Source organism: Capra hircus, chromosome 21 (genome assembly GCF_001704415.2).
Source record: "Capra hircus breed San Clemente chromosome 21, ASM170441v1, whole genome shotgun sequence".
Taxonomy (NCBI): domain Eukaryota; kingdom Metazoa; phylum Chordata; class Mammalia; order Artiodactyla; family Bovidae; genus Capra; species Capra hircus.
In genome coordinates, this window is record NC_030828.1 from 51,170,262 (window position 1) to 51,242,350 (window position 72,089).

Consider the following 72,089-nt stretch of genomic DNA (forward strand, 5'->3'; position numbering starts at 1 on the left):
AGATTCAGTTCAGTTCACTTGAGTTGTGTCCGACTCTTTGCGACTCCATGGTCTGCAGCATGTCAGGCCTCCCTGTCCATCACCAACTCCCGGAGTCCACCCAAACCCATGTCCATTGAATTGGTGAGGCCATCCAACCATCTCATCCTCTGTCATCCCCTTCTCTTCCTGCCTTCAATCTTTCCTAGCATCAAGGTCTTTTCAAATGAGTAAGCTCTTTGCATCAGGTGGCCAAAGTATTGGAATTTCAACATCAGTCCTTCCAGTGAACACTCAGGACTGATCTCCTTTAGGATGGACTGGGTGAAGATTAAATGAGTTAAAATAAAACACTTAAGTACTGCTGGCACACAATATACCATATGTGTTTATCATTATTATGATGACATCCTCTGGGTTTAATATATTGCTTAATAATAAGTTGCATATAATTCTTATTAAGGTTTTAAAACTGTAAGGCCATAGGCAAGAGTTAACTGTCTTTGCTTCCTGAACAGTGCCTATTGTCTGCCTTGCTAGAATTAAAGTATATTTTTAATGATGGTCAAGGAGAGTTTCTAAACTGTTTGTGAATAGTGCTCAGGAGAGGGAGTTTGCCAGAACAAGTAGCAATTGCAATGGACATCCTTTCTCATGGAAGATGGGAGTCATTTCCAGCAGACCCACTTGGGGAAAATAATGTCAAAAATGAATGTTTCATGCACAGCACAGGAAGTTAGGTTCATAGTGTTAGAAATGAGCTTCATGTCAAAATAGTGAAGAAATACTGCTCATGGAAGATGATTCATGTATCCCTCTTAGCTAATATGAAATGAATGGTGGTTTGGGCTTTTTTCTGTTTTCCTAGGGAAGGAAAGGTCTCTGAGTGATTATAAGTATGATATGACAAAAACTTCAGACATTTTTTCAGATGGTTGAGAAGTATGCTGGGGAAGGAGAAATTTGAGCTGCACACTGAACACCCTTGGGGAAAGATGAAAGAATAGAACGCCTTAGAGATTGAGATACACAGCTGGATAATGCAGAGATAGATCCTTTAAGTTGGAACATGGGGTGAGAGCTGGGAAGGCTTTTGCACCTGTGCTTGACTGGTTGCTGAATTTAGAACAAGTTTTCTGCAGGGAAGAAATTTCTGTGGAAACCCAAGTTTTTCAGTAGCCAGCAGAGAAAGGATAAAAGAACTTGCAATTTTAGGAGATTAGGTTTTTTCCCTCCACTACTGTGGCCTGTACTGGAAATAAGTGACATAAAACCGAAGATCAAACACATGCTTACATGAGCAACTTAGGGTTAGGGAAATGGTAGGCAACTTTAACTCACAAAATGGCCTGATTTTATTCAAATTCCATTGCAGGAGAAGCAAGTTAAGGGAAATCAATGTAAAACACAACAAAATAAAAAAGATTGGGTGGCTGGGATGAGGTCTCTGACCTACATCCTTATCTTCATGCACTGGGGCTGTGGGAGGGTTAGACGTTAAGAGCTAATTTGACACAACTGTGGTGCCAGTAAAGATAGTGATGAGTAGAAAACTATGAGTTTCAAATTGAGGCAGAGTTGGGTGGACCCTGTAGGACTCAGGAAGTTACCACTGGTTTTGACTACTCTTTTCTGACACAGACAAAATGAGTGTCTGCTCTGAGTCCACCCAACTAAGAAATCTCTTATTGTTAAAAAAAAAAAAAAAAAAAAAGTGAATATCCACAGAGTGATGATTCTGGGAAATTCGCAAAGGCTCCAGACCAAAGCCAGTGGAACTCCAGGGAATGCAGCTGAAACTGAGTTTGAGCTGTGTCACAGAAGTTTCAGGCACTTTTAAGAGGCTGGCAAAGGCTCAGTAAAAATGTATGAGCAGAAATTATGGGAAGTTAATTCAAAGTGGGACTGGATAATAAATAACCAGTTTCTATCATTTTTAGCCCCTGGAGTGACATTTGATCTATGACTCTGTGCAGTAATTTACAAAGTTACAGTTCTCTATACTGACTACAAGCAGATTCCAATAATCTGGGGAATAGCATGCTAAAACTTGATTTTGCAGAAGGGTCTGTGGAGGCAATCCAATAATGCCACTCCTGCCAATGTGTCCAGAATTGAAAGGCATGATTGAGTTAATGTTCTACTTGAGATCAACTAAAATTTGTTTCTCATGCTACATGTAATTGTTGCCAATACGATGGGTAACAACGTTTTTCCATGTTTTTGAAAATATTCCTGTGAACTGCCCCCCGCCCCACCAAGAAGCACTCAAGTTTCCTTAGACATTTAAGGTATATTCAATTTTGATAATTCTCAAGCTCCTAAGTGTTTTAAAAATGGTAGTTCTAATATAGGAGCATTTTTCTGTCTTTATAAGTGAGACAAGATATGCTTTAAAAGGAAATTATGCTTAATAGAGTAAAAATAACCCAGAATTTCTGAGAGTGCTGTAGAAAGATTACTTTCCTTGAGATCAATTTTTCTAAAGTGAGCATAATAAGGAACTTTTAATTAATGCCATTAGCTTGTAGCCTGGCAGGTATTATGGGTCACTGAATGTAGGAATACATAATAAATCTTGTAATATTGGAATGTATCTGGATAAAAGAACACTGAAAAAGCCAGATGCAGTTTCAAATTTAAAGAGTAGGTGTAACTAGCTAGATAGCCATCAATGGAGAAGAGAGCTCCCTTTAGAACCCCATACACATAGACAGAATTGAATGCAGAGTAGGATTCTCAAAATTAAATGCACAAAGCTGAATTCTTGATATTACCTCCCAACATGGCTTCTCACACATCTTCATGACTGTAAATGGTGACTGTCCTATTTACTCAGGAAAAAACTTTAGAATCTAGATTCTTGACTTAGTTTTTTTTTATTTTTTAATTACATCCCATTCATTAGCAAAACTTATTGGATCTCACTTCAAATGTCTACCTAGACTTGAACTTCTTGCCATCTCTATAATGACCTCTCATCCATACCAGAACCATCTTATGCCTGGGTTACTTCGGTACCTTTCTGTATGGTTTCCCCTGTTGCATCTTTGTTCACAGAGGTATTCCTTAGGACCTTTTAACCTCTCTCACATTTGGCTATTTAATAGGGATTTATTTTTCTCTCCACTTAAACTCACATTTTGGTCATGTGATTTACCTGCTAGTGAAATATATAAATATTGATATGTATCCTTTTTGGGCAGTAGCCTTAAGAACAAGTGTGATTGATAGAGTTATCATAATTCACTTGCTAGGGTTTCTATCCTTCACTAAGCTCCATCCCATTGCAAATCCTGGTTAGGTATGTAGGATAAGAAAAAAATAAATAGTTGTAAGTCACAAAATTTCAACCAAAAAGTTTCAAGATTGGCAACTAGATCAATGTTGCCTTTCCTGTATGAAGTTCCAGTACTTTGGCCACCTGATGTGCAGAGACAACTCACTGGAAAAGACCCTAATGCTGGGAAAGATTTAGGGCAAAAGGAGAAGGGGATGACAGAGGATGAGATGGTTTGATAGCAGCACTGACTCAATGGACATGAATTTGAGCAAACTTTAGAAGATGGTGGAAGACAGAGGAGCCTGGAGTGCTGCAGTCAATGGGGTCACAAAGAGTCAGACATGACTTACCGACTGAACAACAGCAAGATCCTATCTGACAAGGAAACGTTTCTAGCCCATGTCAGAACAAAAAGAATAAAACCTCAACATATGTGGCACTGGTTATGGTCATGAGTTGTGTCTCAGAACTATCATTAGATAAATGCTGATTCATGCTATGTAGTGGTAAAATTCTAACCTGTGGTAACATGGAAACAAATATTGTACCCATTGGGTTTTTAGCTCCTCATAAAAGATTAAGCAAACAGCAATAGTAACTTTGAGTTTCTTATTTTTAACTCTATTTTCACATGTTACAACAAGAAAGGATGCAAGAATTAGTTGACTTGCAAGAAGGAATGAAAGGGATTAAAGATAGTTCAGAAATGTGGAGCCTTGCACAATAAACATCCAACTGGTTTCCATTTCTACACCGTAAAATGAAACTGTGAAGGCCTTTAAAAAACAAATGCTAATTAAAATTCAGCATAGCAGCAGTAAAGAGCAAAACAAAAATATGGCCATCAGATACATTTTAAAATTTCTAAATGAACCAATTCTTCACCCACCAAATCTTTTTAGTTGAACCAGAAGGCCTAGAGAAAAATATGAGGAATGTCTTTCCTAGGGTATCTGTTATGTTTATACTCACAATTAAGTCCAGAGAGAAGGACATGTCTCCAAAAGAATTCTGAGTGAGATATTGGGGCACAGTGCTGACTGAAAATATAAAATAGGAATGGAATAACTATAATGACTATCTTTGAGAGAATTGCACTATCAAAGAACCACCAGCCCATGGTGGTGGTTTTCTTCTGTTAAAGACATAGAAAGTTCTTGGGCCTCAAACCTTACAGGAGTGAAGAAAGCTTAGAAAGCTGCTCATATCTCAATGAGGTCATTGGGGTGACTCAATGAAGTCATTTTCTCATATCTTCTTCAGAAGTATCCAATGACATAGGGTATAAAGATCAGAGCCAAGGGACCTTGAGAATTGCAGGCTGGAGCACTCCTGTCAGGGAGGAAGCCCCCACAATGACTGTTCAGTGTAAGTACAGAATTTCCATGGTTCAGTGACTTCTAGGTACCCTTCTCTTCCCCTACCCTCATCCTTCCCATTCCTAAGTAGGAATGTTTATTCCAGTTATCCCATTCCTCTTCTGTGACTCCAACAAGAAAAGGGTAGGGAGGGTATGTCATATTCCTGTGTGTGTTTGTGTTTACTTTTGTATTTTTCACATCTGTAAAATAAGTGGCACATCTAGGTTTAACACACATTAGATTTTGTGCTTTTAAATTTGATGATCACATTGGAGAGGACTTCTGAGTCTTCCCTCTTATGGAGATAAGAAGATATTTTTGCATGTGGAGAAGGGAACGAACAAGATATTTGTGACCATAAGTGTGTCAATGTGTTCAAAACAGTCTTTTCTCTTGCTGTGAACAAATTTTAGTGCTGAAATTCTTTATTTGGTTGAATCAGTCAGGATTATATAATTCGCATGGTCCAGTGAAATATGAGCAGAAGTGATAGTGTTAGGGGCAGAAGGTTAAGACTCAGCATAAAGGCAACATAAAGACATGTATGTTTTTCATGTCTTGTCTTTATGCTTTTTATGGAAGTGAGTCCATTGGTTAGGTTTTCTGAGTAACCACAATGGTCATGATCCCTTTCGTTTTGCTGAAAATGTTCACTTTCGTCTCAGGTTCAAAGGATTTGTTAACAAAATAAGCCACTCATTATATACAAATTAATAATTTGGAGAACATTTGGAGTCTCAATTGGGAAAAGGTTCCAGGCAGGGTGAGACTTCAAAGACTGCAGTTCCAGGTTCCTGCTTTTAATCCAAGGATCTTCACAAACTGATATCATCATCAATCTGTGACCAATTGCAGCTCTGGTTTCATGTTAATGCTGTTTGTTTTGTTGCGTAAAACTTGGAATACAGATAAGCCTGGGGCTTGATTGGCCAGATCCTCCCTGCCCCCTCCCCCACCTCCCCAATCTCAAGATTTCTGCCCCCATCTTATCTATGGTGCTGCAAGTCTTGCACTCAAGGCAGGCAGTCACTCACAGTCACTCCCAGTTGGGCAGTGTCCAGGCAGGTTAGAAGCAAGGTCAGAGGCCTGCTCTGCTTTGTCTCTGAAGCCTAAACAAGACTGTTTATTTAATTTCCCTAACACCTGTTTTGATGACAAATGTAGATATAGAACAAATAATAGCCTTGTGGTTGTAAATCACTGAGGTTTACAGATGTTTATTACTATAGCATTACTTAGCCTATCCTACTTACTATAAACCCAAACTCTACCCTCAAGGCAGAACTCAGAAAAATCATTTAAAAACATAGCATCATTCACTTCTCTTTATGAGCCTCTACAATGGCTCAAAGATAATCCTGCTGTAGACTTCTTTCTTCCAACTTTGTGACCTATTTTCCTTTGACTCTCCATTTCATTCAATTTACTGTAGCCACACATTTGGGACCTTGCCCTTCTTAGAACATGGTAAGTACATTTACACTTTGCCTTTGTTGTTGCTTCTTCATAGAATACTCTTATACCAGTTAGATACCTGGCTTTCCCTCTCACTCCTTCATAGGTGCTCGGTTCATTTCAGTTCAGTTGAGCCGCTCAGTCGTGTCCGACCCTTTGCGACCCTATGAATCGCAGCTTGCCAGGCCTCCCTGTCCATCACTGTCTCCCAGAGCTCACTCAGACTCACGTCCATTGAGTCCGTGATGCCATCCAGCATCCTGGGTTGTCCCCTTCTCCTCCTGCCCCCAATCCCTCCCAGCATCAGAGTCTTCTCCAGTGAGTCAACTCTTTGCATGACGTGGCCAAAGTACTGGAGCTTCAGCTTTAGCATCATTCCTTCCAAAGAAATCCCAGGGCTGATATCCTTCAGAATGGACTGGTTGGATCTCCTTGCAGTCCAAGGGACTCTCAAGAGTCTTCTCCAACACCACAGTTCAAACGCATCAATTCTTCAGCACTCAGCCTTCTTCACAGTCCAACTCTCACATCCATACATGACCACAGGAAAAACCATAGCCTTGACTAGACGGACCTTAATTGGCAAAGTAACGTCTCTGCTTTTGAATATACTATCTAGGTTGGTCATAACTTTTCTTCCAAGGAGTAAGTGTCTTTTAATTTCATGGCTGCAGTCACCATCTGCAGTGAATTTGGAGCCCCCAAAAATAAAGTCTGACACTGTTTCTACTGTTTCCCCATCTATTTCCCATGAAGTGATGGGACCAGATACCATGATCTTCGTTTTCTGAATGTTGAGCTTTAAGCCAACTGTTTCACTCTCCTCTTTCACTTTCATCAAGAGGCTTTTTAGCTCCTCTTCACTTTCTGCCATAAGGGTGGTGTCATCTGCATATCTGAGGTTATTGATATTTCTCCCGGCAATCTTGATTCCAGCTTGTGTTTCTTCCAGTCCAGCGTTTCTCATGATGTACTCTGCATATAAGTTAAATAAGCAGGGTGACAATATACAGCCTTGACATACTCCTTTTCCTATTTGGAACCAGTCTGTTGTTCCATGTCCAGTTCTAACTGTTGCTTCCTGACCTGCATACAGATTTCTCAAGAGGCAGGTCAGGTGGTTGGTATTCCCATCTCTTTCAGAATTTCCCACAGTTTATTGTGATCCACACAGTCAAAGGCTTTGGCATAGTCAATCAAGCAGAAATAGATGTTTTTCTGGAACTCTCTTGCTTTTTCCATCAGGTATCACTTTATCTGTAAAACTTTCTTGAGCAGTCTTTATAACACCCATTCTTCCATTGCCATATTAATCTGCTTCCCTTTCCTCCAGCACACTAACCACCCACTGGTATATTGTATATTTATTCATAGACTGCTACTCTCCCTCTCAAATGATGTCACACACACTGGAATCTAACCTCCACAAGAAGAGGCATTGTTTTGTTTATGGTTGTGGTCCCAGGTCCTATAAAGCTACCTGGCTTAGATCAGCCATTCAAAATACTTAATGAATAAAAACTAGAATAGATAAATTGGAGATGTGTCTTTTTTGGAAGTGCTGGTATTTTTAGGTAATGTAATTTTGTTTGTAAGGACATAGGGATTTTGAAGGAGTACAAGAACTTCATTAGGAATCTGGTCATTGAGAGGAGGCAGGAATGACACTGGTAGCTGATGTACTATAGTCGACTATCTTCCATAAAAATATATGGAAAGCATTATTTCCCAATAGGGGATAAAGGTAAAGCAAATAAACATTCTGCCTTTGTCCACTGCCATGGGAGAGCTGCTGCTGCTGCTGCGAAGTCGCTTCAGTCGTGTTCGACTCTGTGCGACCCCATAGACGGCAGCCCACCAGGCTCCCCTGTCCCTGGGATTCTCCAGGTAAGAACACTGGAGTGGGTTGCCATTTCCTTCTCCAATGCATGAAAGTGAAAAGCGAAAGGGAAGTCGCTCAGTCGTGTCCAACTAGTAGCGACCACATGGACCACAGCCCACCAGGCTCCTCTGTCCATGGGGTTTTCCAGGCAAGAGTACTGCAGTGGGGTGCCATTGCCTTCTCCATGGGAGAGCTAAGAGAGTGAATATGTGTTAGAAAAGGTAATATGCTTTTGTATACCTCTGCTGGCCAGCCAGAAACTTTTATAAACTGAAAGACATAGAGGAGGATCTATATTTAAGAATGTAGGAAAAGCAATAGTATGACAGTTGTTAATTGGATAATAAGTCCCCCACCTAAACACTTAAGTTTTTTGTACTCAAAGGCTTTCATAAATACATATAAGGAGTATGTATATGAGGTATCTTTTCTAAGTGAATTGATAATAAATCTTCCCAGTGTGTAATTTCCAATGTTAAAGTAGAATCCTAAGAGAGTGCAATATAGTATACTTTGTGAATAAAATTTTAGTCATTATTTGTACGGATGTTGATTCTCTATCCCCCAAGATGCTACAATAACTGATTCCTTATCTGCTGATGGATGTGAACAACTGTTGGCAATAAAATCACAATTGTTTCCAAAAAAGGAGAATAAGTCTCAGGTTCACTCCTAACATTTCTGGGACTCCTGGCAAGCATATAAATGGAGAACCCCCAACAGTAATGTATTTATACTGGAAGTTTAACTCAGGCAAACTGTTAAGTAAAATGTGCTCTAGACTCTCTTATTTTGACAAATATACTTTATTAATGAGTTGGAAAGGTGGAATTGAATTTAGAATTTACAATCTTAGATGCCTTTGAGTTCCATGCTAGAACATAGTCATGACCCACATCCTGGCCCCTTCACTTCCCATATCAAGTTCCATATGGTACAGGTAAGATCCTGTTGGTATTTCTACAGATGCTTTCATTTGAACACTCAAACTTTATATTAAAAAACCTATAAACCTTTCAGGTTTTAAAAGGATCCCTTAGCTATCCCATGGGTTTAGAGAGACACGTACTTCCTTGGCATGAAAAATTCAGGAGCCCAGAACAGGTCCTAGAAACAAGGTTTAGGTCATTTGTGCAAGTAATTCTGAGACCTTTGGTAGGCATTTTAATGCATATTAAATGCATTTAGGTTTTAATGTCTAGAAGTGAGGAATACATTCTTGGGGTGGATACATCCCTTGACCTTGCAACTCTTTTTCCTATGGAGGTTGGGAGTGTAGAGTTGGTCATAGGAAGTCCAAAATAAGACTTTCTATTTGGCGAATCCCAGGCAATGGCCCTCTTGCTTAAGTCTAAGGACAGTGTCATACTAGTAAGGTTGATATCCAGAAGCTTTTCTATAGAATGTAGACACAGGAGCTGGCATTTTATAAACCCAAACCCCTACTTATCAGAGGGCTCAATGGGAGTATTCAGGGCTGTAGATAGTAGTGGAAAACAACAATTGAGCCTTCAGAGGCTCAGTTATGTGTATGTGTTAGTCTCTCCATCGTGTGTGAGTGACTCTTTGTGACCCCATGTACTAGAGCCCACCAGGCTTCTCTGTCCGTGGGAATTCTCCAGGCAAGAATACTGGAATTGGTTGATATGCCCTTCTCCAGGGGTGCAAACTTTAACTAAAGACAAATAATTCTTTTTTTATTAGAACTAGAACATTTAACTCACTAATGGATTATTTTATGAAGTAATTTGGAACCTCATAAATGTGCAGTTAAAGCAGTTGATGCAGGTTTAGAGACTAGTCCAGGCATAATGACTCTGGATCCTTGAATTGGGAACTAAAGCTGTCATTAAACAGGGTGTGGCTTTTCTGGCCCTTAATGGCGATACTTAGCCAGAAGAATGTTAGTTGTACAGGAACTATTTGGTGTAAAATGTTGCATACAATGGCTTTCTTTCTACATATAGGGTGCCTGTAAAACTTTGGAATTAATATGTTTTAATTTTTCTTCATTAAACCATATATTCTGATGCTGGAAAATTCACTAGTATTAAAAAAAATCAAGTTTTCCTTCTCTGTATCCCTCCAGAGTAGCTTGGTAGTTAAAGAAAAAGTGTTCATTTTAAAGGAATAGTCTGACCCAGGACTCGCATCACTGACTCGATGGACATGAGTTTGAGTAAGCTCTGGGAGTTGATGATGGACAGGGAAGCCTGGTTGCTGCAGTCCATCAGGTCACAAAGAGTTAGACACGGCTGAGCAACTCAACTGAACTGAACTGACCCAGGAGGAGCTGTTGATTATTGATTGCTACAGGAAACACTTAAGGACATTCTGGACTCTCTCCATGCTCAAGGGATCCCCAAACACAAAAGAACCACAAAACTTTGTTAAGTGGGCAAGGAATTATTTTATTAAAAACAAACAGACAAAAAAGACACTGAAATTATTGATTTGCTTAGTCAAGAAATTCTCAAAATTTGGGCCACAGGGCCCCATTTTAGTCTTGAAAATTATTGAAAACTCCGAAGAGATTTGTTTGTGTGACATACTTATTTATATCAAAATTTAAATTGATACTTAAAAGCATTTAATGCTTATTTAAATAACTAACACATATGCCAACAGATTCTTTATAAACTATATGTTTAAAAGTACAAACTGGCATTATTTGTACTTTTCCTATTGGCTTTAGTGTTTGGCTTAAGAAATGATAGTTGGGTTCTCAAATATACTGTTGCATTCATTCTACTGCATACTACATTGTGTAGACTCTGAAAAAATGCCACTGTGAATGCATGGAGGTAAAAGAGCAAATAATTTAGTTTTTTTTTTTTTTTAAACAGAAGCTCATTTTTTTCTGTGATTCTTGGTATTTTTATAAAAAAGAATTTTGATTTTACAGCCCCATAAAGGTATCTCTGAGAGTCTCAGAGACCTACAGACTGCATTCAGAGAATGATTGTCCTAATTTTAATCATTTAATGACTCTAAGATGTGCACTGTCCGATAAGGTATCTAATAGCCATGTTTGGCTCTTTAAATGCAAACTGATTAAGACTGAGTTGTTAAATATTCAGCTTCTTTTTCTCATTAGTCACCTTTCAAGTGCCCAGTAGCCACACGTGGTTAGTAGCTACTCTGCTGGGCAGCACCTAGCTGCCATGTTTAAACATTTCCACCATTCCTAAAAGTTAATATGGACTGTGCTACTCAACTTTATTTTTCCTATGCTTTTTCTAATCTAGCTCTTCTTTTGTTCCCCATTTAAGAGAGAGTTTTAGCTATCGATTGTCCTCACATTTGAACAAACAACAAGAGTGCAGATGCGCAATTCTCATTGTTCCCTGCCTTGAGGGACAACATCTAAAGAGATTATGGCAGGCAATGCTTGCTGCGGTGTAGAAAGTGCAATGTTCCAAAATGGTGAGTCAGAAAGAGAAAGATAAATATCATATTCTAACACATATATAGGGAATCAGAAAAATGGTTCTGAAGAATTTATTCACAGGGCAGCAATGGAGAAACAGACATAGAGAATAGACTTATGGACATGGGGAGAGGGCAGGAGAGGGTGAGATGTATGGAGAGAGTAACATGGAAACTTACATTACCATATGTAAAATAGACAGCCAGCAGGAATTTGCTATATGGCTCAGGAAACTCCAACAGGGGCTCTGTATCAACCTAGAGGGGTGGGATGGGGAGGGAGATGGGAGGGAGGTTCAAAAGGGATATATGTGTATATATATATATATGGCTGATATATATGTCAGCTATGTATATATATGGCTATATGGCTGAATCATGTTGAGGTTTGACAGAAAACAACAAAATTCTGTAAAGCAATTATCCTTCAATAAAAAACAATAAATTAAAAAAAAATGGTGCCAAGTGCTAGCCCATGTTGAGGACTGCTCACCACCCTTTGATTGATCTAAACTAGGATATACCCTTGTTTAGTGCTAGTCAGTTTACTTAACTTTCTTGCCAGTTATGCCAGAGTTAATACTGACTGTGCGGACTCATTTGAAAAGACCCTGATGCTGGGGAAGATTGAGGGCAGGAGGAGAAGGGGACGACAGAGGATGAGATGGTTGGATGGCATCACCGACTTGATGGACATGGGTTTGGGTGGACTCCGGGAGCTGGTGATGGACAGGGAGGCCTGGCATGCTGCAGTCCATGGGGTCACAAAGAGTTGGACAAGACTGAGAAACTGAACTGAAGACTTTAACATTTGGAAAGTCAGGAAAATGATTGTCGATTATTGGCATTTTTTTCTCATATTGAAGTTAAGAAGCAAGAGTATTTATTAGGTAAGACCTAAAACATGAGTTCTTGCTAATATATTTGATACAGCTACCCTTCTTGGAGAAGGCAATGGCAACCCACTCCAGTACTCTTGCCTGGAAAATCCCATGGACAAAGGAGTCTGATAGGCTGCAGTCCATGGGGTCGCGAAGAGTCAGACAGGACTGAGTGACTTCACTTTCACTTTTCACTTTCATGCATTGGAGAAGGAAATGGCAACCCACTCCAGTGTTCTTGCCTGGAGAATCCCAGCAACAGGGGAGCCTGGTGGGCTGCCGTCTATGGGGTTGCACAGAGTCAGACACGACTGAAGTAAATTAGCAGCAGCAGCAGCAGCTATCTGTCTTCTGATGCCTTGCTTTTGTTGCTCTGACAATTTAGTGTGTACAAACACATATTACTTTGAATGCTCCCCAAAATAATTTATGCTGGAAGTATTTTCTTGTACATTATTTTGTACTGTCAGAAGGCATGCGGTTGATTTTGTCTCTGGGTTCTCTATATCTCTTAGACTGTAAAATCTGAGAAGCAATAAACCTAGCATAGACTTGGCTCATACTGTCCTTTCATCATGGTGCTTGACTGAGATAGATCCCGATCTCATAAGGCAGGAGCCAAAAGCTGGCCCCACTGTTTCTGACTGGTTTCATCATTCTTTTTGTTTTTTCTGGTCTTCCTTCCTATTCTTACCCGGAGAATTCCATGGACAGAGGGTCCTGGTGGACTACAGTCCATGGGGTTGTTAAGTGTTGGACATGACTGAGTGACTACCATACACACGCACTTCCTACTTATATAAATAATCACTTCAGGCTTTCTTGCTCACCTGTTCCCCGCATGAATCTTGGATACTTTTAAAGTATCCAAGGACTTGATAGTAATTGGGATGTTTCAAGACATAAAGCTCTAACTTTTAGCTACACCCACTTGGTCAAGTCAATTGCATTATCTGCATCTAATTCCTTCTCCCCACTTGGAACAAAATACAGTAGAAAATGTTATCATCTTTTAGTCCCTTTTGCATTATTATATTTATCACATCCTATAATTTTCCCACTTTATCAGGCTTGCTATTTTTATAAGAAAAAACTCTTTCGGCCGAAATAACTGTTTTTGATTGAATAATTAGCAGATATTTATATTTATATTTTCATGATATCCATGATGCTTATTGCATCTATTAATGAAAAAAAATGTATCACCTTTACAATGATGTAATTTTTTTTAAGTCTCAATTCCAGAAGGAGAAGTAATCTCGAAAGGAAGACAATAAATATCCTCACTTTAGAAAGAGAGAGTATCTTAAAAAGTCACAACATTTAAAACAAGATCTTTGTCTAGAAGAGAAGAGGGCAAGCTTCCTACAACTTGACCAGCCAAAACAGAAGGGTGTGAAAGTCATGCCGGAATATACAGGACACACTTGTGCGAGGTAGACAGAGGAAAGACTATCCTGGCTTTGAAAAAGGTTGTAACCTAGGTCTTTCTGCAGCTGTGGCATCTAGAATGGTTTTCTGAAGCCCAGGCTGAGCACTTTTCTGGTATGTATCTTTTGGCTAGAAAATGCCTTGGAATAACCCTTTTTAATACCTTCCCATGGCTGACAGGAATGCTTAAAAGGGTTCTATCAGAGTTTCCACTCAGGGCGGAAACATTTGAAGTGCACTGTCTGGCTTAGGTAATACATTGGCAGCAACTATTTTATTTAAAAGAAGAATCCATCAATTAACCAGTGAACATGACAGATAGAGTGACAGTATTTCTTTTTGTTCAAAGGAGGTAGCTAAAGAAAAGGGAACACTGGGTAGATGAAGAGGAAAAGTCACCCCCGGGGGAGAAGAAAAGAGCCCTCTGAGAATGCAGACGGCTCACAAATAGATCTGTCAGATTCTTTTAGACTTTGATGAAAGGCACAGGGCTTGGTATTAGGAAGATTCTGGGCCAAAACAGTTCTTCACCTTAGATGAATTCTGCTGCTGCTAAGTCATGTCAGTCATGTCCGACTCTGTGCGACCCCTCAGACTGCAGCCCACCGGGCTCCCATCCCTGGGATTCTCCAGGTAAGAACACTGGAGTGGGTTACCATTTCCTTCTCCAGTGCATGAAAGTGAAAAGTGAAAGTGAAGTCACTCAGTCCTGTCTGACTCTTCACAACTCCATGGACTGCAGCCTACCAGGCTCCTCCATCCATGGGATTTTCCTGGCAAGAGTACTGGAGTGGGTTGCCATTGCCTTCTCCAGATGAATTCTAAGCCCAACTAAAGAGAGAGATTACCACAAGAGGAAGAATGAGCCCAGGTTTGGAGAGGATGAGTGTAATAAAGAGTACATTTGACTGATCCGTAATTCACTTAGAATAACACTTTCAACCCCATGGACTATAGCCTGCCAGTCTCCTCTGCCCATGGAATTCTCTAGGCAAGAATGCTGGAATGGGTTGCCATTTCCTTCTCCACGGAATCTTCCCTATCCAGGGATTGAACCCTGGTCTCCTGCATTGCAGGCAGATTCTTTACTGTCTGAGCCACCAGGGAAGCCCTAGAATAACACTTGCCTATATTCAAATCAGTGTGAAACCAACAAAAACCAGGCATTGAGACCTTTTTGTATTGTGCGTCTTTGTAGGTGTGCTATTGAATGCCAATATATCTTAGTAAGACCAGCATGCATGTTCATGTATTTGTTTACAGGAGATATCTCTCAAAATTTTAAAGCAACTTAACAAACATTCACTCTGCGCCTTTTGTGTGTGACAATATATAGGTGCTTCTGGCAATGCAGTAATAAAAGTCAAAAATCTGGTTTCATAGTTCTAGTTAAATAGGGCAGCTATGATATATAGGCAATGTGTATGTATTTAAGTGGGCAACATTTTTATATTTAGACCTGTAGATTTTTATAATCAATAGATTCCTAAACATACAGTTCATGAAATATAAATATTACAAATTAATTTTTAGTCTCTTACCATCTTAATATTTCTGAAAGCCTACCATAAGTATTTGCTTGATGATTACCTGTTTCTAGTTAAAACAATGATGAAAAGAGTTATTGTTTTGTGTTTTAAGTTTCTTTTTTTTTTTTAAACATTTCTCTGAGGTGGATAGGGAAATTTTATGCCATTGATTTCTTGAATATCCAATCTGTGGTAGGAAATTCCAAAATATCCCATTAATTTTTTTCTGCTAGTATTCACAACATTAATGTATTCTCCACTAACTTTGAATAGTACTGATCTGAGTGTGTAATGGAATATGGAGGTTAAAATTTTTAAAAAAATTTTATTGAAGTATAGTCGACTGACAATGTCGTATTAGTTTCTGCTGTACAGAACTGAAAGCGTGTGACTTGTGAAAGTGAAAGTCACTCAGTCTGACTCTTTGCAACCCCATGGACTATACAATCCATGGAATTCTCCAGGCTGGAATACTGGAATGGGTAGCCTTTCCTTTCTCCAGGGCATCTTCCCAACCCAGGGATTGAATCCATGTCTCCTGTATTGCAGGGGGATTCTTTACAAGCTGAGCCACCAGGAAAGCCCAAGAATACTGGAGTGTGTAGCCTATCCCTTCTCCAATGGATCTTCCTGACCCAGGACTTGAACTGGAGTCTCCTGCATTGCAGGTGGATTCTTTACCAACTGAGCTATCAAGGAAGCCTGTGACTTCTGAGGCAAGATCAAAATAGCCACTGTAGCTTTTGCTCTGCTCCCTCTTGGACCACTGGGGCTAGAAAAAGCCAGTTGCTACTTGGTGAAAACTTTTAGGAAGCCCCCCAGCAAGGTCCACATGATAGTAACTAGTGCCTCTTGTGGACAGCCAGAATTAAGCCCTCCATGCTTCTCGGTCCTTGGAATTCTCCAGGCAAGAATACTGGAGTGGGTTGCCATTTTCTTCTCCAGGGGATCTTCCTGACCTAGGATTGAGCCCCAGTTTCATGAATTGGAGGCAGATTCTTTACTGTCTAAGTCACAAAGGAAGCCATAAAATTAACTTACCAGCCACTAATTTAGTGTGCCATCTTGGAAATTGATCCCAGTCAAGCTTTCACAAAACTGTGGTCCAGGCCAACATCTTGACTAAAACCTGATAAAAACAAGACAACAACCCCCAAATGGAGTCACTTATGCTAAGTCAGATGCCACTTAATCTGAGGTGTGATTATACTTCTGGCTTTCTCAGAAATGGAATCTTAAACCAGTCAGTCAGGAATCATGTGATCGACATTAGTCAGGTCATTTGCCTGAAAGACTCCTGCAATCTCCTAAAGAAAAGCAACCTTGCTATAACCAAACTAATTTTTTGCCTGGTGTAACATCCTGTGCCTGCCCTTTTCTGCCTGTAAAAGTCTCTCGTTTTATATAACTACTTGGAGCTCCTTTCTATCTGCTAGATTGGATGCTGCCCAATTCAAATTGATTTTTTTTCCTCAAATATAACCTGAAAATTTTCAATATGCCTCAGTTTACCTTTTGACAGAGGAGAGAACAACAGACCCTTGAAGACCTGCAGCAGCAGTGAGTAAATAGGTATAAGTACCTCCTGAATCCCTTGAATGCATTGTTTTTGCTGCCTGTGGAGGTCATGGGTTAAATACCTTGAGGATCCTAGCTTTTGCCTTATGAAAAAACTTTCAGACTTTATTTGAGCATTTCTCTATCTGGATTTGGTCTAGAAATCAGCTAGAGTCAGACTGGGTCCAACTTGAAAGCTGGACTGAGTTTAGGGTTGGACTGGGTCCAACTTGGAAACCAGACTGGGACTAAATCCAAGTCAGACTGGATTCTACCAAGAAACCAAACTAGATCTGGGGTTGAACTGAGTCCAGTTTAGAAAGTGGGTATTCCAGGGTTGGTCTGGATCTGATTCAAACTGGACTGCATCTAGTGTGAAGCCTCAGGTGAAGAAAATTTTACAAAGGCCAAAAAACAAGGTTAACCATACCGAAGATAATCTGGAGTTACAGTGGCCACAATGGACAACTTTTAACCTAGGTAAGCTTCTGCATATACAAACTGCCCAAGAGAAAAGGGGATCTCAGCCAAGCACTCACTATAAAGGATAAGGGAGTATTAGTTTTTCTTTCCTGCAGTTTCCCATTATCAGGATGAGACCTGCTTGGCTGTCCCATTCTCTCTGGAACTTGCAAATGGGATCCTGGGAAAACTGGCAAAAGCAGGCAAAGGGTGAGAATTCTTACCAAAGTCAGTTTCCAGGTCTCTATCTGTGGTCAAGAGAGGAAGGTAAATTTTTATGTTGTCCCTTCCTTTCTGAATTCAGAGAGGTTGGCAAAAGCAATTTTGTAATAATTAGATCTTTGAATTATGAATTGTGAATTTGTTTTCCAGCGCCCATTGGTTGTTAATCCTTTCTCTCCTAGGGACAGCTGTTGCCTCCTTGCTTGTGTTCTGAGATCTTGGCTTGACAAATGGAAGGTTGGGGATGCCTAAAATTTAGTCAGAGAGAAATGTGGGTTGCACTTCATCTACAGCTGAGATCCCACTGGAGACCTAGCTCTTAGGAGCACTGTCCTAGTCATTCTTTATTTTGATTACCTTCTGGGATTGGCTCTGGATCTTGGGAGGATCTGGATCTTCACACTGTCTTTGGGGATGCTGCTTGCATCTAAGATATTGTTTATACCTTCTGGAATATCTATGCTTTCTTCCAGCTGAAACTTGAGAAGACATTTGTACAGATATACACACACACACACACATATATACATATATATATATATATATTTTAAAGTAACTCTATGGTCAAAAGTTGGCCACCTTGGAAGCTGATAGTCATAACCTGAGAAGGACCATTTTCCATCCTTCTTCCCTAAGCTAAAATGAAGTTATGTACCAGAGAAAAAAACATTCTGAAGACTTTGTGAGATTTACTGAAATGTTCCAAGACTCACATTCTAAAATATAGTTGTCTTTTGGTTTCTATATTAGTTGAAGATATTCTCCTTGATAGTAAGATGAAAACTGAGAACAATGTTTCTGAATGGGTGTGTCAGGCTCCTGAAATCATTCAAGTCACCACCTAATTTTTAAAGGAATTAGAAACACCTGTACCTGTCTTAAAAATTTAATAGTTACAAGAATAGAAATGTGGTCCTAGAAACAATTCATAGCCCATTTATTTAATTTATTTTTTTAAAGTGAAAGTGAAGTCACTCAGTCGTGTCCGACTCTTAGTGACCCCATGGGCTGCAGCCTACCAGGCTCTTCTGTCCATGGGATTTCCTAGGCAAGAGTACTGGAGTGGGTTGCCATTTCCTTCTCCAGGGAACTTCCCGACCCAGGGATCGAACCCAGGTCTCCCACATTGTAGACATATGCTTTAACATCTGAGCCACCAGGGAAGTTTTTAACTGACCCCCAAACCTCTCCAGGAGGAGCAGTGGTAAAGAATCTGCCTGCCAATGTAGGAGATGCAAGAGACACAGTTTACATCCCTTGGAGGAGAAAATGGCAACCCACTCCAGTATTCTTGCCTGGAAAATTTCATGGATATAGCAGCCTGGTGGGCTATAGTCCACGGGGTCATAAGGAGTTGGACACAAGTGAATGACTATACACATGCATAAAAACCTCCCCTATTTATCTCAAAAAGTGAAGTGAAGTGGCTCAGTTGTGCTCGACTCTTTGCGACCCCAGGCTCCTCAGTCCATGGAGTTTTCCAGGCAAGAGTACTGGAGTGGGTTGCCATTTCCTTCTCCTAAAGCGCCTTTCTAACTGCGAGATTGAAAGCTACCCAATTTAAATCAATTTTACTCAGATGAACTCTTAAAAAATTGTTAATCTTTTATCTTTTAACAACCTTAGAATAGAAACAGTGCCAGATTCTCGCAGCTCAGCTGTCCCAGAATTCCTGTCCCAGGGAAACTGTATAATAAGAAAGGTTTATTGTTGTTTTAAGTGCCTAATTTGGGGGTAATTTTTATGCAGCAGTAGATAATTTTTCCTGTGTGTATGTGTGTGTGTTTTTTTAATATCCTCAAACCAAAGTGGGCTTTGATTCCTAGCTCAAGTGGAACACTCTGGTAACTTTAGAATATCAGCTTCTTTCTCTCTGCATTCAAACAGTTGCTTCTAAACAGGCAGAAGTACAATACTGAAAATATTGTCTTTTCCTTTGGCTCAGCAGTGGCAAGCAAACCTTCTTGACAACTATTTCAACCTATTTAGTTGGCTAGCAAAAGTGTTACTATCAGTTGTAATACTTTTTCCTGAATACTACTTTCAAAAGGCTAATGGTTGAGCTAACATTAATTCATTCTAAAATGTACACACGTATGTCTTACACAGTTAAGTTTCTTAGACTCAATTAGATACATTTTCTTTTTATCCATTTTTGCTCAAAATATAATGCTTTAAAAATGTGTGGAAAATAATGCATATCCTTGATTATTCTAAAATGAAAGTTTTAAAAAAGTATGTCTGACTATAATAAAAACATAAAAAAAAATTTAATGTTGACTTGAAACAAACAGGTTACCAGGTATCCCTACAGAGAAGATGAGTTTACTTAGGATGTGCAGAGATTTATAATTTGAGTTCTAAACCATGGTAGCCATGTGAGAGTTCCCCCAAGGAAAGGGGAAAGAATGCTTTTTTTAGAGAGAAAAAGGAAGTGGGGAGGGCTATAGGAAACAAAGAGCCCATGGCTTTTCTTTTGGCTAAGTCTTTGCCAGAAAGAGTCTTTCTTTTCCCTGTTGGCTACATCATAGTCACTGGATACAATACCCAACTCTATATATTGAGGTTTCTGTTTATTAACTTTTTTACGCTGGTCAAACATCAATGTACTTTTAATACAACAGGATATATCGTGTTTGGAGAAAATATGTGAACATATTTTAGTTTCAAAAAGCCCATGTTATCTTCTATAGAGAATGTTTTCTGTATTCTAACATTAATAATACAATTGAGATAAACCACACCATTTTGATATTCTTATGTGTATCTTAATTTTGACCTTCCAAAGCTTGACCACTCCGATCTAATCTTCTAATTTATTCAATGTGTCTATAAAATAAAAATATAAATTCAATTTATAAATATAGTCTTTCAAAGTCAAATAGTGGTCACTGGTTCTTATGTATTTTGTTATTATTGGTTCACTAAGAAGACTCTTGAGAGTCCCTTGGACTGCAAGGAGATCCAACCAGTCCGTTCTGAAGGAGATCAACCCTGGGATTTCTTTGGAAGGAATGATGCTAAAGCTGAAACTCCAGTACTCTGGCCACCTCATGTGAAGAGTTGACTCATTGGAAAAGACTTTGATGCTGGGAGGGATTGGGGGCAGGAGGAGAAGGGGACGACAGAGGATGAGGTGGCTGGATGGCATCACTGACTCGATGGACGTGAGTCTGAGTGAACTTTGGGGGTTGGTGATGGACAGGGAAGCCTGGTGTGCTGCGATTCATGGGGTCGCAAAGAGTCGGACACCTCTGAGTGACTGAACTGAACTGAACTGAAGTTGTATTTGACTGCTTGTGACCCCATGGACTGCAGCACACCAGGTTTCTCTGTCCTCTACCATCACCCAGAATTTGCTCAAATTCATCTCCATTGAGTTGCTGATATTATCCAACCATCTCATCCTCTGCTGCCCACTTCTCCAATCTTTTTCAGCAACAGGGTCTTTTCTAATGATTCAGCTCTTTGCATCAACTGACCAAAGTATTGAAGATTTAGCTTCAGCGTCAGTGCTTTCAGTGAATATTCAGGGTTGATTTCCTTTATGATTGACTGGTTTGATTTCCTTACTATCCAAGGGAATCTCAAGAGTTTGCACAATTCGAAACTGTCAATTCTTTGGTGCTCAGTCTTCTCTATGATCTAAATCTCACATCCATACATGACTATTGGAAAAGCCACAGCTTTGACTAGAGGGATCTTTGTCAGCAAAGTGATCTCTGCTTTTTAATATACTGTCTAGGTCTGTCATAGCTTTTCTTCCAAGGAGCAAGCATCTTTTAATTTCATGGCTGCAGTTCCCAACCACAATGTTTTTGGAGCCCAATTAAATAAAATCTGTCACTGCTTCTACTCTTTCCCCTTCTCTTTGCTGTGAAGTGATGGGATTGGATGCCATGATCTTCATTTTTTGAATGTTGCATTTCAAGCCAGCTTTTTCGCTCTCCTCTTTCACTTTCATCAAGAGGCTCTTTAATTCCTCTTCACTTTCTGCCTTTAGAGAGGTATCGTATGCATATCTGGGGTTGTTGACATTTCTCCTGGCAATCTTGATTTTAGCTTGTAACTCATCCAGCCTGGCATTTCACATGATGTGCTCTGCATAAGAGTTAAATAAACAGGATGACAACTGTACTTGTACTCCTTTCCCAATTTTGAACAAGTCTGGTGCTCTGTGTTCAGTTCTAATCATTGTTTCTTGACCCACATACAGGCAGGAGACAGGTAGAGTGGTCTGGTACCCCCATCTCTCTAAGAATTTTCCACATTTCTTATGTATAAAATATTTAATAATTACTTTATAGTAGTTAATATCATTTTATTGTATGTTGCTTTTAACTTACACATCTGCGTTGTATGTACCCAAAGGCTGAAGAGATTTTTCAAATTTGACTTTCTCCTCTGAGTTGATTTACATGCTTGTAAATAACAAAGTATTTTTAATTTATATTATGCCAAAGTAATTTTTAGTATTTTCTCCCCTTCACTATATTTCAGTAAATTCAGTATATTTTAATTGGCATAGATGTCAGTAAAAATTTCAATGATAATTAAAAAATACATGAAACAGTATTTAAGATTTGACACACAGAATTAAGCAACTGCATGAATGTATTTTATTAGTTTGTGGCTACAAGCACTAAATCAGATAGAAAACTAAGGCAGTTACCTGTAGATTTTGCCAAGAAGCCCTCTTAGAATATTCATTTGTTGCAGATAGCATTTCTTTTTTATTCAGAATGTCCAGATGTTTGCCTAATTTCTTCACTTGAGTTTGCATGTGTAGACATGGCCTTAATCCCTAATACTGAATGGTAAAAACATAATTTAGTTCCACCAAAGCTAATGAAGTGAGAGTGTAATGCTCTATTATTCTCAAAAAGGCCATTTATGTGCATTGTGCTCCAGTCCAAAAAATAAATCTTGCAGTTCAAATTGCCATATGCTCAGAATTTTAGCACAGGTGAGCACAGTAAGACCAGCTGCTGTTGCTCTGAGTAATGATATCATGCAACAAAAGAAAATTTCTTTTGAAATTGAATGTACATCACTCTTTCAGATTAGAAGCAAAGATGTTTGAAAGAAATGACCACAGGAAGAAGTCCACTGTTAGCATATTCTTAATACTGTTTCAGTATATACTTATCTAATTTTAGAAAAACAGTTTCTCTCTGACATTTTTTTTGGTTGTTTGGTTTAGCTTTCAAAAATTACTTTTATTTTTATGAAATATATATTAAGATATATATATACTATGCACAATACATAGTATATATTACATATTGTGTTTATGTGATTTAAAAATAATAGTAATACTGCTGACTGATGTTACAAGTATATCCATGGAGTAGAAAAGAAAATAGAAAAGAAAATTTTCCAATAATAATATGGAGATTTTAGCATATAGTAAATGTAGCAACTCAAATCATAGAGACAAAGATGGGCTTTGTAATCAATGGTATTGGGGCAACTAGGTAGCCATTTGGAAAAAAGTTCCATATTTCATACCATGCACAAGAATAAATTCTAGATTTATGAGATATCTAAGCATTAAAACATTAATCTACACAACTACTAGAAAACAAGGATGATTTTTTTTCCTTATGACTCAAATAAAAAGATTTTGAGACTGTTATACATGTGACATAAAAATTGCAAGGCAAAACAACTATAACAACAAACCTATCATAAACAAAAACAAAAGTTACCTGAAAAATTTAAGAGAAAATATTTACAACATATGGAACAGAAAGAGGATAAATATCACTGACATAACAGGAACTCTTAAAACTGTCTAACAAAGGATCAAAAAACAGAGGAAAATTAGCAAAGCACATGAAAACAATTCAATAAACTATGTAACTGTGACTGATGACATGACAAAATTTCCAAACTTGTTTTCACAGAGAAATACGTATCAAACAATATTGAAATACCATTTCTTGCCAACAACATATTTGGAAAAATTAAAACTATGACAAATATTGTAGGAGGGAATAGACTATTTCATAAAATTGCTTGTTAGAATACAAGGAAGTACAATCCTTCTGAAGGGTAATTTGTCAATTGCGAAGAAATCTACAGATAAACTTACTTCTGACAGAGCGATAGTCCTTTTAAAAATCTACCATGATGATATATTTCATACAGTGTGAAAAAAATATCTGAAACACATGCTCAGTGAAAGGTTATTTATTTCAGCATTCTGAAGAATCTCAAATAATTGAAACAACATAAATGCTCACATATTGGATAGTGTTTTATTAAATTATGACATATCTACATAATGGATTTCTATGCAGCTGTAAGTAAGATCTTTATGAACTGAAATGGAGCAATTTCCAGGATATAAAGCTACATCAAAAAAAATCCTGCCTCCTGAGAAACCTGTATGTATGTAGGTCAAGAAACAGCAGTTAGAATTGGACATAGAAAAACAGACTAGTTAAAAAGTGAGAAAGGAGTACATCAAAGCTGTATATTGTCACCCTGTTTATTTACCTTATATGCACAGTACACCATGTGAAATACTGGGCCTGGATGAAACACAAGCTGGAATCAAGATTTCTGGGAGAAATACCAGTAACCTCAGGTATGCAGATGACATCACCCTAATGGCAGAAAGTGGAGAGGAACAAAAGAGACTCTTTATGAAGGTAAAAGAGGAGAGTGAAAAATCTGGCTTAAAATGCAACATTCAAAAAGCAAAGATCATGGCACCTGGTCCTGTCACTTCATGTCAAATAAATGGGGAAACAATTGAAACAGTGACAGCCTTTATTTTCTTGGGCACCCAAATCACTTCAGAGGGTGACTGAAGCCATGAAACTAAAAGATGCTTGCTCCTTGGAAGGAAAGTTACGACACACCCAGACAGCATATTGAAAAGCAGAGACATCGCTTTGCCACAAATGTTCATCTAGTTAAAGCTACGGTGTTTTCAGTAGTCATGTATAGATGTGAGAGATGGGCCATAAAGAAGCCTGAGCACCAAAGAAATGATGCCTTTGAATGGTGGTGCTGGAGAAGACTCTTGAGAAACACTTGAACAGCAAGGAGGTCTCTATTAAAGGAAATCAACTGTGAATATTCATTGGAAATACTGATGCTGAATCTGAAGCTCCAATACTTTGGCCACCTGATATGAAGAGCCGGCCCATTTGAAAAGACCCTGATTTGGGGAAAGATTGAGAGCAATAGGAGAAGTTTGATTCAGAAGATGAGATGCTTCAACAGTATCTTTGACTCAAAGGACATGAATTTGAGCAATCTCCGGGAGATGGCGAAGGACAGGGAATCCTGACGTGCTGCAGTCCATGGGGTCTCAGAGAGTCAGATACAACTGAACAACAACAAACTTTTCTTATAAAACAATGGAATCTGAATATTGAGCAGCAGCCTCAATTATTTCAAATATAATACTGTATTGCAGACAAATACTGCACACATTGAAAGGACTGGTAAAGAATAGAACAAGGCTAAGAAATATGTAAAATAGTTTGACTTTAAACTACAACACTAAAGACGAAATAACTGTAAAATATAGTCTAGTTATTAAACTTATTTTTCACAGAGATATAGGCTAGGAGTTCTAATATTATTTTCTTTATATATTAGGATTGAAGAGATATGTAAAAATATTATAGACAATGAGAACCATGTTCTTTACTGTCACAGAAATAGTAACACATATAGAACAAGGGGAGGCTGCAATGAATCCTGTGTGTTGAAATGTAATTGGAAATATTCATAGAAACACAAGGTCTATAAATGTAGATATATATTATGTACATAATGTACATGATAATGTAAATATATACACATGTATTTCCTAGTTCTGTTGACTGAGGGGGCCTTGAAGGCCTGAAAACTCAGTAGCAATGAACACACATAATGCCCAGTGCTAATCTCTAATAAAAGAACTAGAAGTCTGTGGAGAAAATACTTAACTCTAGGGAAGAGTCAGAGAAACAACTGTGTTCCAAAAATGATGAAAATGTGTCTAAAGGGCACAGGAGTCAATATGAAGAAAACTACATAACCAAAAACTAGAGCCATTTTAGCAAGTAGTCAAATTCGACATTCGTGATAATAGAACATATTATTATTGTGTATTTACAAACTGAGAAGGGTGCATTCCCTCTAGTGCGTGTGAACTAAGTCACCTCAGTCATGTCTGACTCTTTGTGACCCCATGGACTGTAGCCTGAGAAGCTCCTCTGCCCATGGGAAACTCCAGGCAAGAATCCTGGAGTGGGTTGCCAGGGCCTCCTCCAGGGGATCTTCCCAACTCAGGGACAGAACCTGGGTCTCCTGAGTTGCAGGTAGATTCTTTACTGCTGAGGTACTAGGGAAGCCCTCCTAAGATGTTTGTTGTCTTTAAACTGATCCAGAGATCAGATTTTTAATGGAAATTTGCCAGGTGATTGTAAAACATGGTGGCAATGCAAGTAGTGTCAAATAACTAAAAGTTTTTGGAAAAATAAGTTTAGAGATTCAAACTATGTGCTTTCAAGATTTCCTGTAATGCTAAAATAATCAACACGTTTTTGGTATAACTGTAAGAACAGACATATAGAGTGATGGAACAGGATAGGAGTTCAGAAGTAGGTCTTCACATATATTCACATTTGATTTTTGACAAAGTTACCAAAAGGATTAAATAAAGAAAGGGTAATCTTTTGATAAATTATGCCTGAATATCTGGATATTGATATATGAAAAACAAGCCTGAACTCCTATTTCACACCGTACATGAAAATTAACTTAAAGAGGAGTATATCTTTAAAAAGAAAGATGTCTATATCTCATAATAGATAATATATGTGACCTTATGACAAAGTTTTCATAAACGGGGCACCAAAACACTAATGATAAAAAAAAGATTACATTGAACTTTATCAAGCTAAAATATTTTCTGTTTGAAAATATGAAAAATGCACATATATTTCACATTTCATATTTTCATAAGCTATTTTATATGATTGATATTCATTATAATATATATTTGATTTCCCTGGTGGCTCAGTCAGTAAAGAGTTTGCCTACAATGTGGGAGACCTGGGTTCTATCCCTGGTTTGGGAAGATCACCTGGAAAAGGATATGGCAACCCACACAGTACTCTTGCCTGAAGAATCCCATGGACAGAGGAGCCTGGTGGGCTACAGTCCATGGGATCACAAAGAGTTGGACACGACTGAGTGACTAACCTTCACTTTCTTTTCACAATATACATTTAATATTCATTATATACTTACGGTACTCTATATTTAAATTACTTTTATGTGTATGTTAATTTTATATTATTGATTATACACATATATAAAAGCATTTCTATCAACATATAATAACTCATAATTCAATAAGAAAAGACACATGATTCAAATGGATAAAGTTTGTTCACATTTCATAAAAATGATATTAAAATGGGTATTACCATGTAAAAAGTGAATAGCTTCATTATTCTTTGGAGAAATTAAAATTAAAGGCTAAAGTGAAATGCTTTGACACACTCATTAGAGTCCCTAAATTTAAAAAAGACTGGTGGTAGCAAGTGTTGTTAAGGCTATAGAGTAACTGGGACTCATACATATTTTGTAAAAATATTTTGGTAGCTACTTAGGTAATTTAATGTGAAGTTATCCTGACTCAACGGCTTGACTCCTAAGAAAAATATACTTTAATTTTAAAGTCTTCATTGAGAAAATGTCTTGTAAAATAGATCCTTTCATTCTTTGCTACTGGCATTGGTTTCTTTCCCATGCTGTGATTAATTTGTTTTCATTTTTACATTTTGGAAGGAGCATGCAGCATGTTCAATTAGATATCTTGAGCCAGAATTACTACTTGGTCACCATACTTCCATTAGTAAACATGATTGAAATGTTTTTACTTTAATTTATATTCTCCAATGCATTATTTAAATAGCTATATGTCATCACATTTTATCAATGTTCCTGCCATAATGACTTCACTAAAACCTTTCCATCTTTCTGTCGTCAAATCCCTGATGTACAATGCACATTAAGCACTTTTAACAATAAATCCTGCAACTCTAGGAAATTCTGAGAAACTATTTTTTACCATAAAAATGCATTTACTTCATATTGTTTTATCTGATCTTCACTCAGAGGTCTGAAATTTATACAAATCACTTCTAGATTATATACACAATTTACTTTCTGTTGGTGGAAATGCTTAATTTACTATATTTGAAATAGGCATTAACTAAGCTGTAATCAAAATGATTAAAACAAACATAAAAGAAAATATATTAATAAAATACTTTAATACATCTGCTGGAAAGTTCCACTTCTTATGACACTGACTTACAAGCAATTATAATAACGCTTGGGAATACATATTAAAGGATGATAAAAATCCTTAAAAAGTCACTTTAAGAGTAATATGCAAAAAACAATAATCCAAGTAAAGTTAAAGTAAGTTTTCCTTGATTCATGAAACAAAGTTGAAACCCTGACAATCTTCCACATAAAAAGCCTCAAGAGCATACCACTTATAACTTTCATGATAAGTTTTGAATATTTTTTCTGGGTTTCATGGATCATAATAGAAAAATCTCGATTCTCAACTCTTTTCTTGCAGGGTTTTTTTTTTTTTTTTTCTGAAATGCTTTATTTCTAGTTGTTGTAATTCAAACAAATGTACAAACATTCAGTTGAAAATTTCCAGGTAAGGATGTTCCAATATCAATCTTCTAAAGCAAAACAAGACCTTGGATTCAGAAATGATGGCCTTTGAATGGTACGTTTGCAAAGTTATTTGAGAAAATTTAGAAATAACTTTACATGAAAATACCTTCAGTTCAGTTCAGTTCAGCACTCAGCAGTCAGTGTGACCGACTCTTTGCGACCCGTTAATCTCAGCACGCCAGGCCTCCCTGTCCATCACCAACTCCTGGAGTTCACTCAGATTCCCATCCACTGAGTCAGTGATGCCATCCAGCCATCTCATCCTCTGTGTCCCCTTCTCCTCCTGCCCCAAATCCCTCCCAGCGTCGAAGTCTTTTCCAATGAGTCAACTCTTTGCATGAGGGTGGCCAAAGTACTGGAGTTTCAGCTTTAGCATCATTCCTTCCAAAGTAATCCCAGGGCTGATCTTCAGAATGGACTGGTTGGAACTCCTTGCAGTCCAAGGGACTCTCAATTCTATGCAGAATGTTTTCTGTATTCTAACATTAATAATACAATTGAGATAAACCACACCATTTTGATATTCTTATGTGTATCTTAATTTTGAACCTTCCAAAGCTTGACCACTCCGATCTAATCTTCTAATTTATTCAATGGTCTATAAAATAAAAATATAAATTCAATTTATAAATATAGCTCTTTCAAAGTCAAATAGTGGTCACTGGTTCTTATGTATTTTGTTATTATTGGTTCACTAAGAAGACTCTGAGAGTCCCTTGGACTGCAAGGAGATCCAACCAGTCCGTTCTGAAGGAGATCAAACCCTGGGATTTCTTTGGAAGGAATGATGCTAAAGCTGAAACTCCAGTGCTTGGCCACCTTCATGTGAAGAGTTGACTCATTGGAAAAGACTTTGATGCTGGGAGGGATTGGGGCAGGAGGAGAAGGGACGACGAGGGATGAGGTGGCTGGATGGCACACTGACTCGATGGACGTGAGTCTGAGTGAACTTTGGGGGTTGGTGACGGACAGGGAAGCCTGGTGGTGCTGCAATTCATGGGGTCGCAAAGAGTCGGACACTCTGAGTGACTGAACTGAACTGAACTGAAGTTGTATTTGACTGCTTGTGACCCCATGGACTGCAGCACACCAGGTGTTCTCTGTCCTCTACCATCACCAGAATTTGCTCAAATTCATCTCCATTGAGTTGGGTATTATTCCAACCATTCTCATCCTCTGCTGCCCACTTCTCCAATCTTTTTCAGAAACAGGGTCTTTTCTAATGATTCAGCTCTTTGCATCAACTGACCAAAGTATTGAAGATTTAGCTTCAAGGTCAGTGCTTTCAGTGAATATTCAGGGTTGATTCTTTATGATTGACTGTTTGATTTCCTACTATCAGGGAATCTCAAGAGTTTGCACAATTCGAAACTGTCAATTCTTTGGTGCTCAGTCTTCTCTATGATCTAAATCTCACATCCATACATGACTATTGGAAAGCCACAGCTTTGACTAGAGGGATCTTTGTCAGCAAAGTGATCTCTGCTTTTTAATATACTGTCTAGGTCTGTCATAGCTTTTCTTCCAAGGAGCAAGCATCTTTTAATTTCATGGCTGCAGTTCCCAACCACAATGTTTTTGGAGCCAATTAAATAAAATCTGTCACTGCTTCTACTCTTTCCCCTTCTCTTTGCTGTGAAGTGATGGGATTGGATGCATGATCTTCATTTTTTGAATGTTGCATTTCAAGCCAGCTTTTTCCTCTCCTCTTTCACTTTCATCAAGAGGCTCTTTAATTCCTCTTCACTTTCTGCCTTTAGAGAGGTATCGTATGGCATATCTGGGGTTGTTGACATTTCTCCTGGCAATCTTGTGATTTTAGCTTGTAACTCATCCAGCCTGGCATTTCACATGATGTCTCTGCATAAGAGTTAAATAAACAGGGATGACAACTGTACTTGTACTCCTTTCCCAATTTTGAACAAGTCTGGTGCTCTGTGTTCAGTTCTAATCATTGTTTCTTGACCCAACATACAGGCAGGAGACAGGTAGAGTGGTCTGGTACCCCCATCTCTCTAAGAATTTTCCACATTTCTTATGTATAAAATATTTAATAATTACTTTTTAGTAGTTAATATCATTTTATTGTATGTTGCTTTTAACTTACACATCTGCGTTGTATGTACCCAAAGGCTGAAGAGATTTTTCAAATTTGACTTTCTCCTCTGAGTTGATTTCATGCTTGTAAATAACAAAGTATTTTTAATTTATATTATGCCAAAGTAATTTTAGTATTTTCTCCCCTTCACTTATATTTCAGTAAATTCAGTATATTTAATTGGCATAGATGTCAGTAAAAATTTCAATGATAATTAAAAAATACATGAAACAGTATTTAAGATTTGACACACAGAATTAAGCAACTGCATGAATGTATTTTATTAGTTTGTGGCTACAAGCCACTAAATCAGATAGAAAACTAAGGCATTAACCTGTAGATTTTGCCAAGAAGCCCTCTTAGAATATTCATTTGTTGCAGATAGCATTTCTTTTTTATTCAGAATGTCCAGATGTTTGCCTAATTTCTTCACTTGAGTTTGCATGTGTAGACATGGCCTTAATCCCTAATACTGAATGGTAAAAACATAATTTAGTTCCACCAAAGCTAATGAAGTGAGAGTGTAATGCTCTATTATTCTCAAAAAGGCCATTTATGTGCATTGTGCTCCAGTCCAAAAAATAAATCTTGCAGTTCAAATTGCCATATGCTCAGAATTTTAGCACAGGTGAGCACAGTAAGAACCAAGCTGCGTGTTGCTCTGAGTAATGATATCATGCAAAAGAAGAATTTCTTTTGAAATTGGAATGTACATCACTCTTTCAGATTAGAAGCAAAGATGTTTTGAAAGAATGACCACAGGAAGAAGTCCACTGTTAGCATATTCTTAATACTGTTTCAGTATATACTTATCTAATTTAGAAAAACAGTTTCTCTCTGACATTTTTTTGGGTTGTTTGGTTTAGCTTTCAAAAATTACTTTTATTTTTATGAAATATATATTAGATATATATATACTATGCACAATACATAGTATATATTACATATTGTGTTTATGTGATTTAAAAATAATAGTATACTGCTGACTGATGTTACAAGTATATCCATGGAGTAGAAAAGGAAAATAGAAAGAAAATTTTCCAATAATAATATGGAGATTTTAGCATATGTAAATGTAGCAACTCAAATCATAGAGACAAAGATGGGCTTTGTAATCAATGGTATTGGGGCAACTAGGTAGCCATTTGGAAAAAAGTTCATATTTCATACCATGCCAAGAATTAAATTCTAGATTTATGAGATATCTAGCATTAAAACATTAATCTACACAACTTACTAGAAAACAAGGATGATTTTTTTTCCTTATGACTCAAATAAAAAGATTTTGAGACTGTTATACATGTGACATAAAAATTGCAAGGCAAAACAACTATAACAACAAACCTATCATAACAAAAACAAAAGTTACCTGAAAAATTTAAGAGAAAATATTTACAACATATGGACAGAAAGAGGATAAATATCACTGACATAACAGGAACTCTTAAAACTGTCTAACAAAGGATCAAAAAAACAGAGGAAAATTAGCAAAGCACATGAAACGATTCAATAAACTATGTAACTGTGACTGATGACATGACAAAATTTCCAAACTTGTTTTCACAGAGAAATACGTATCAAACAATATTGAAATACCATTTCTTGCCAACAACATATTTGGAAAAAATTAAAACTATGACAAATATTGTAGGAGGAATAGACTATTTCATAAAATTGCTTGTTAGAATACAAGGAAGTACAATCCTTCTGAAGGGTAATTTGTCAATTGCGAAGAAATCTTACAGATAAACTTACTTCTGACAGAGCGATAGTCCTTTTAAAAATCTACCATGATGATATATTCATACAGTGTGAAAAAAATATCTGAAACACAATGCTCAGTGAAAGGTTATTTATTTCAGCATTCTGAAGAATCTCAAATAATTGAACAACATAAATGCTCACATATTGGATAGTGTTTTATTAAATTATGACATATCTACATAATGGATTTCTATGCAGCTGTAAGTAAGATCTTTATGAACTGAAATGGAGCAATTTCCAGGATATAAAGCTACATCAAAAAAAATCCTGCCTCCTGAGAAACCTGTATGTATGTAGGTCAAGAAACAGCAGTTAGAATTGGACATAGAAAAACAGACTAGTTAAAAAGTGAGAAAGGAGTACATCAAAGCTGTATATTGTCACCCTGTTTATTTACCTTTATGCACAGTACACCATGTGAAATACGGGCTGGATATGAAACACAAGCTGGAATCAAGATTTCTGGGAGAAATACCAGTAACCTCAGGTATGCAGATGACATCACCCTAATGGCAGAAAGTGGAGAGGAACAAAAGAGACTCTTTATGAAGGTAAAAGAGGAGAGTGAAAAATCTGGCTTAAAATGCAACATTCAAAAAGCAAAGATCATGGCACCTGGTCCTGTCACTTCATGTCAAATAAATGGGGAAACAATTGAAACAGTGACAGCCTTATTTTCTTGTGGCCACCCAAATCACTTCAGAGGGTGACTGAAGCCATGAAACTAAAAGATGCTTGCTCCTTGGAAGGAAAGTTACGACACACCCAGACAGCATATTGAAAAGCAGAGACATCGCTTTGCCACAAATGTTCATCTAGTTAAAGCTACGGTGTTTTCAGTAGTCATGTATAGATGTGAGAGATGGGCCATAAAAGAAGCCTGAGCACCAAAGAAATGATGCCTTTGAATGTGGTGCTGGAGAAGACTCTTGAGAAACACTTGAACAGCAAGGAGGTCTCTATTAAAGGAAATCAACTGTGAATATTCTTGAAATACTGATGCTGAATCTGAAGCTCCAATACTTTGGCCACCTGATATGAAGAGCCGGCCCATTTGAAAAGACCCTGATTTGGGGAAAGATTGAGAGCAATAGGAGAAGTTTGATTCAGAAGATGAGATGCTTCAACAGTATCTTTGACTCAAAGGACATGAATTTGAAGCAATCTCCGGGAGATGGCGAAGGACAGGGAACCTGACGTGCTGCAGTCCATGGGGTCTCAGAGAGTCAGATACAACTGAACAACAACAAACTTTTCTTATAAAACAATGGAATCTGAATATTGAGCAGCAGCCTCAATTATTTCAAATATAATACTGTATTGCAGACAAATACTGCACACGATTGAAAGGACTGGTAAAGAATAGAACAAGGCTAAGAAATATATGTAAAATAGTTTGACTTTAAACTACAACACTAAAGACGAAATAACTGTAAAATATAGTCTAGTTATAAACTTATTTTTTCACAGAGATATAGGCTAGGAGTTCTAATATTATTTTCTTTATATATTAGGATTGAAGAGATATGTAAAAAATTATAGACAATGAGAACCATGTTTCTTACTGTCACAGAAATAGTAACACATATAGAACAAGGGAGCTGCAATGAATCCTGTGTGTTGAAATGTAATTGGAAATATTCATAGAAACACAAGGTCTATAAATGTATGATATATATTATTACATAATTACATGATAATGTAAATATATACACATGTATTCCTAGTTCTGTTGACTGAGGGGCCTTGAAGGCCTGAAAACTCAGTAGCAAATGAACACACATTATGCCCAGTGCTAATCTCTAATAAAAGAACTAGAAGTCTGTGGAGAAATACTTAACTCTAGGGAAGAGTCAGAGAAACAACTGTGTTCCAAAAATGATGAAAATGTGTCTAAAGGCACAGGAGTCAATATGAAGAAAACTACATAACCAAAAACTAGAGCCATTTTAGCAAGTAGTCAAATTCGACATTCGTGATAATAGAACATATTATTATTGTGTATTTACAAACTGAGAAGGTGCAGGTTCCCTCTAGTGCGCTGTGAACTAAGTCACCTCAGTCATGTCTGACTCTTTGTGACCCATGGACTGTAGCATAGCTCCTCTGCCCATGGGAAACTCCAGGCAAGAAATCCTGGAGTGGGTTGCAGGGCCTCCTCCAGGGGATCTTCCCAACTCAGGGACAGACCTGGGTCTCCTGAGTTGCAGGTAGATTCTTTACTGCTGAGGTACTAGGGAAGCCCTCCTAAGAGTTTTGTTGTCTTTAAACTGATCCAGAGATCAGATTTTTAATGGAATTTGCCAGGTGATTGTAAAACATGGTGGCAATGCAAGTAGTGTCAAATAACTAAAAGTTTTGGAAAAATAAGTTTAGAGATTCAAACTATGTGCTTTCAAGATTTCCTGTAATGCTAAAATAATCAAACACGTTTTGGTATAACTGTAAGAACAGACATATAGAGTGATGGAACAGGATAGGAGTTCAGAAGTAGGTCTTCACATATATTCACATTTGATTTTTGACAAAGTTACCAAAGAATTAAATAAAGAAAGGTGCTTGTGTTCTGAGATCTTGGCTTGACAAATGGAAGGTTGGGGATGCCCTAAAATTTAGTCAGAGAGAAATGTGGGTTGCACTTCATCTACAGCTGAGATCCCACTGGAGACCTAGCTCTTAGGAGCACTGTCCTAGTCATTCTTTATTTTGATTACCTTCTGGGATTGGCTCTGGATCTTGGAGGATCTGGATCTTCACACTGTCTTTGGGGATGCTGCTTGCATCTAAGATATTGTTTATACCTTCTGGAATATCTATGCTTTCTTCCAGCTGAAACTTGAGAAGACATTTGTACAGATATATACACACACACACACATATATACATATATATATATATATATTTTAAAGTAACTCTATGGTCAAAAGTTGGCCACCTTGGAAGCTGATAGTCATAACCTGAGAAGGACCATTTTCCATCCTTCTTCCCTAAGCTAAAATGAAGTTATGTACCAGAGAAAAAAACATTCTGAAGACTTTGTGAGATTTACTGAAATGTTCCAAGACTCACATTCTAAAATATAGTTGTCTTTTGGTTTCTATATTAGTTGAAGATATTCTCCTTGATAGTAAGATGAAAACTGAGAACAATGTTTCTGAATGGGTGTGTCAGGCTCCTGAAATCATTCAAGTCACCACCTAATTTTTAAAGGAATTAGAAACACCTGTACCTGTCTTAAAAATTTAATAGTTACAAGAATAGAAATGTGGTCCTAGAAACAATTCATAGCCCATTTATTTAATTTATTTTTTTAAAGTGAAAGTGAAGTCACTCAGTCGTGTCCGACTCTTAGTGACCCCATGGGCTGCAGCCTACCAGGCTCTTCTGTCCATGGGATTTCCTAGGCAAGAGTACTGGAGTGGGTTGCCATTTCCTTCTCCAGGGAACTTCCCGACCCAGGGATCGAACCCAGGTCTCCCACATTGTAGACATATGCTTTACCATCTGAGCCACCAGGGAAGTTTTTAACTGACCCCCAAACCTCTCCAGGAGGAGCAGTGGTAAAGAATCTGCCTGCCAATGTAGGAGATGCAAGAGACACAGTTTACATCCCTTGGAGGAGAAAATGGCAACCCACTCCAGTATTCTTGCCTGGAAAATTTCATGGATATAGCAGCCTGGTGGGCTATAGTCCACGGGGGTCATAAGGAGTTGGACACAAGTGAATGACTATACACATGCATAAAAACCTCCCCTATTTATCTCAAAAAGTGAAGTGAAGTGGCTCAGTTGTGCTCGACTCTTTGCGACCCCAGGCTCCTCAGTCCATGGAGTTTTCCAGGCAAGAGTACTGGAGTGGGTTGCCATTTCCTTCTCCTAAAGCGCCTTTCTAACTGCGAGATTGAAAGCTACCCAATTTAAATCAATTTTACTCAGATGAACTCTTAAAAAATTGTTAATCTTTTATCTTTTAACAACCTTAGAATAGAAACAGTGCCAGATTCTCGCAGCTCAGCTGTCCCAGAATTCCTGTCCCAGGGAAACTGTATAATAAGAAAGGTTTATTGTTGTTTTAAGTGCCTAATTTGGGGGTAATTTTTATGCAGCAGTAGATAATTTTTCCTGTGTGTATGTGTGTGTGCTTTTTTAATATCCTCAAACCAAAGTGGGCTTTGATTCCTAGCTCAAGTGGAACACTCTGGTAACTTTAGAATATCAGCTTCTTTCTCTCTGCATTCAAACAGTTGCTTCTAAACAGGCAGAAGTACAATACTGAAAATATTGTCTTTTCCTTTGGCTCAGCAGTGGCAAGCAAACCTTCTTGACAACTATTTCAACCTATTTAGTTGGCTAGCAAAAGTGTTACTATCAGTTGTAATACTTTTTCCTGAATACTACTTTCAAAAGGCTAATGGTTGAGCTAACATTAATTCATTCTAAAATGTACACACGTATGTCTTACACAGTTAAGTTTCTTAGACTCAATTAGATACATTTTCTTTTTATCCATTTTTGCTCAAAATATAATGCTTTAAAAATGTGTGGAAAATAATGCATATCCTTGATTATTCTAAAATGAAAGTTTTAAAAAAGTATGTCTGACTATAATAAAAACATAAAAAAAAAATTTAATGTTGACTTGAAACAAACAGGTTACCAGGTATCCCTACAGAGAAGATGAGTTTACTTAGGATGTGCAGAGATTTATAATTTGAGTTCTAAACCATGGTAGCCATGTGAGAGTTCCCCCAAGGAAAGGGGAAAGAATGCTTTTTTTTAGAGAGAAAAAGGAAGTGGGGAGGGCTATAGGAAACAAAGAGCGCATGGCTTTTCTTTTGGCTAAGTCTTTGCCAGAAAGAGTCTTTCTTTTCCCTGTTGGCTACATCATAGTCACTGGATACAATACCCAACTCTATATATTGAGGTTTCTGTTTATTAACTTTTTTACACTGGTCAAACATCAATGTACTTTTAATACAACAGGATATATCGTGTTTGGAGAAAATATGTGAACATATTTTAGTTTCAAAAAGCCCATGTTATCTTCTATAGAGAATGTTTTCTGTATTCTAACATTAATAATACAATTGAGATAAACCACACCATTTTGATATTCTTATGTGTATCTTAATTTTGACCTTCCAAAGCTTGACCACTCCGATCTAATCTTCTAATTTATTCAATGTGTCTATAAAATAAAAATATAAATTCAATTTATAAATATAGTCTTTCAAAGTCAAATAGTGGTCACTGGTTCTTATGTATTTTGTTATTATTGGTTCACTAAGAAGACTCTTGAGAGTCCCTTGGACTGCAAGGAGATCCAACCAGTCCGTTCTGAAGGAGATCAACCCTGGGATTTCTTTGGAAGGAATGATGCTAAAGCTGAAACTCCAGTGCTTTGGCCACCTCATGTGAAGAGTTGACTCATTGGAAAAGACTTTGATGCTGGGAGGGATTGGGGGCAGGAGGAGAAGGGGACGACAGAGGATGAGGTGGCTGGATGGCATCACTGACTCGATGGACGTGAGTCTGAGTGAACTTTGGGGGTTGGTGACGGACAGGGAAGCCTGGTGTGCTGCAATTCATGGGGTCGCAAAGAGTCGGACACCTCTGAGTGACTGAACTGAACTGAACTGAAGTTGTATTTGACTGCTTGTGACCCCATGGACTGCAGCACACCAGGTTTCTCTGTCCTCTACCATCACCCAGAATTTGCTCAAATTCATCTCCATTGAGTTGGTGATATTATCCAACCATCTCATCCTCTGCTGCCCACTTCTCCAATCTTTTTCAGCAACAGGGTCTTTTCTAATGATTCAGCTCTTTGCATCAACTGACCAAAGTATTGAAGATTTAGCTTCAGCGTCAGTGCTTTCAGTGAATATTCAGGGTTGATTTCCTTTATGATTGACTGGTTTGATTTCCTTACTATCCAAGGGAATCTCAAGAGTTTGCACAATTCGAAACTGTCAATTCTTTGGTGCTCAGTCTTCTCTATGATCTAAATCTCACATCCATACATGACTATTGGAAAAGCCACAGCTTTGACTAGAGGGATCTTTGTCAGCAAAGTGATCTCTGCTTTTTAATATACTGTCTAGGTCTGTCATAGCTTTTCTTCCAAGGAGCAAGCATCTTTTAATTTCATGGCTGCAGTTCCCAACCACAATGTTTTTGGAGCCCAATTAAATAAAATCTGTCACTGCTTCTACTCTTTCCCCTTCTCTTTGCTGTGAAGTGATGGGATTGGATGCCATGATCTTCATTTTTTGAATGTTGCATTTCAAGCCAGCTTTTTCACTCTCCTCTTTCACTTTCATCAAGAGGCTCTTTAATTCCTCTTCACTTTCTGCCTTTAGAGAGGTATCGTATGCATATCTGGGGTTGTTGACATTTCTCCTGGCAATCTTGATTTTAGCTTGTAACTCATCCAGCCTGGCATTTCACATGATGTGCTCTGCATAAGAGTTAAATAAACAGGATGACAACTGTACTTGTACTCCTTTCCCAATTTTGAACAAGTCTGGTGCTCTGTGTTCAGTTCTAATCATTGTTTCTTGACCCACATACAGGCAGGAGACAGGTAGAGTGGTCTGGTACCCCCATCTCTCTAAGAATTTTCCACATTTCTTATGTATAAAATATTTAATAATTACTTTATAGTAGTTAATATCATTTTATTGTATGTTGCTTTTAACTTACACATCTGCGTTGTATGTACCCAAAGGCTGAAGAGATTTTTCAAATTTGACTTTCTCCTCTGAGTTGATTTACATGCTTGTAAATAACAAAGTATTTTTAATTTATATTATGCCAAAGTAATTTTTAGTATTTTCTCCCCTTCACTATATTTCAGTAAATTCAGTATATTTTAATTGGCATAGATGTCAGTAAAAATTTCAATGATAATTAAAAAATACATGAAACAGTATTTAAGATTTGACACACAGAATTAAGCAACTGCATGAATGTATTTTATTAGTTTGTGGCTACAAGCACTAAATCAGATAGAAAACTAAGGCAGTTACCTGTAGATTTTGCCAAGAAGCCCTCTTAGAATATTCATTTGTTGCAGATAGCATTTCTTTTTTATTCAGAATGTCCAGATGTTTGCCTAATTTCTTCACTTGAGTTTGCATGTGTAGACATGGCCTTAATCCCTAATACTGAATGGTAAAAACATAATTTAGTTCCACCAAAGCTAATGAAGTGAGAGTGTAATGCTCTATTATTCTCAAAAAGGCCATTTATGTGCATTGTGCTCCAGTCCAAAAAATAAATCTTGCAGTTCAAATTGCCATATGCTCAGAATTTTAGCACAGGTGAGCACAGTAAGACCAGCTGCTGTTGCTCTGAGTAATGATATCATGCAACAAAAGAAAATTTCTTTTGAAATTGAATGTACATCACTCTTTCAGATTAGAAGCAAAGATGTTTGAAAGAAATGACCACAGGAAGAAGTCCACTGTTAGCATATTCTTAATACTGTTTCAGTATATACTTATCTAATTTTAGAAAAACAGTTTCTCTCTGACATTTTTTTTGGTTGTTTGGTTTAGCTTTCAAAAATTACTTTTATTTTTATGAAATATATATTAAGATATATATATACTATGCACAATACATAGTATATATTACATATTGTGTTTATGTGATTTAAAAATAATAGTAATACTGCTGACTGATGTTACAAGTATATCCATGGAGTAGAAAAGAAAATAGAAAAGAAAATTTTCCAATAATAATATGGAGATTTTAGCATATAGTAAATGTAGCAACTCAAATCATAGAGACAAAGATGGGCTTTGTAATCAATGGTATTGGGGCAACTAGGTAGCCATTTGGAAAAAAGTTCCATATTTCATACCATGCACAAGAATAAATTCTAGATTTATGAGATATCTAAGCATTAAAACATTAATCTACACAACTACTAGAAAACAAGGATGATTTTTTTTCCTTATGACTCAAATAAAAAGATTTTGAGACTGTTATACATGTGACATAAAAATTGCAAGGCAAAACAACTATAACAACAAACCTATCATAAACAAAAACAAAAGTTACCTGAAAAATTTAAGAGAAAATATTTACAACATATGGAACAGAAAGAGGATAAATATCACTGACATAACAGGAACTCTTAAAACTGTCTAACAAAGGATCAAAAAACAGAGGAAAATTAGCAAAGCACATGAAAACGATTCAATAAACTATGTAACTGTGACTGATGACATGACAAAATTTCCAAACTTGTTTTCACAGAGAAATACGTATCAAACAATATTGAAATACCATTTCTTGCCAACAACATATTTGGAAAAATTAAAACTATGACAAATATTGTAGGAGGGAATAGACTATTTCATAAAATTGCTTGTTAGAATACAAGGAAGTACAATCCTTCTGAAGGGTAATTTGTCAATTGCGAAGAAATCTACAGATAAACTTACTTCTGACAGAGCGATAGTCCTTTTAAAAATCTACCATGATGATATATTTCATACAGTGTGAAAAAAATATCTGAAACACATGCTCAGTGAAAGGTTATTTATTTCAGCATTCTGAAGAATCTCAAATAATTGAAACAACATAAATGCTCACATATTGGATAGTGTTTTATTAAATTATGACATATCTACATAATGGATTTCTATGCAGCTGTAAGTAAGATCTTTATGAACTGAAATGGAGCAATTTCCAGGATATAAAGCTACATCAAAAAAAATCCTGCCTCCTGAGAAACCTGTATGTATGTAGGTCAAGAAACAGCAGTTAGAATTGGACATAGAAAAACAGACTAGTTAAAAAGTGAGAAAGGAGTACATCAAAGCTGTATATTGTCACCCTGTTTATTTACCTTATATGCACAGTACACCATGTGAAATACTGGGCTGGATGAAACACAAGCTGGAATCAAGATTTCTGGGAGAAATACCAGTAACCTCAGGTATGCAGATGACATCACCCTAATGGCAGAAAGTGGAGAGGAACAAAAGAGACTCTTTATGAAGGTAAAAGAGGAGAGTGAAAAATCTGGCTTAAAATGCAACATTCAAAAAGCAAAGATCATGGCACCTGGTCCTGTCACTTCATGTCAAATAAATGGGGAAACAATTGAAACAGTGACAGCCTTTATTTTCTTGGGCACCCAAATCACTTCAGAGGGTGACTGAAGCCATGAAACTAAAAGATGCTTGCTCCTTGGAAGGAAAGTTACGACACACCCAGACAGCATATTGAAAAGCAGAGACATCGCTTTGCCACAAATGTTCATCTAGTTAAAGCTACGGTGTTTTCAGTAGTCATGTATAGATGTGAGAGATGGGCCATAAAGAAGCCTGAGCACCAAAGAAATGATGCCTTTGAATGGTGGTGCTGGAGAAGACTCTTGAGAAACACTTGAACAGCAAGGAGGTCTCTATTAAAGGAAATCAACTGTGAATATTCATTGGAAATACTGATGCTGAATCTGAAGCTCCAATACTTTGGCCACCTGATATGAAGAGCCGGCCCATTTGAAAAGACCCTGATTTGGGGAAAGATTGAGAGCAATAGGAGAAGTTTGATTCAGAAGATGAGATGCTTCAACAGTATCTTTGACTCAAAGGACATGAATTTGAGCAATCTCCGGGAGATGGCGAAGGACAGGGAATCCTGACGTGCTGCAGTCCATGGGGTCTCAGAGAGTCAGATACAACTGAACAACAACAAACTTTTCTTATAAAACAATGGAATCTGAATATTGAGCAGCAGCCTCAATTATTTCAAATATAATACTGTATTGCAGACAAATACTGCACACATTGAAAGGACTGGTAAAGAATAGAACAAGGCTAAGAAATATGTAAAATAGTTTGACTTTAAACTACAACACTAAAGACGAAATAACTGTAAAATATAGTCTAGTTATTAAACTTATTTTTCACAGAGATATAGGCTAGGAGTTCTAATATTATTTTCTTTATATATTAGGATTGAAGAGATATGTAAAAATATTATAGACAATGAGAACCATGTTCTTTACTGTCACAGAAATAGTAACACATATAGAACAAGGGGAGGCTGCAATGAATCCTGTGTGTTGAAATGTAATTGGAAATATTCATAGAAACACAAGGTCTATAAATGTAGATATATATTATGTACATAATGTACATGATAATGTAAATATATACACATGTATTTCCTAGTTCTGTTGACTGAGGGGGCCTTGAAGGCCTGAAAACTCAGTAGCAATGAACACACATAATGCCCAGTGCTAATCTCTAATAAAAGAACTAGAAGTCTGTGGAGAAAATACTTAACTCTAGGGAAGAGTCAGAGAAACAACTGTGTTCCAAAAATGATGAAAATGTGTCTAAAGGGCACAGGAGTCAATATGAAGAAAACTACATAACCAAAAACTAGAGCCATTTTAGCAAGTAGTCAAATTCGACATTCGTGATAATAGAACATATTATTATTGTGTATTTACAAACTGAGAAGGGTGCATTCCCTCTAGTGCGTGTGAACTAAGTCACCTCAGTCATGTCTGACTCTTTGTGACCCCATGGACTGTAGCCTGAGAAGCTCCTCTGCCCATGGGAAACTCCAGGCAAGAATCCTGGAGTGGGTTGCCAGGGCCTCCTCCAGGGGATCTTCCCAACTCAGGGACAGAACCTGGGTCTCCTGAGTTGCAGGTAGATTCTTTACTGCTGAGGTACTAGGGAAGCCCTCCTAAGATGTTTGTTGTCTTTAAACTGATCCAGAGATCAGATTTTTAATGGAAATTTGCCAGGTGATTGTAAAACATGGTGGCAATGCAAGTAGTGTCAAATAACTAAAAGTTTTTGGAAAAATAAGTTTAGAGATTCAAACTATGTGCTTTCAAGATTTCCTGTAATGCTAAAATAATCAACACGTTTTGGTATAACTGTAAGAACAGACATATAGAGTGATGGAACAGGATAGGAGTTCAGAAGTAGGTCTTCACATATATTCACATTTGATTTTTGACAAAGTTACCAAAAGAATTAAATAAAGAAAGGGTAATCTTTTGATAAATTATGCCTGAATATCTGGATATTGATATATGAAAAACAAGCCTGAACTCCTATTTCACACCATACATGAAAATTAACTTAAAGAGGAGTATATCTTTAAAAAGAAAGATGTCTATATCTCATAATAGATAATATATGTGACCTTATGACAAAGTTTTCATAAACGGGGCACCAAAACACTAATGATAAAAAAAGATTACATTGAACTTTATCAAGCTAAAATATTTTCTGTTTGAAAATATGAAAAATGCACATATATTTCACATTTCATATTTTCATAAGCTATTTTATATGATTGATATTCATTATAATATATATTTGATTTCCCTGGTGGCTCAGTCAGTAAAGAGTTTGCCTGCAATGTGGGAGACCTGGGTTCTATCCCTGGTTTGGGAAGATCACCTGGAGAAGGATATGGCAACCCACACAGTACTCTTGCCTAAAGAATCCCATGGACAGAGGAGCCTGGTGGGCTACAGTCCATGGGATCACAAAGAGTTGGACACGACTGAGTGACTAACCTTCACTTTCTTTTCACAGTATACATTTAATATTCATTATATACTTACGGTACTCTATATTTAAATTACTTTTATGTGTATGTTAATTTTATATTATTGATTATACACATATATAAAAGCATTTCTATCAACATATAATAACTCATAATTCAATAAGAAAAGACACATGATTCAAATGGATAAAGTTTGTTCACATTTCATAAAAATGATATTAAAATGGGTATTACCATGTAAAAAGTGAATAGCTTCATTATTCTTTGGAGAAACAAAAATTAAAGCTAAAGTGAAATGCTTTGACACACTCATTAGAGTCCCTAAATTTAAAAAAGACTGGTGGTAGCAAGTGTTGTTAAGGCTATAGAGTAACTGGGACTCATACATATTTTGTAAAAATATTTTGGCAGCTACTTAGGTAATTTAATGTGAAGTTATCCTGACTCAACGATTTGACTCCTAAGAAAAATATACTTTAATTTTAAAGTCTTCATTGAGAAAATGTCTTGTAAAATAGATCCTTTTCATTCTTTGCTACTGGCATTGGTTTCTTTCCCATGCTGTGATTAATTTGTTTTCATTTTTACATTTTGGAAGGAGCATGCAGCATGTTCAATTAGATATCTTGAGCGAGAATTACTACTTGGTCACCATACTTCCATTAGTAACATGATTGAAATGTTTTTACTTTAATTTATATTCTCCAATGCATTATTTAAATAGCTATATGTCATCACATTTTATCAATGTTCCTGCCATAATGACTTCACTAAAACCTTTCCATCTTTCCTGTCATCAAATCCCTGATGTACAATGCACATTAAGCACTTTTAACAATAAATCCTGCAACTCTAGGAAATTCTGAGAAACTATTTTTTACCATAAAAATGCATTTACTTCATATTGTTTATCTGATCTTCACTCAGAGGTCTGAAATTTATACAAATCACTTCTAGATTATATACACAATTTACTTTCTGTTGGTGGAAATGCTTAATTTACTATATTTGAAATAGGCATTAACTAAGCTGTAATCAAAATGATTAAAACAAACATAAAAGAAAATATATTAATAAAATACTTTAATACATCTGCTGGAAAGTTCCACTTCTTATGACACTGACTTACAAGCAAATTATAATAACTCTTGGGAATACATATTAAAGGATGATAAAAATCCTTAAAAAGTCAACTTTAAGAGTAATATGCAAAAAACAATAATCCAAGTAAAGTTAAAGTAAGTTTTCCTTGATTCATGAAACAAAGTTGAAACCCTGACAATCTTCCACATAAAAAGCCTCAAGAGCATACCACTTATAACTTTCATGATAAGTTTTGAATATTTTTTCTGGGTTTTCATGGATCATAATAGAAAAATCTGGATTCTCAACTCTTTTCTTGCAGGGTTTTTTTTTTTTTTTTTTTTTTTCTGAAATGCTTTATTTCTAGTTGTTGTAATTCAAACAAATGGTACAACATTCAGTTGAAAATTTCCAGGTAAGGATGTTCCAATATCAATCTTCTAAAGCAAAACAAGACCTTGGATTCAGAAATGATGGCCTTTGAATGGTACGTTTGCAAAGTTATTTGAGAAAATTTAGAAATAACTTTACATGAAAATACCTTCAGTTCAGTTCAGTTCAGTCACTCAGTCGTGACCGACTCTTTGCGACCCGTTAATCTCAGCACGCCAGGCCTCCCTGTCCATCACCAACTCCTGGAGTTCACTCAGATTCCCATCCACTGAGTCAGTGATGCCATCCAGCCATCTCATCCTCTGTTGTCCCCTTCTCCTCCTGCCCCCAATCCCTCCCAGCGTCGAAGTCTTTTCCAATGAGTCAACTCTTTGCATGAGGTGGCCAAAGTACTGGAGTTTCAGCTTTAGCATCATTCCTTCCAAAGTAATCCCAGGGCTGATCTTCAGAATGGACTGGTTGGAACTCCTTGCAGTCCAAGGGACTCTCAAGAGTCTTCTCCAACACCACAGTTCAAAAGCATCAATTCTTCGGCGCTCAGCCTTCTTCACAGTCCAACTCTCACATCCATACATGACTACTGGAAAAGCCATAGCCTTGACTAGACGGACCTTAGTCAGCAAAGAAATGTCTCTGCTTTTGAATATACTATCTAGGTTGGTCAACTTTTCTTCCAAGAGGAAGCGTCTTTTAATTTCATGGCTGCAGTCACCATCTGCAGTGATTTTGGAGCCCCCAAAAATAAAGTCTGACACTATTTCCACTGTTTACCCGTTTATTTCCCATGAAGTGATGGGACTGGATGCCATGATCTTCGTTTTCTGAATGTTGAGCTTTAAGACAACTTTTTCACTCTCCTCTTTCACTTTCATCAAGAGGCTTTTGTGTTCCTCTTCACTTTCTGCCATAAGGGTGGTGTCATCTGCATATCTGAGGTTATTGATATTTCTCCCGGCAATCTTGATTCCAGCTTGTGTTTCTTCCAGTCCAGCCTTTCTCATGATGTACTCCGCATAGAAGTTAAATAAGCAGGCTGACAATATACAGCCTTGACGTACTCCTTTTCCTATTTGGAACCAGTCTGTTGTTACATGTCCAGTTCTAACTGTTGCTTGCTGATCTGCACACAGATTTCTCAAGAGGCAGGTCAGGTGGTCTGGTATTCCCATCTCTTTCAGAATTTTCCACAGTTTATTGTGATCCTCACAGTCAAAGGCTTTGGCATAGTCAATAAAGCAGAAGTAGATGTTTTTCTGGAACTCTCTTGCTTTTTCCATGATCCAGCAGATATTGGCAATTTGATCTCTGGTTCCTCTGCTTTTTCTAAAACCAGCTTGAACATCAGGGATTTCACGGTTCATGTATTGCTGAAGCCTGGCTTGGAGAATTTTGAGCATTACTTTACTAGTGTGTGAGATGAGTGTAATAGTGCAGTAGTTTGAGCATTCTTTTGCATTGCCTTTCTTTGGGATTGGAATGAAAACTGACCTTTTCCAGTCCTGTGGCCACTGCTGACTTTTCCAAATTTGCTGGCATATTGACTACAACACTTTGACAGCATCATCTTTCAGGATTTGAAATAGCTTCACTGGAATGCCATCACCTCCACCAGCTTTGTTTGTAGTGATGCTTTCTAAGGTCCACTTGACTTCACATTCCAGGATGTCTGGCTCTAGATGAGTGAGCACACCATCATGATTATCTGGGTAGTGGAGATCTTTTTTGTACAGTTCTTCTGTGTATTCTTGCCACCTCTTCTTAATATCTTCTGCTTCTGTTAGGTCCAGACCATTTCTCTCCTTTATCAAGCCCATCTTTGCATGAAATGTTTCCTTGGTATCTCTAATTTTCTTGAAGAGATCTCTAGTCTTTCCCATTCTGTTGTTTTCCTCTATTTCTTCGCATTGATCGCTGAAGAAGGCTTTCTTATCTCTTTGTGCTATTCTTTGGAATTCTGCATTCAGATGCTTATATCTTTTCTTTTCTGCTTTGCTTTTTGCCTCTCTTCTTTTCACAGCTATTTGTAAGGCCTCCCCAGACAGCCATTTGGCTTTTTTGCATTTCTTTTCCATGGGTATGGTCTTCATCCCTGTCTCCTGTACAATGTCACCAACCTCATTCCATAGTTCATCAGGCACTCTATCAGATCTAGGCCCTTAAATCTATTTCTCACTTCCACTGTATAATCATAAGGGATTTGATTTAGGTCATACCTGAATGGTCTAGTGGTTTTCCCTACTTTCTTCAATTTGAGTCTGAATTTGGTAATAAGGAGTTCATGATATGAGCCACAGTCAGCTCCTGGTCTTGTTTTTGTTGACTGTATAGAGCTTCTCCATCTTTGGCTGCAAAGAATATAATCAGTCTGATTTTGGTGTTTACCATCTGGTGATGTCCATGTGTAGAGTCTTCTCTTGTGTTGTTGGAAGAGGGTGTTTGCTATGACCAGTGCATTTTCTTGGCAAAACTCTATTTTAGTCTTTACCTTGCTTCATTCCACATTCCAAGGCCAAATTTGCCTGTTACTCCAGATGTTTCTTGACTTCCTACTTTTGCATTCCAGTCCCCTATAATGAAAAGGATATCTTTTTTAGGTATTAATTATAAAAGGTCTTGTAGGTCTTCATAGAACCATTCAACTTCAGCTTCTTCAGCATTGCTGGTTGGATTTCCGTGACATTGAGTACTTTGCCTTGGAGACGAACAGAGATCATTCTGTCATTTTTGAGATTGCATTCAAGTACTGCATTTCGGACTCTTTTGTTGACCATGATGGCTACTCCATTTCTTCTGAGGGATTCCTGCCCGCAGTAGTAGATATAATGGTCATCTGAGTTAAATTCACCCATTCCAGTCCATAATAGTTCGCTGATTCCTAGAATATTGATGTTCACTCTTGCTATCTCTTGTTTGACCACTTCCAATTTGCCCTGAGTCATGGACCTGACATTCCAGGTTCCTATGCAATATTGCTCTTTACAGCATCAGACCTTGCTTCTATCACCAGTCATATCCACAGCTGGGTATTGTTTTTTGATTTGGCTCCATCCCTTCATTTTTTCTGGAGTTATTTCTCCACTGATCTCCAGTAGCATATTGGGTACCTAATGACCTTGAGAGTTCCTCTTTCAGTATCCTATCATTTTGTCTTTTCATACTGTTCATGGGGTGCTCAAGGCAAAAATACTGAAGTGGTTTGCCATTCCCTTCTCCAGTGGACCACATTCTGTCAGACCTCTCCACCATGACCCACCCATCTTGGGTTGCCCCATGGGCATGGCTTAGTTTCATTGAGTTAGACAAGGCTATGGTCCTAGTGTGATTAGATTGACTAGTTTTCTGAGAGTTTGGTTTCAGTGTGTCTGCCCTCTGATGCCCTCTTGCAACACCTACCATCTTACTTGGGTTTCTCTTACCTTGGGCATGGGGTATCTCTTCACGGCTGCTCCTGCAAAGCGCAGCCGCTGCTCCTTACCTTGGATGAGGTGTATCTCCTCACCACCGCCCTTCCTGATATGGGATGGCTCCTTTAGGCCCTTGCAGCCACCGCTCTTTGGACGTGCGATTGCTCCTCCTGGCAGCCACCCCTGGCCTCGGGTGCCATCCCCGGCCTCAGATGCGGGCTAGCTCCTCTCGGCCGTTCCTGTGCCATCACAGCCTGGCACTCTAGGCCACTGTCCCTGAACTCGGACATGGGGTAGCTCCTCTTGGCCGTGCTTAGTGCGCCGGCCGCAGCCGCCCCATGTAAATAAGAATTAAAACCTTTGTGTAGCCGAGGACTGATTGATGTCCAAACTAATCAACATTAGTATGACTTAAAAAACTTCAAAGCCTTCCTCTAAAGCAGGGGCTGAAAAAGTTATGTTAGTTAATGTTTTGTCCTTAGGCCTTATCTTTTTTTCTCATTGCCCTACCGATATGTGATTTTATCTAGTCTCATGAGTTTTAACTGCCATTCCTTTACAATGACTTTCATCCCTAAGTAGAAGGTTTGGACCTACATTTCCAATTGCACAATTTGAGAGCAACATACTTTGTTCAAACAGTACTTCAGATCCAATGAACTTTTTCTTTCCCAAGTGTCTCTACATCAATCAACAGTTCTATTCTTTAAATCATCCAGATTATAAAAAAATGTAAATTATCTTTAATTTCTCTAACCTCTTCACATTTACTCTATAAAAAATATTTTGAAAAAAAATTTTTTTTTGTTTTCCTATACAGGAGATCCTGTACTCACACTTTTTTTTTTTTTTTTAAAATCACTGCAGTCTTTGCTCCAGTCTTCTTCTACTTGAAATTGTGGTAGTTTAGTTGCTAAGTTGTGTCTGACTCTTGCAACCACATGGACTGTAGCCCGCCAGGCCCCTCTGTCCATGGGATTTTCCAGGCAAGAATACTGGAGTGGGTTGCCATTCCCCTCTCTGGGAATATATTGTAATATCCTCTTAATTTGCCTGCCTTCTTTCTGGCCTCCTGATTTCCCCTCTCTCCTCCCTATATCTATATTTTGCCACTAGCCTCTTTGTCACAGCTGATCACAGATTTTAGTCTTAAAACACATGTATTAAGATATTTCTATCCTGAAAAGCCTTTAATGTCTTCTGCACTAATGGCCATGGATATTTATCAGAGATACTTACAGAATGGTATCTCTCACTAATCACAAGCACTCTTGCTACGCGATCTTGGCTATTTCTCATCTGAACCTGTCTCTTTCTTAAGCCACTTGAATCTAGCATGTGTTTCAGCTTTGACCCATCGAATAAAGTAGGCTTGATATGGCACCATTTCCTGGAGACATTCTTAACTGGTCTATAATATTATACTTTTTGACTCTTGAGAGAAAGTTGCTTTGTGAAAAATCTAAATCACTATACTTCTGAAGCCCAAGACAGGTAAGGAGACCTTGGATGAAGGATATAATAAGAGAGAGAGAAAGACCACTAAGGCTCCAGATATACAAGTGAAGAAGGTGTACTGGAACTGCAGCCTAAGCTGCTGCATCTGGTCCCAGGTAGGTCAGATTAGAACAAATCAGCCAAGTCCTTCCCAAATCCCTGCCTTACTAAAGTGGGAACAGAATAAAATGGTCGAGTTTAATTATGTCTTGGTTTATTGTACAGCAAAACTAAACAATGAAATAGCAAAGGATTGAAATATTTTACTATTTTTGCTGTGATCTGGATCAGTCATGTTTTTCAAACACATTTCTTTACTATATTAAAGTGCACACATATATTAGTATTTTTGTTATTTCTTCCTTCTACTATGAATTCACCTACTGTATATCCTTTAGAAAGGCTGTTACCTGGAACTAAAACTCTTTGTAGTGACAAAAACTCTAAAACTTAATCATTCTTTAAGCTATAACACAAATTTGTTACCAAGTTTCTATAATGTTACTGGGTTCCTGTAAGGCAAAATTTCTTTGTTCTATTTTTTGGGCTCCAAAATCACTGTAGATGGTGACTGCAGCCATGAAATTAAAAGACACTTACTCCTTGGAAGAAAAGTTGACCAACCTAGATAGTATATTCAAAAGCAGAGACATTACTTTGCCGACTAAGGTCCATCTAGTCAAGGCTATGGTTTTTCCTGTGGTCATGTATGGATGTGAGAGTTGGACTGTGAAGAAGGCTGAGCACCGAAGAATTGATGCTTTTGAAGTGTGGTGTTGGAGAAGACTCTTGAGAGTCCCTTGGACTGCAAGGAGATCCAACCAGTCCATTCTGAAGGAGATCAGCCCTAGGATTTCTTTGGAAGGAATGATGCTAAAGCTGACGCTCCAGTACTTTGGCCACCTCATGCGAAGAGTTGACTCATTGGAAAATGCTCTGATGCTGGGAGGGATTGGGGGCAGGAGGAGAAGGGGACGACCCAGGATGAGATGGGTGGATGGCATCACGGACTCGATGGACGTGAGTCTGAGTGAACTCCGGGAGATGGTGATGGACAGGGGGGCCTGGCGTGCTGCAATTCATGGGATCGCAAAGAGTCAGACACGACTGAGGACTGAACTGAACTGAACTGAACTGATGAGTTTATCTGCATAATAGTATTTTCATTTAATATTTATGCCTTCCTTGCTTTTATCTCTTTATATTTTAATGTGATTTTCCCTCCCTCATCCATATTTTTTAGGTAGACTAGGCTAGAAAGAAGAAACAATAGTCTGCTGAATGTTAGTGATTCAGAAAATAACCACCATCCAGGGGACTATTAGTGAGAGGTTTTGCACCTCTCCAGGGGACATGAACCTGGGCACACTCCGGGAGATGGTGAGGGACAGGGGGGCCTGACATGCTGCAGTCCATGGGGTTGCAAAGAGTTGGATGTGACTGGATGACTGAACAACAACAAAGTGGTCATTTAATCTAGCAGGTCTTTAATGTCTATCTAGTAGACTCATTCGGAGAAGGCAATGACACCCCACTCCAGTACTCTTGCCTGGAGACTCCCATAGACGGAGGAGCCTGATTGCAGTCCATGGGGTCACTAAGGGTTGGACACGACTGAGCGCCTTCACTTTCACTTTTCACTTTCATGCATTGGAGAAGGAAATGGCAACCCACTCCAGTGTTCTTGCCTGGAGAATCTCAGGGACGGGGGAGCCTGGTGGGCTGCAGTCTATGGGGTCGCACAGGGTCGGACACGACTGAAGCGACTTAGCAGCAGCAGCAGCAGCAGGCTCATTATATCTAGCAGTTCTTCAAATACTTCACTGGATCTTCTACATCTGTCCTATAAATGAGGAAAGAAATAGCAACCAGAGAATTCCACGAGCAGTTTAGAAGTCAGGTCAATAGGTGATATATGGCACTTTTATCTACATTCCTGTGGTTAGAAGAAGTCATGGAGATCCATTTCAGTGCAAGGTGAGGGGCAGCTATGCAATAAGCAACTTACTCACATCCTCTTAGGCTTCTGTGTAGGAATTTCTTGAGGAAAAATATGCCATGGTACAGCTGATGTGCTATAACATATGCTTGTATTTAATTTGATCAAGTAGGTCCAGATTGCTCTTCAGAATGGCTGCCCAGAGTCCATAAACTGCAGATCATAATAATTCCTGTATTTTTTCATCATACAAACACTAGACATTTCCCAGTGTTTTACTTTCATGAATCCAATAGGTAAAAAATGATATCCCATTGTCTAATTATTTAACAGTCGTTAAGTGGAAGCAGTGTCAGACTTTATTTTTGGGGGCTCCAAAATCACTGCAGATGGTGATTGCAGCCACGAAATTAAAAGACACTTACTCCTTGGAAAGAAAGTTATGACCAACCTAGATAGCATATTCAAAAGCAGAGACATTACTTTGCCAACAAAGGTCCGTCTAGTCAAGGCTATGGTTTTTCCAGTGGTCATGTATGGATGTGAGAGTTGGACAGTGAAGAAAGCTGAGCACTGAAGAATTGATGCTTTTGAACTGTGGTGTTGGAGAAGACTCTTGAGAGTCCCTTGGATTGCAAGGAGATCCAACCAGTCTATTCTAAAGGAGACCAGTCCTGGGTGTTCATTGGAAGGACTGATGCTGAAGCTGAAACTCTAGTACTTTGGCCACCTCATGTGAAGAGATGACTCATTGGAAAAGACCCTGATGCTGGGAGGGATTGGGGGCAGGAGGAGAAGGGGACAACAGAGGATGAGATGGCTGGATCACCGACTTGATGGACGTGAGTCTGAGTGAACTCCAGGAGTTGGTGATGGACAGGGAGGCCTGGCGTGCTGTGATTCATGGGGTCACAAAGAATCGGACATGACTGAGTGACTGAACTGAACTGAACTGAACTTGATAATAATTTTGAACTTATTTTCATATATTACTGTGTTTTTAAAAACAGGAATCCTCTTCTGCACTTGCTTTTTTATAACTATGTCCTTATTTTGCACAGTGAACGCTATATTTCCCTTTGGCCCTATGTATAGTAATTTTGCCTATAATTGTCTCTATAATTTTGACTGTGGTATTTTAATGGAACAGAAATAATTAAATGTGATTTTATCAAATTGGACTATTTTTAATGATGTGTGTATTTGAGTTTGTTAAAAAATTATGATTCAGATACCAGATATTTTCTTGCACTTTCTATAAATATTATAATTTTTAAATGTCTATTTTTAATGATTTGTATATTTGAAAATTTATTAAAAATTATGACATAGATTCTAGATATTTCTTGCATTTTTCTTTTAGCATTGTAAGTTTATCTTTCACATTAGGTCTTTTGTCAATCTACGATGCACTCTGGAATGTGGTATTAGATAGGGCTTTGGGTTTATCTCCATGTAATGGGTCAGTTTCCCAATACAATGCCTTGAGCAGTTTATACAAAGATTTTGTCTTTGAATTGTAAATTCATTTTAATAATGAATTAAAGTTCATTCTTTCATTTCTGTATTTGTCCCATTAGATAACTTTCTATTTGTGTACCATACTATACAATGTTTATTATTATGGCTTTAGAAATTCTATCCCTTTTAAAAAATATTCTTAAGGTTAAGGTAGCTATTTGTGGATCTTTTTTTAAAAAAATAAGTTTTATAAACAGTTTAAAAAAATCCTTCAAAATATAAAATTGCAATGTTACATGGGATATCCAATGCAAAGCATAATGGTTAATAAGTGGCCTCTTTGTGTGTGTGTGTTTGTGTGTGTGTGATCTTCCATGTTCTTTTGGAATTTCCAGATCTTTTAAGATCCTTATAACTGATATTATTAATACGATTTTCTACTTGTTATTTATGGTATCAGTTCAGTTCAGTCGCTCAGTCATGTCCAACTCTGCGACCCCATGAACTGCAGCATGCTGGGATACTATAAAATTTTTTTAGTTGACTTTATTTCTAAAAACCCTGAAGAAATATTTTGTCAGTAAATTAAAAAACTGATGAATGTAGATTTCTGTAAAGTCATTTTTTAATTTAATGAGTCATTTTAGTTTACAATATTTAGACATTTATAGATTTTCATGTATAATATCGGTGCTCAGAGATAATGGTATTATGCTAAACAGTACTGATTCTGGGCATCTTATATATTTTACATATTTTTTTTAGTACATACTTTTAAATTAATATTCTTTTCTATTATTAATTTTAAGACTTTTCATTATAAACATGTTGGCACATTTAAAATAGTTTTTGTACTTCTGTTGAGGTAATTATTTGACTTTTACTTTTAACTTATTAATGTGGTAGATTACCAATAGATTTATCCTAATGTTAAGATATCCACAATGGAGTATTACTCAGCCATTAAAAAGAATTCATTTGAATCAGTTCTGATGAGATGGTGAAACTGGAGCAATTATACAGAGTGAAGCAAGCAGAAAGAAAAACACCAATACAGTATAAAAATATATAAAAAAAAATGAACCTATAAGACAAAAAAAAACAGATGTATACAGACTTTGATCAGAGGAAAAGAAGTATGATTGAGAATGGAATTCTAACATATACTGTCATGTAAGAATGATCCATGTCTGACGTAGGGTGTAGCTTGCTGGTGCATGGGATGACCAGAGAGATGTTGTGGGAGGGAGGTGGGAGGGGTTCATGTTGGAACGCATGTAAGAATTAAAGATTTGAAAATTTAAAAAAAAAATAAAAAAATAAAATAAAATAAAATAAAATAAAACACTAAAAAAAAAAAGTAAGGCTATTTGATTCTAATGTAATATTTTTAGAAGATTGGTGGATTTAGTCATGTAATATTTAATATTTTAATCAATTTATTTAATTATTAATAAATATTAAAATTTTATTTATGATTTTTGATTATAGTTCAAAGGTAAGATGGGTCTATAATGTTTTTTTCTTTGTACCGTATTTATCTGGTATTGTCTGTTGGTTCAGACGATAAAGAATATGCCTGTAATACAGGAGACCTGGGTCCAATCCCTGGGTTGGAAAAATTTCCTGGAGAAGGGAATTTCCTGGAGTGGGAATCCCAACCCCAGTATGTCTAGGAAACCACATGGGCAGAGGAGTGTGGCAGGCTGCAGTCCATGGACTCACAGAGTCGGGCACGACTGAGCAACTAACACTATCTAGTATTAATATTATGATTATAATAGTCTCATAAAATGAGCTTTCACTCTTTCTTCTATTTTCTCTATAAATTTTAATTATTATCAGAGCCCTTCAAAATAGGCATTTTCATTCTCAATTTATAGTCAATAAATTTTAAATAAAAAGTATAATTTTTCCAAAGACCTGTGGCAGAGAAAAAATTAAAATTAAAGTCTGTATGATCTGAAAGTCTAACGAGCTTTCATATAATTTCTATAACCTGTAGATATTCAGTAAATATTTGTGAAACTATTTTCAAAGTCAAAGGAGTTTTTGAAAGAAGGCAGAGAAGAATTTAAAGATATTTCAGAAGGTTGCTCCAGAGTGTACCCAAGATAAGAAGGGGACAGCCTTAATTTTAAGGGCACAGCCTTAATTTTAAGGGCACAGCCTTAATTTTAGAAGGATTGGCCCTGGTCAGGAGATGGGTTGTCCATGTCAGCATCCTGAGTGTATCACTTGCAGCCTGGCTATTCTTGATGCCTACATTAGATTGAGCCACAGAAAATTATATTATTTAGATTTTTAGGTTTAATGAAGTATAGTTGATTTATTATTTATTGAAGTAAAGTTGATGGAATTCCAGCTGAAATATTTAAAATCCTAAAAATGATGCTGTGAAAATGCTGCACTAGATATGCCAGCTAATTTGGAAAACTCAGCAGTGGCCACAGGACTGGAAAAGGTCAGTTTTCCTTCTAATCACAGAAAGAGACAATGCCAGAGAATGTTCAAACTACTGCATAATTGCACTCATCTCACATGCTAGCATATTAATGCTCAAAATTCTCCAAGCAGGCATCAATGGTATGTGAACCAAGAACTTTCAGATGTTCAAGTTGGATTTAGAAAAGGCAGAGGAACCAGAGATCAAATTGCTATCATCCACTGGATCATAGGAAAAACAAGAGAGTTCCAGAAGAATATCTACTTCTTCATTGACTATGCTAAAGCCTTTGACTGTGTAGATCACAACAAACTGTGGAAAATTATTAAAGAGATAGGAATACCAGACCACCTTACCTGCCTCCTGAGAAATCTGTATGCAGGTCAAGAAGAAACGGTTAGAAGCACACAGGGAACAACAGACTGGTTCCAAAATGGGAAAGGAGTACATCAAGGCTGTATATTGTCACCTTGCTTATTTAACTTATATGCCAAATACATCATGTGAAATGACAGACTGGGTGAAGCACAAGCTGGAATCAAGATTGCCAGGAGAAATATCAATAACCTCAGATATGCAGATGACACCACCCTGATGGCATAAAGCAAAGAACTAAAGAGCCTCCAGGAGAGTGAAAAAACTGGCTTAAAACTCAACATTCAGCAAATGAGAATCATGGCATCAGGTCCCATCACTTCATGGCAAATAGATAGGGAAACAATGGAAACAGTGACTAACTATCTTCTTGGGCTCCAAAATCACTGCAGATGGTGACTGCAGCCATGAAATTGAAAGATGCTTACTCTTTGGAAGGAAAGCTATGACCAACCTAGACAGCATATTAAAAAGCAGAGACATTACTTTGCCAACATAGGTCCATGTAGTCAAAGCTATTGTTTTTCCAGTGGTCATGTATGGATGTGACAGTTGGACTATAAAGAAAGCTGAGCACCAAAGAATTGATGTTTTTGAACTGTGGTGTTGGAGATGATCCCTTGGACAGCAAGAAGATCAAATCAGTCCATCCCAAAGGAAATCAGTCCTGAATATTCATTGGACGGATTGATGCTGAAGCTGAAACTCCAATACTTTGGCCACCTGATGAGAAGAACTGACTCACTGGAAAAGTCCCTGATGCTAGGGAAGATTGAAGGCAGGAGGAGAAAAGGACAATAGAGGATGAAATGGTTGAATGGCATCACTGACTCAATGGACATGAGTTTGAGAAAGCTCCAGAGTTGGTGATGGACCAGAGAGCCTGGTGTGCTGCAGTCCATGGGGTCACAAAGAGTCAGACACAACTGAGTGACTGAACTGAACTGGTAGTTGATTTACATTGTTGTGCCGATCACTGCTGTACAGCCAAAAGACTCAGTTATACATATATATGTATGTATGTATGTATGTATGTATGTATGTGAAGTCACTTAGTCATGTCCAACTCTTTGCAACCCCATGGACTGTAGCCTACCAGGCTCCTTAGTCCATGGAATTTTCCAGGCAAGAGTACTGGAGTGGGTTGCCATTTCCTTCTCCAGGGGATCTTCCCAACCTAGGGATCGAACCCATGTCTCCTGCACTGCAGTCAGACGCTTTACCTTCTGAGCCACCAGGAGGCCTAAATATTCTTTCCATTGTGGTTTATTATAGGATATCAAAGAGAGTTCCCTGTGCTCTACATTAGGACCGTGTTGTTTATCCATTCTATGTAATAGTTTGCATCTGGTGGCTTAGATGATAAAGCATTTGCCTACAATGCGGGAGACACAGGTTCAATCCCTGGGTTGGGAAGATCTCCTAAAGAAGGAAATGGCAAGCCACTCCAGTACTCTTGTCTGGAAAATCCCATGGATGGAGGAGCCTGGCAGGCTACAGTCCATGGAGCTGCAAAACAGTCGGACACTACTGAGCGACTTCACTTTCTTTTCACTTTCACCAACCTGAAACCCCCAGTAGATTTTTAAAATTTATAACAATATCATATGGCTCAACCCAATAGTTAATCATTTGTTTCCCTCATTTTAACTATATATCAATAGCACTGTTATTACGGTTTAGTCATTCAGTTGTGTCTGACTCTGCCTCTGTCCACAGGATTTCCCCAGCAAGAATACTGGAGTGGGTTGTCATTTTCCTCCTCCAGGGGATCTTCCCAGCTCAGGGATCAAACCCACCACTTCTGCGTTGGCAGGCTGATTCTTTACTGCTGAGCCACCAGGGAGGCCCCATATCAATAGCATGCATTTCCTTAATGTTATGTGGTAGCCTGGATGGGAGGGGAGTTTAGGGGAGAATCGGTACATGTATATGTATGGCTGAGTCCCCTCATTGTTCACCTGAAACTATTACAATATTATAATTATTTATACCCCAATTCAAAATAAAAATTTTAAAACATAGCATTCAAATCCTATTTTTTTTAAATTATAAAATTAGCAGTGCAGATAGATTTCTCAGAGCAGTGCTTAGAGTTAGGACTTAAAGCATAATAAAATGTAATAATTATCATTTCTTATTTGTAAAAGCATGTATCCAAAAGTATCACCTTTGTGTTAAATTTTTGTATGTCATTATAGAAAATTTTATAATTTTTAAAAAATGTTGGATGAGGATTCACAAGAGTGTAATGAATGTATTTCAACAACCAATATTCAATTTCTGAGAAGGAATGAAATTTTCTTGCAAAATTTTTGGATTTGAGAATAGATCATATTTTATAATTCTCACTTTTATATACTGAATTTTTTTTACCCATAATGTGTATTTGTTTAATCATTATTCACTATTTGTCTCTAAAGAAACAAAGCACTAATTTTATTGTACCACTGTGCCAGTTTTGCACGTATACCATAAGAGCCTTTCTGAGTTTTATAGCTGAACGTATTTATTTTCTAATTTAGGTGATTAATGTTTTTTCAGTCAGGATGCAGGAATGACAAGGCATTCACAGTCCAAATACAACGAGACAGCTACAGAGGAGATTTATAGTGAAGTCTGGCAAATACAGCAACAGGCAAAATCCCAAAGCTGGTTATTTTGTTGACACTGTAGAACCAGATAATAATCATTATAATTAAGATAAGAGAAATGTCCTAGTCGCATCAAAATGTCAGATAGAGTATTTATCCTTAGGCAGAACTGGCATCCAAATTCGTACTCACCTGCATGATACATTAATGGAATAGAATGGCCTTGTACAATAAATATTTTCACAGACTATTTTCCTCAGCTGCACTTTCTCTATTATGATTTATAACTTTCTCTAGTATGATTCATTCAACATTAGCTAACACAAACTTCTAATAAAAATTCAAACTTTCTTATAGACCTGCTTTATTTCCTAATTTTTCAGAATCTACAAACATTTTCAAAACCTATGAACTATAATATTTAGATCTGTATAATACCCATTCAGGAGTTACTTTGGTCTAAGAATAAATGACAACCATAGAGGCGGCAAAGTTAGAATCAGAGCTAGATTCAGACATGCTTTAAGGTGTAGAAATGCCCCTTGCCTCTGTTTCAGAGAATCTACTCTTTCTGTCACTGAGAACGGCTCAATAAGGGGAGTAGGTGGCCATTGGCATGGCAGTCTGCAAGATAGTTTTAAAACATTTTTCCAGTTGGCCAAAAACAGTGTTTCTGTGAAAGAAGTCCCTTCTTCTGGATATAATATTGTCTCCAGACAGCATGTATAAAATTGGAAATACATTCTTTGGAAGGAGGACTGCTCTGAACAGAAGGTATTGAGATATTGGTTAAACTGATGCATGTTGTCCCGCAGATGGTGCAGATCCACAGAGGCAGAGTTGAGGATACCACACAGTGAAGTTTCTACCTGAAAATTTACCAGGCGCTGTAAGCTCAACATGAATTTCTAAACGATAGGGTGGTCCTATTTGAAACATATGGAAAGGAATTGTCTATGTTTGTTTGGAGGAGTTGTGTTGAGTTACAAGCTTTCTCTTAGAACTCCTTCCTGGATGAACTGTATATCTTTGCTTGTTGGTGAGGTCAAATACAGGATGAAGTTCAGTTCAGTTCAGTTCAGTTCAGTCGCTCACGCAGTCATGCCCGACTCTTTGCAACCCCATGAATTGCAGCACGCCAAGCCTCCCTGTCCATCACCAACTCCTGGAGTTCACTCAGACTCACGTCCATTGAGTCCATGATGCCATCCAGCCATCTCATCCTCTGTCGTCCCCTTCTCCTCCTGCCCCCAATCCCTCCCAGCATCCAGGTCTTTTCCAATGAGTCAACTCTTCCCATGAAGTGGCCAAAGTACTGGAGTTTCAGCTTTAGCATCATTCCTTCCAAAGAAATCCAAGGGCTGATCTCCCTCAGAATGGACTGGTTGGATCTCCTTGCAGTCCAAGGGACTCTCAAGAGTCTTCTCCAACACCACACTTCAAAAGCATCAATTCTTCGGCGCTCAGCTTTCTTCACAGTCCAACTCTCACATCCATACATGACCACAGGAAAAACCATAGCCTTGACTAGACTGAATGAAGACCTGAGTCTAAATAAACAAAACATTGAACTAGAGGTAGAAATGAGAAGTGGCCTCATTTGTATACCATTTAGTGCATTAGATACTTCACTTTCCGTGGCTTCTGGACCCTATATAATGAAATACTAGAAAGATCACCAGTAAATATAGCATTGACGCCTGCTTTTGCCTGTATTTTTTAAACATTGTTTGGAAAGTATAAGCCAACAGAATTAGATGAAAAACAAAAGTTATAATCTTATTTCTGCCTGTTACCCATCTATTGTATGATTGCTAACATAATAGAAATAACAAATCTGTAGAATAATTATTTTTGCTGTGCAGACCATGTCTATATGGTTCTTAAAGATACATAAATACATCTTGAGACATACAAAATTGATCTCAGGGTTTTAACTTTCCAAATAGTCCAATTATTTTCATGAAAAATCATTTGATTAGTATCTGGTCATTATTAAACCATTCTTCATTTGACCATATTGAAATTCAAATGAGGAACAAGATGCTGATCTTAAATTGTATAAATTTGTTAAATGGTATTGCTTACACAATTCTAACAAGTATAATAAGAATGAATGTGGCCATATTCCTTCACAATATCATCTTCAGAGGAACAGAATTCATTTTTGGAAGGCCTATTAGCAAAATAAAAACAAATTCTAAAAATTTTCATTGCCCTATATTGAATGAGTATATTTTCAGCTTATTCAATGATAAAACCATAACTGTTAAATTATGGCATGGTGCATTGTAGAAAAGATATTGCTTTTAAATATTCATTTTGCTCAATATCAGTTACTATCATTTCACAGTTAGAGAAAGATGATGAAATAATAATTTCATATTAAAAACACCAATAAAGATATTCAATCAGAACACTGTCATTATTTTTATCCTCTCAAAAATAGAGTGCAGTAATAGTTTGTTTTCAAAATGGATGGATTAAAACAAATCTGTAACTTTTTCCTGGACAATTGAAAAGGAAATGAGCATCTCAATGAGTAACTTTGACAATACAATTAATTTTTTAAGCTGTCTGTGTCTACTAAGTCAAAAGAGGTGTTGCTAATAATATGAGGATAAGATAAACTTATACTTTAAGCGCTACAGATTTATTGAACATCTATTTTAGATTAGGTTACCCTTATCTATCCCAAGAGCATATTTACAAATGTTTCTTTTCTTCCTGTTTGTGTTTTCTGTTTTTCCTTCATTTACTCTTTTTCTCTGTGCAATAGTAATATATAACAAGATGCCATGAGAACATTTGTAGAAATTTCTTTTGAGCAAAATGTTGTGTTATTTTAGTTGTTTTAATTTACAAGGTATAGAGGAACATGGGCTTCCCTTGTGGCTCAGCTGGTAGAGAATCCGCCTGCAATGCGAGAGACATGAGTTTGATCCCTGGGTTGGGAAGATCCCTTGGAGAAGGGAAAGGCTACCCACTCCAGTATTCTAGCCTGGAGAATTCCATGGACTATGGAAAGATTGAAGGAAGGAGGAGAAGGGGACGGCAAAGGATGAGATGGTTGAATGACATCATCGACTCAATGGACATGAGTTTGAGTGACCTCCGGTTGTTGGTGATGGACAGGGAGGCCTGGCATGCTTCAGTCCATGGGGTTGCAAAGATTCAGACAGAACTAAGTGAATGAACTGAAGAACACGCATACTTTTGTAAAAATTGAAGTATAGCTGATTTACAATATTGTGTTAGTTTCAGGCATACAGCAAAGTGATTCAGTTATACATATATATGTATATTTCAGATTATTTTGCATTATAGGTTATTATGAGATATTGATGTAGTTCTCTGTGCTATATGGTAAATCCTTGTTGTTTATGGAACTCATACTTTAATTTTTTTATTGGAGTATAGATGATTTACAATATTGTATTAAGTTTCTGGTGTACAGCACATTGAATCTGTTATACATATACATATATTCCCTCTTTTTTTAGGTTATTTTCCCTTATGGGCCATTACAGACTATTGAGCAGAGCACCCTGTGCTATATAGTAGGTTCCTACTAGTTATCTATCATATTTTCTATATATTAACATATAGACATTTATTTTCAATGTAATCTTTCAGCTATTATAAACTGGGATAAATATTTCATGGATTTTTATCTGCCACTAGATGGTTAGTTGAAGAAGGAAATGGCAACCCCCTCCAGTACTCTTGCCTGGAAAATTCCATGGACAGAGGAGCCTGGGGTTGCAAAAAGTTGGACACTACTGAGCGACTTCACTTTTCAGAGGGTTAGCATATTTTACATCTGTGAAACTTTTTGCCAGTGCCTATTTGGTCACTTATTTTATCATCTGCTAAATTTTCTAACTGATATCTTTTACTTCCACATTAATCCTTTGGAATACATCTTAGTGATATTTTATTTTTAAAATAATGAAACTAAGCATTCTATTGCCTAAATTACTTGCTGAAGATTCCACAGTAAAGAAAGACATAAATAGAAGTATTATATATCTTCTGATCCCAATTATGTTGTTGGCTACCATGGCTCCCCTTCACCTTCCCAAATAGTAGATAGACAATAAAAACCTGTAGGTTTACATTTATTATCTTCTTAAAATTTACCTAAGCAGAATTGGTATGATTAAGCCATTTTGTATCATGTGACAGCAGAGTAAAATGACCCATGAATGGATTTTCCACATGGAAGAAATAAAAACTATGTTAAGAGATTAATTTTGAGAAGGCAAAACCCAGAATATTGGTACCTCTATGGGTAACAGGATGGTGATTGGATTTTAGTTTAAAAATAATGCAAAATCATTGACAAAATTAAGGCGAAGAATGAGCATAACCCAAATTTCTCCCTATCTCCCCCCACTTTAAAGATTACTGTGGTGGAGAAAAAGCTTTAGAGAAACAGTGAAACCATTAGAAAGCCATTACATATTTTTATGTGAGGGCTGTGGATAGAGAAATGGATGGAGAGGAAAATGGACAAATGTACTTTGGAGATAGAAAAAAGAGTCAATACAATCTTTTAAAGCTGAAACAATTTATTATTCACTCTTATATGTCCAACAGTGTCCTGAATATAGTAGGCATTCTTTCGTATTTTGATATATTGAGTGTCCTTAAATAACAGTTATAGCAGCTAACCTATTTCAGAGTTCTATTTTATTTGTAAAATTATAACAGCAATTTTTAGAGTTAGAATGTTGATGTTTATTCATCGAATGAATTGCTTTAGAAGTCTTTCTATAAAATTGAAATAACCTTTTCCTGTTTTTTCTCCATTATCTGAAAGTGAAAGTGAATTTGTCAGTCTTGTCTGACTCTTTGCGGCCCCATGTACTGTAGCCCACCAGGCTCCTCCTTCCATGGGAGTCTCCAGGCAAGAGTACTGGAGTAGGTTCCCATTTTCTTCTCCCAGGGATCTTCCTGACCCATGGATCAAATCCAGGTCTCCCGTATTGCAGTCAGACGCTTTAACCTCTGAGCCACCATAAATTCATATATTATAAAAGAAATGTATATGCACCACAGCTTTCTTATCCATTCATCTGCTGATGGACATCTACCAATTCTCCAATTAGAATAAATAAATTTATATTAAAAAAGAAATGTTTTAGATTTCCATCTATGCTGCTGCTGCTGCTGCTAAGTCGCTTCAGTCATGTCCAACTCTGTGCAACCCCATAGGCAGCAGCCCACCAGGCTCCCCTGTCCCTGGGATTCTCCAGGCAAGAACACTGGAGTGGGTTGCCATTTCCTTCTCCAATGCATGAAAGTGAAAAGTGAAAGTGAAATCAGTCATGTCCGACTCTTAGCGACCCCATGGACTGCAGCCCACCAGGCTCCTCCATCCATGGAATTTCCAGGCAAGAGTACTGGAGTGGGTTGCCACTGCTTTCTCCGATTTCCATCTATAATCTACCTCTAAATTTAAGTAAATTCAGAAAATGAAGATCATGGCATCTGGTCCCTTTACTTCATGGGAAACAGATGGGGAAACAGTGGAAACAGTGTCAGACTTTATCTTTTTGGGCTCCAAAATCACTGCAGATGGTGACTGCAGCCATGAAATTAAAACACGCTTACTCCTTGGAACAAAAGTTATGACCAACCTAGATAGCATATTGCAAAACAGAGACATTACTTTGTCAGCAAAGGTCCATCTAGTCAAGGCTATGGTTTTTCCAGTGGTCATGTATGGATGTGGAAGTTGGACTGTGAAGAAAGCTGAGCGCCGAAGAATAGATGCTTTTGAAGTGTGGTGTTGGAGAAGACTCTTGAGAGTCCCTTGGACTGCAAGGAGATCCAACCAGTCCATCCTAAAGGAGATCAGCCCTGGGTGTTCTTTGGAAGGAATGATGCTAAAGCTGAAACTCCAGTACTTTGGCCACCTCATGCGAAGAGTTGACTCATTGGAAAAGACCCAGATGCTGGGAGGGATTGGGGGCAGGAGAAAAAGGGGACAACAGAGGATGAGATGGCTGGATGGCATCACTGACTCAATGGACGTGAGTCTGAGTGAACTCTGGGAGATGGTGATGGACAGGGAGGCCTGGCGTGCTGCAATTCATGGGGTTGCAAAGAGTTGGACATGACTGAGCAACTGAACTGAACTGAAATTTAAGTAAATTTAAATTTAAAATCTACCTCTCAATTTAAGGAAACAGAAAAGAAAGAGCAAGGAGATAAAAGTACATATCAGTCAAATGAAATAGAAAACCAAAGAAAAATGAGTGGAATAAAAAGTATCTCATTCTTTAAAAATATCAATAAAATTCACAACATATAGCGAGACTGACAAAGAAATGAAAGGCACATATGTGTACCAATATCAGGCATGAACATGGGACATCATTACAGACTCTGCAGATATGAAAAGTTTAATGAATGCTGAAAACAACTCTATGCACATAACTTGTCAATTTAGGTGAAATAGACCAGTTCTTCCAGAAGCACAAGCTATCAATGATGTATCCAACATAAAATATATATATATATATATATATGTATACTTTGAAGAGCAACAAAATTATTAAAGAAAGTAGTCATAATTAAAAACTTAAAAAGAAATCTCAGTGTTGTGATAGTTTTGCTGGATAATTATATGAAAATTTAAAGAAGAACTAACATCACTTCTCCACAATCTGTTCTGGAAAATACGAGAAGGAACAATCTGAAACTCATTTTTATGAGGTCAGTATTATCCTGATGTGAAAACCAGACAATAGTACAAGTAAAAAAAAAAACCCCACTGAAGACCTTTTTTTTTTCCCCTGAATAATACAGATGCAAAAACCTTCAACAAAATATTAACAAATTGAATTTGGTAATGTGCTGTTTTATTTTATGTGTGTATGTGTGTGTGTGTGTTCAGTCATGTCTGACTCTTTGGGACCCCATGGACTGTAGCCTGCCAGGTTACTCTGTCCATGGAATTTTCCAGGCAAAAATATTGGAGTGGTTTGCCATTTCCTACTTCAGTGGGACTTACCAACCCAGGGATCCAACCTGCGTCTCCTGTGTCAGCTGCATTATCAGGTGGTTTCTTTACCACTAGCCCCACCCATTGTCTTGTTAAAAAAGAACAATATACCATGGCCAAATAAGGTTTATTCCAAGGATGCAAGACTGGTTAAATAGTTAAAGATCAATGTAATCTACCATGATAAGAGGCTAAGGAAGAAAAGTCAGATATCAATCCATGTAGAAAAAAACGCTTCTTAAAATTTACCATCCATTTGCTATAACAATTCTTAGAAAGTCAGAGGTGTAGGGAAGTTTTCACAATTTGATAAAGAATATCTGTGAAAAATTTGCTGAACTCTACACTATTGGTAACTAGATTTTATTTTAAATGTCATACGTTTAAAGAATATCTATAAAAAACTTACTGAAGTTTTCTCTTTCCTCTCTACATCATAAAACGTCTACCATTTTTTGTTTTTCTCTCTTAAGTTTTTCTGTTTGGCTTCTTAGTTTTGTGTACCAAATAGTTTCAGAATTCAGTAGAAATCTTGTTGGGGAAAACCAGATGAGCATTGGGCTTAAGTGTTCTCCTTCTTTCCACCTCATTCTGGACACTTCAAGTCTCTCACTTTCGTCTTAGTTTTGCGACACTGTCAAAGCTCTAGTATATTCTCTGCCTCTTAGTATAATCCCTTTCCTTGGTGGATGGAGGGCAAAATACGTGGCTACGGATTTTTACTCACCTCTTTGTGGCTTCCTCTTCTTTAGGATTCTGTCTTCACCACTCCTGACAGCCTCCGAGGGACTCCCATGTATTCAGATTCACTTCTTTTTTAAAAAAATCATAATCAGTTTTCTAATTGTTATCTAGTCCCTGTCCCCTGCTATGTGCTTATTAGTTCTCTGTTTTCAACAAAATTGTCAGAAGTCTGTTGGTACTGGGAGAACAAGAATAAAATTTAATAAATTTTTTGTAGATATTCTTTATCAGTTGCAAAAGTTCACATACACACCTAGATCTTTGGCTTACTGTTGGGTGCTTTATCTTAGCTGGAAGTGGAAGTCTTGAAGTGGAGACTTTGAAAGGGTAGGGAAATATCATCTGGAAGTGACACTGAGAAGGGAAGAAGGCACTGGTTCCTGATATCAGATCCTAAAGAAGGCAAAATATTGGGGAATGTGCAGCCTCCAAGAGAGCCTCACAGAGGAAAGCCAGTGTCAGTTCATGCAATGAGAAAGAAGCAACAGCAACCATCATAGAGAATTCTGTAAAATGGAGCCCCAATACACGTTTAAAAGAACTTTTGTTAAGAAACAGAACTATACTCAATATTTGTAATACTCTACATGGAAAAAAATTATCTATTACTATTTATCTACAAGGAAAACAAACTTACGGTTACCAAAGGGAAAAGGGGGGAGGATAAACTAGGAATTAGATATGAACATATACAGACTATTGTATATAAAATGGGGCTTCCCCGGTGGCTCAGTGGGTAAAGAATCCACCTGTAATGCAGGAGCCGCAGGAGACACGTGTTTGATCCCTGGGTCACAAAGATCCCCTGGAGGGGGGCAGGGCAATTCACTCCGATATTCTTGCCTGGAGAATCCCCATGGGTGCAGGAACCTGGTGGGCTAACAGCCCATAGGGGCACAAAGAGTCGGACACTATCCAAGCGACTTAGCACCCATGCAGGTATGTGAAATACATAACCAAAAGTAAGTAAAGTCGCTCATTCGTGCCCGACTCTGTGACCCCGTGCACTGCAGCCCACCAGGCTCCTCAGTCCATGGGATTCTCCAGGCAAGAATACTGGAGTGGGTTGCCATTTCCTTCTCCATGGGATCTTCCCGACCCAGGGATCGAACCTGGGTCTCCCGCATTGGAGGCAGATGCGTTAACCTCTGAGCCACCAGGGAAGCTGAAAAGAATTACTGAATATAGCACGGAGAAGTTTACTCTATATTTTGTAATGACATATAAGGAAAAAGAATCTGAAAAAGAACATGTATACATGTATCACTGAGTCACTTTGCTGTACACTTGAAACAAACACAATGTTATAAATCAACTATTTTTCTGTTTATAAAAAAGGGGGAAAAAAAGCATATTTAACTGTTTCTGCCCCACTACTTTGTTTCATCAGGCTTGCTGCTTCCATGGATTTCCCTGGAGGAGGAAATGGCAACCCACTCCAGTATTCTTGTCTGGAGAATCCCCTGGCAAGCTACAGCCTATGGGGTCGCAAAGAGTCAGACACGACTGAAGTGATGGAGCCCACAGTGCAGTTTATGCCCTGGTCAATTAGACCCAGGTGTTTCTAGCTACAAAATAAACTACCTGGTTCACATTTTAGATTCAATCATGTTCCCTATCAGAAGTTCTGAATACTCCTTAATCAAGACAATTATGCTCAATGAAAGGAATTCCTTGTAGAATTTGAAGGAAAAAAAAAAGTCTAAGAACTATATTGTTTACAGGTGAGATTATGACTTCCAATAGGGATATTTGTACTTTAAAAAATTTATTTATTTTAATTGGAGGCTAATTACTTTAAATATTGTAGTGGTTTTGCCATATATTGACCTGAATCAGCCAAGGGTATACATGTGTCCCCCATCCTGAGCCCCCCTCCCACCTCCCTTCCCATCCCGTCCCTTAGGGTCATCCCAGTGCACCAGCCCTGAGCGCCCTGTCTCATCCATGGAACCTGGACTGGCGATCTATTTTACATACAGTAATACACATGTTTCAATACTATTCTCTCAAATCATTCCACCTTCAAATCATCCCACCTTCTCCCACAGAGTCCAAAAGTCTGTTCTTTATCTCTGTGTCTCTTTGTGCTTTTAAAGAATAATCTCCATTACAAGTTTCTCAGGCGGCTCTAGTGGTAAAGAAACCACTTGCCAAAGCAGAAGACGTAGGAGATGCAGGTTTGATCTGTGGGTTGGGAAGATCCCCTGGAGGAGGGCATGGCAACCTACTCCAATATTGTTGCCTGGAAAGTTCCATGGACAGAGGAGCCTGGAAGGCTACAGACCATGGCATTGCTCAGAGTGGGACACGACTGAGGCGACTTAGCCTGCAAGTAAGTGCTACTCCAGATGTTTGTGGGGTTTTAAAAAAAAATTCACAAAAGATACATCCCTTTCATATTTTTAATTTTGGGGGGCCATGAGGCATGTGAGATCTTAGTTCCCCAACCAGAAATCGAACTCTGCATTGGAAGCACAGAGTCTTAACTACTGGCCAGCCTGGGAAGTCCCCAAATATTTGTGGTTTTAGGATGATGAAAGCACATTCCATTTCAGACTGGCTTAAACAGTTAGGGAATGTATTATTTGATACAACTGAAAATAAAAGATGGTACATCAGTTATGTCATCAAAGTCCCAAAGTCCTTGCATTTGTCCATTTTAGTAACCGCAATAGAAGTTCCATCAAAATGTGCACCCCCCTGTGTTTTCAACATTACCACCACCACCACCCTGCAATCGAGGCATTTCATACAGAATCGACACTGCCCAATCATTTCCAACGTATTATTTTTAAGAATGAATAAACCTTTCCTAGAATTCTACTAACATGTCATTGACCAGAATTTTACTCCTTACTCCTGGCTATTTCAATCACTGACAGAGGAGACAGAGCTCCATGAGTGCTTCCCATGAGTCAGAAACCTCTCAGGAGGTTTGGGATGGGACTGATCACCTTGGAGGCAAATGTTCAAAGGCAGGGAGTGGAAAAGTGCTGATATCCCAATAAAGCTGCTGAGGATGAAAATAAGGGAGTAGATGAATGTTGCTTAATTACGTTATTCTCAGTAAATAACCATTGTTTTATATCATGCATTGTTCTAAATCTTTTTTTACATGTCCCCTTACTGTACCTTTTCTTTACACCACCCCATCGTTTATGATTACTCTATTATTGTATAGATTAGAAAAGAGAGAAATGTGGAAAATACGTTTTACAGGTAACTTGCTCTTTTGTCAGACTTTTTATAGTGAAATTGGAAAACTATTCTGTGCCTTCCCTCATATTACTGCTTGATTTTTTCCTTCACTCTGTATGCTCTTTGAAAAGAAATGAGTTTCATTCACAGACGCTTTTCAGTATTATTCCTATTCCACTGTAGATGCTTGAACTTTTTTCTCATGATAATTTCTCAGTATTATTGGATCAAAGAATGCTAGCTACAATCATTTGGGCTAGGATTTGTGGAAAGAATTTTCTCATTTACATCAGCTCTTCCCTAAAAATCGAAATAGTTGGACTCAAATCAAAGAAATAAAGAAGGATAATTTACATTTTATAAACCTGCTCTTTTTAAAGAATTTAATATGCTCTTATCAAAAAACATTTTTCCTCGAGCATAAATAAACTGGCTTTATAAGATTATGGTTTTATAATCTTCTAATGTGTTTCTAATTTTAATGATTATATGGATATGTGAGAAGTTGTATATATAGTTACTTTGTCCAAAAGAATCATTTAAAATGCAGTTGGATACTTCATTTATAAAGTAAAAAACAGTTTTTGTGTAAACTATCCATATTGTTTTATTCTGAAATCTCTAAATTTCTTTTTTTTTTCAGAAAACAAATTTATTTCCTGACAAATCAGAGCAAAAGATTTGTTGTAAAAATGACATGACATTTTAGTTGCTTTTTTGTGATGAGAACTTTAAGATATGCTCTCTCAGCAACTTTCAAATATTCAATAGAGTATTTTAAACTATATTCGCCATGCTGTGCATTACATGATGTATTTATTTAACTGGAAATGTATACCTTTTGATCCCTTCATTCATTTCTCCTGCTCCCCACCTCCCCACGCCTAGCAGTCACCAACCTATTCTCTGTGTCTATGAGCTCCATATTTTATTTTATTTTGTTTTGTTTTAGAGTCTACCTGTCAATGAGTTCATAGGAATTTTTTCTTTCTATGCCTGTCTTATTTTACTTAGAATAATGTCTTCAAGTGGCATTCATGTAGTTGCAAACGCCAAGATTTCATTCTTTTTTATGGCCAAATAATTTTCTACTGTGTGTGGGTGTGTGTGTGTGTGTGTGCGCGCGCGTGCATAGGCATACCTCAGAGATAATGCCAGTTTACTTCCAGACCATCAAAATAAAACAAATATTGTGATAAAGTGAGTCGCAGGCATGTTTTGGTATCACAGTGTATATAAAAGTTATGTTCACAATGAACTGTAGTCTGTTAGGTGTGTAATAGCATCATGTCTAAAAAAAACCAAGTTTATATCTTAAAAAAATATTTTATTGCTAAAAATGCTAACCGTCATCTGACACTGTAGGGTTTCCACAAACCTTCAGTTTCTAAAAAAAATGCAGTATCTTTGACACATAATTTATTGCACAAAGTGTGAAAAACAAGCTGTGCCCGCACCACATTTTATTTATTCACTCATCCATCAGTATATGTTAAAGCTGTTCCATATCTTGGCTATTGTAAAAAGGGCTGCAATAAACAAGGGACTGCATGTCTTTTTAAATTCGTGGTTTCATTTTCCTTAGACAAATAGTCGAAGTTGCTGAATCATACAGCAGTTCTATTTTTAGTGACTTCGGCAACCTCTATATTGTTTTCCGTAGTGGCTCCATCAAGCTGCCTTCCCACCAACAGTGCACAGTTCAGTTCAGTTCAGTTCAGTCGCTCTTTTTCTTCACATCCTCACCAGCACTTGCTATTTCTTGTCTTTTTGATGATAGCCACTCTGACAGATGTGAGATGAGATCTAATTGTGGTTCTGATTTGCATTTCTCTGATGGTTAGTGATGTTGAGCATCTTTTCACGTGCCTATCAGCTATCTGTATGACTTCTTTGGAAAAAAAATTGTGTATTCAGTTACTTTGCCCATTTTTAATTGGATTCTTTTGCTATTGAATTGTTTGAGTTCTTTATATACTTCAGATATTAACCCATTGTCAGCTGAATGATTGCAAATATTTTCTCCCATTCAATAGATTGCCTTGATATTTTGTTGATGGTTTCCTTCACTGTACAAAAGATTTTTAGTTTTATATAGTTGCACTTTTTAAAAAAATTGCTTTTTTGGTCTTTATTTTTGGTGTCAAATCCAAAAAGCCATTTCCAAGACTGATGTCAAGGAACTTTCTGCCTATGTGGTCTGGAAATTTTACAGTTTCAGGTCAAATTTATTTCTTGTTATAAACATATGTTTGCTTTTCTGTTTTAGGTTTTTCCTCCCCCTTTTAACTTACACCACCTGTATCCCTGAAATGTATATCTGCTG